Genomic DNA, 67,715 nt, shown 5'->3' with positions numbered 1-67,715 from the left:
GAACAAACATGGTCAGAACGCGCTAGTACATGATCGTACATGAATGTCGCCACCAGTTGACTGCACCAGAGAGAGTCAGAGAGAAAGTAGGTCATCGCCAGTACCGTTTCATGGATAAAAGCTGATTTCTTTGGCAACGAAAGCTCATTTGCAATTTCAAACGCCATGGATCAGTTCAAAGGCTGTTTATTAGGCGCACTCATCGGAGAATGTGTTGGAGCACCCCTCAGGCGCCCTACGTCTTGCCACATGAACCTGGCGGGGGTGCGTAGTAAAATTTCGACTCACTGGGAAAAAATCCTACTGACTCACGCTTACGGAAGGTCACTACTGGATACCGGCTACTTTTCCATGGAAAATGCCGCTCGGGAATGCAGCAATGCTTTTTACCAGAATTACACTAAGCGGAAAGCCTTTGGCGAACTGACTGAGATTATTGCCAACTGGAAACGTTCGCCCCCAAAAGACTGGACCGCCGCGGCGCAGAGCGTCCGCAACCGGGGAACAGAGTGTAATCCTGCCACTTGGATAACAGCGTTTCCCTTGTACTTTTACAATCGGACGGAGCAGATGAGTTACTCTGTAGACCGTGTAGCTCGACTTACCCACTCCTCCAATGACGCCGCCGCTAGAGCACAGTTGCAGGCCTGCGCCATTAGTCTGGTTCTAAAGAATAAAAAGATGAAGGAGCTTGAGTTTCTCGCCGCTCTTGTTGAATACACTAACAAGTCTCTCCCCGATTCTGTACGTCAGAAATTTTATACACGTATGATGATGGTGCTGGACTACGCGCAACGCGCTGAACCGAAAGAGAAATTGTTCAAAGCGATTGGCGTTGGCACCAGCCCTTTGGACGCAGTTCCCGTTGCCATTTGCTGTGCTGCCATTGGCCGCCGCAGCGGATGCCCTTTTGAAGCCACCTTTCATGCGGCAATGTCAACTGGAGGATGCACTGATGCCATTGGGACCATGGCTTGTGCCATTGCAGGAGCCTGGTCCGGATTCTCAGGTGTACCTGACGAAATGGTGGGCATGTGGGATGGCCAGGAGCAGATTTATGCCTTGGCAAAAGAGCTGTACACGTACGTTTCCACACTGCACGGTCCCGACGGACCACTCTCCACGTTCGAAAATTGGCCACACCTCCTGCCTTCCGCTGGCGCCATGGCGAGGACGGGCCTATACTACACCGGATCAAAAGATACTGTTAAATGTCATTACTGTCGGTTCACAATGAGCAACTGGACACCGGGAGATCCATACAGTGACCATCAGAGATTTAACGAAAATTGTATTTTTGTCACAAACTGTACTGCTACTCTTGCGTATGTTCGTGCGTCATGATTTGTTTTTACTTTGTTCATTGTTATGTTAAAAAAAATAAAAGAGGGTGGGGAAAATTAAAACAAAAGAAAGTGGGTAAACATGACCCAGAAACTAGATCCGGGTTTGGTCTGCGCTCTCAGTCTGGACTTAGAGCTGCTAGACTAGCGGCCCTGTCTCGGCCTCAGTCTCCGTTTCGACCAATCAGAGATGCTGCTATCCCTACTGCCTTACTACTAATAATGTTAGGAAAACTGAAACAACGCTGCTAAGCTCCTCCAAATACCGCGGTTTCCTTTATTCATCATCTAAAACAGAAGACTGCATTATAATATTGCTATCTTGCGTTCTATTGTATTTGTAGCTAATAAATTAGACTGACCATTTCGATTATTTCCTGGGCTTTTTTTCTTGAAAAAAGATACCATACAACACCCTGAGTATCACATAAATTATTTGAGGAAATAAGCAGAACGGGAATTCAATATGAATGACCTGATTTGAAGGAAATCCCTCGTCAGAATTCTGATATAATTTAATGGTAGCTTTTGAATTACATGTAGATATTAGAGGCCATGTAATAATTCTTACATTCATACCAAAATGACCGATTTCGGTATGAGTAATAGATGTAAAATATATTTATTCAGGTAGATCACAGCGAGCTTGTTTTAAAGCACGCTGGCGATGCCATTAGCAATACAGCACGATCCTTTACACGTTCATCACGCAAAAACTAATACTGTAGTCCATGAATAAAAACGCTTCTAGCAAATCAGCATAAAATCGTTAAAAAGATAGCATGCAGCAGTCAGCAGTAAATTCTAAATGTCGACATCCATGCCTTCTACGGCGAATCCGCATGTTGGAAACAGCGCAAAAGGGCAGTCGCACATCCATCCTGCAAAACAATTAATTAGCGCATTTAAAGCACTATTAGATTCGACATTTCTGGTGTACGTTTCGCTGCGCTCAAGTGACATGAAAAATTTTTTCTGCACTTTGAAAAATTAGTTCTGTGTAGCATGCATGATGACATGAATTGTAGTGAAGTTGCTTGTCAACAGAATTAGAATTAGTGTTCCAAACGACTATGCGGAGAAAAACCAGTAATCATTAATCATCAGAATAACTATCAAAATTAAAAACATTAGTTTTTTTAGAGCTTTCAAGAAGCTTTTCTTTATTTTCATGTTCTTTCAAGTTAAAACTGACAAACTGCTAACAACAAACCTATATTAGTTTTGAAATTTTGTTTTTTGTTAACTAAAATAAAATAAATGCCGTTTTACCGCCATAGGCAATTGAAATGGTTATTTGCCATAAAATTAAAAACTAAATTTCAAGAACGCTTGCATGTCGACATGCACTAATGCAAAATCAAGATTTTTGCTGAAAGTTCGTTTTAAAGAAGTTTAAATACTTCATTATGTTATTGACAGTTGATTTAGCCACGATCTTTTTTGTACAGTAAACTCATTTTAAATAAAACCGTTAGTGAAATGCTCGTCTTTTACGGTCAGTTATCATGCACGGACCTGCTATCTTACTGCATGTCTTCATGCATATTGTTCCCGTTGAGCAACACCTTCCAGCGACCTGTAAACAAAAAAATTGACTCAAGATTGGAATACTAGTAACTTTTTTGTTAGTCTAGTGTTTTACACCTGAGGCTGACAATGATGCTCTCACCGTAAGATCAGCAGAAACTTCCTTGGGGTCTTCATAACTTCACAGCCGAGATCGTGTTCTTGCGTGCACTGTCAAAGACGCGCTGCGCCTGGCAGCTTTGCAGAATAAACACTATCATTGCTCACAACTTCACGTTAATGATACAAATGGATCTGGCTGTCGACAGCCATATAACAAAAAACTTGAGCTGGTTAAGCAGAATCATAATTATTAAAAAGCAAGACTTTCAGAAAGTTAAAAATGTGGTTTTTGAAGTTACTTTTCAGAAGTAAGGACGGCACAACGGCGCTGAACGTGAACGTGCTGTGAATGCTAAAGTAACACGCTCTACCAATCAGAGGAGGCATAACAGCAGCTTTTAATGATTAAGCTTTGCAGCAAAAGTTTAACTGCCGACGCTCGTGCACTTGCACGCTAATTATTTTGTAAACAACTGCCTTTCTTATCAGTGTTTATCAGTGTTTAAAAGAATTGCAACTATACAAATATTGCTGTAATTTTTAGTAATTTATGTCGGTCGACCGACACTTGTTTTTGCACAGAAGCTATAATTCTCGTTATTGATTGCACAGCAGGGTTGTTATGTTGAGACATTTTGTGCCAAACGACCAGCAGAGCTTCCGTTTTCATATATTAACCTGTTTAATGTAACTAATATTATATAACAACACAGAAAAAATTAACAACATAAAAAGTTTTGGCTTTTACAAAAGTTTTGCTTTTGTCGACCAAAGGATGTACGAGGGCCCTTTCATAAGTTTTAGTCTTTGCTGCACGGTTTTGAACTAAATCAAATTTACTTTTTCGAATCCATAAAATGTACTTCTCTACTCTGTCTGCACTGCAGGCATCTGGTCCCCAATTCTTGAAACGAATTCAGAGAAAAATGACGCGGTAAAGAGGAGATCGACCCATAAAAATTCTGTATCTCTTCTTTTTATGCTTTTTGCTCTTAGACATCTAACATTACATTTAAAGTGAAAATTATTTTGAACTAGTAGTAGGCTAGGCTATGTTGATAAAATGGCTGCGTCAAGATATTCTTGCGTGATGTTGCAAAACAAATGAGCGGAAGGACGAAAAGTGTAGGTGCGTGCTGACTTGGGGTTGCCCCATACGGAGGCTATACCGTGTCAAAGACAATCTTCTCCAAGCTTATCTGCGAGGAGCTGCAGCGATTCCTCGAAACCATTGCTTCCTAAATGTTTAGTCCCTCTACTATTGTTTTCATGGTTCAACGAGATTATTGTTGTTTGTGGCTGTTTTAGAAGAGACGTTGTCTAGATGTAAACATAAAAGTATGGTTCCTCAATTCCCTGGTCTACGTCACAGAAGATTGCCCAGCTCGAAATAGCTTAACCAGTCCACAAACGTTAGAACGTGATGGCAATGAATCAAGGAAAAGCATAAATAATTCGCCAGGAAATAAAACTCCGGTGTTCTTTTCTAGCAATTTTTTTAAATATGTAAAGAAAATCCGCGGTCGGTAAAATGTTAACTCATTATTGACGCGAGACATTTTGAGCCTGGGTACCTTTGCACGAACGGATGCCAGTCGCCAGCCGTGGGCGGTATCACCTCGGCCATTGCCCTATGATCTAGTTATGAATGCTACAGTTTTTGAAAAATCAGATCATAATTTTATTAATTTTGGTTCGTTTCAAAGGCTAAAACTTATGAAAGGGCCCTCGTAACTTCGATAAAAATTTGTGCTGATATAAAACCTGGTTTCTAACCGGCTGCCCAAATCTTGCCGTGGATATATGTTGTGAGAGGCTACCGATATAATATAGTATTTCGATATAATTCAGAAAATACTTTTTGACGTGGGAATCGAAGGACTGGGGTCTACGTTGCCGGTATCAAATTTTCATTGCCTTCCTGCTTATAGCGTCGGATAACTTGAGCGACTCAGGGCATCGTGGTGCCGTATATTTCTGTACGACCTAAATACTCGTAGAAGCTAAATACCGTATACGTACTACTCGTATACCTACTGTAACATGTAATTATGCGACTATACCAGTGGTTCCCGTGCTACACAGTCTGTATGCGGTTCCGAATTCGACTGAAAACTTTAACTTATGCAGTGAACTAGATATGTATCACGCTGAATCTCGAAACTAAATATGTGTAGTTGTATTTAGATACTTACCGGTAGTTATCTGTTTAATCGCACAAGGCTGTGCTGGAATAATAACTAAAACTTAAAGCGCTTTGCAGTTACACGGCTAGCAATATTTCTATACTTATTGGACGAAATCTTTCATTTTTTCGTAAAATCAGTTACTAGCTAACTGCACATGCCAACGTCAAGGACCGCGCAGATAATAACGTAGCGGTGAATGCCTGTGCTGGCACCATTACTGCAGCAAAGGAAAAAAGGTGCGACACACTAAAGCCGACCAGTTACAAGTTAATATTAAGAAGACAATAACAGACACAGCTATGACACGAAAAGTAAATTCAGTCCATTTTATTATTAAGTGGACTTAGAAGTTATGATATGAGCTTCGTGGGACCGGTCGTCCTTTGCTATGGACTGATTTGTTTCCATTGACCATTTTTTTCCTTAGAAAAGTCAAGCATTTTCCAACGTCGTTTCTCAATGCTGTTCTATACTCCGTACCAACAATGAAGAGTATCACCTACAAAAAGATTAACAAAATAAAAACAGTGATCACACCAAGCCATTTCACTTTAGTCTGACCGGGTTAATGGTAGTGTAGTCCACTAACTGCACTGTTCTCGCCTACATCGATGACCGGACATCCTTCATACGTTGATAATACGTTGATAATAAGACGGGAGCAGGTACGGTCATGCAGTGCAGGATAAATGAGAAAAACAGTGCTTTGACAGTGGCCCACTGGCCATTCGTCGTTTTCGCTGCTCCAACTCGTTTCTCAGCATAGTGGTATTCCAACCTAACCGTTGCAACCCAAGGAGGGCATACAAACTTCCGCATGTTACACCCACGATGGCAACAGGGATGTACGTCCCGAATACCAGCATCAAGCCACTAATGGACCCCTTCCCGAAAATCCTTCCACTATGGCCAAATGCTGGATTTTTTCCGTACACTAAACCCAGGACCACGTGAGCCGCTGGAAGCATTACGATGATGGACAGGATCCATGCAAAGAGTAGTGCAGCGAATGATATCCGGCGGAAAGAGAATACAGCATAATGATCAGGCAAAATGATGGCGATGAAGCGGGGTTGAGTGCAAGTGCCGCCTATGTCCAGTTACTTATACCGATGTTGACCAGGAGAAACGCCTGAGCCGCTTTTCCATTTCTTCAAACGGTGCATTGTTACCAAGAATACAATCTCAGAACAGCTGCTAAACTGGCTATACCAAACTGTATTCCAATCCAGATATGCAATTCTAATGCAGATAGCGTTTCTCGTAGTGGCAAAGAGCCGTTCGACTCATTCGACGTGTTGAAAGTTTTGTTGCTCATTTTACTTGCAGAGACGTAGACTACTGACGTAAAAACGGCCAAACTGAGCTTGTACCCTGCAGCGAGTGCGCCGGCATCCTACTGATTTTAAAATGGAAAGCCGTTCTTTTGAAAGGCCGGAAATAACTAAGGGTTGTTCGTTCATTCGCCCGTTCACTGTAAGTGTATACAGAACACAGCTCTTCGCGTCCGCTATCGTGTGACAGTCGACAAGCATGACCTTTGGTTGCAATCCCGCGAACGCTCCTGCTGAGAAGCTTGACTAATCAGGGGATGGGTTAATCCATCGAATATCATTATCTTGTTGCGATTTACTTTGTGATTTTCATTGTTCTTGCTAGTTGCACGCACCACCAAGTGTTATCATCCCTCACTGGGCCGTCAGACATCCTAATTTCCAACCATATTGACTCGTTATGCAGGAAGAGCCAAACGAGAAATAAAGGAAAAGATGTAATTTTAATTTTACCAATTTTAGATTTAAGCCGGTTCATAACACCTTTCAAACAATATTACAATTAAAGCAAGCGTAAAAAATCCAGTACGTGTGCCTTGCAATTCTTTGGTACAATAGTCAGGTTTGTGGAAACACTACTAAACCACGCAGTCAGTTGTTTAACTTTAAGGTACAGTGCAATCGTGTTCTGTAGCCGCATGCAACATGCGATCGCCATTCGCCATTAAGAGTGAGTCTTGTAATTTACGACCGCGATCGCGATTCCTAACCATGCGCTATCGTAATGGCAGGTGAATTTACGGACTCGCAAGTTACAAAATCGACAAATGCTATGCTATAGCAAATGACACACCGTGCGATCGCTTTCGCTACTGCGATCGCATTCGCGATCATACACCTACGGGTGTCCCGAAATCAAAAATGTGATGGCAAATGTACCGGAACCGGAAACAGCACTACTTCGACATTTGTCGAAGTGGTAACTGGCTTTTCTAGTTTGTGCACTTCGGTACACAATACTTTCCATCAGATTTCCATCCGATTAACGCGTTTTTAGCCACAATGTAGTGTTTCTTTGTATTATGTTCGTGGAATGTTTTAAATTAAAACAGAAGAAAAAAAGTTTTGGCTGTCAACATCAATTTGTAAGTCTGCAGCTGCTTCGAACTGCTGATTCTTGTAAGTAAGTAAGTAAGATAAGGTTACTTATCAGCTAATGGAATAAAAACTCGATTGATTATTGTGCCCACTGATTACTGGGAAGTTTTAAAAATTACTATCGGAGCAAAACGACGTCTGTTTGATTTTAAATTTTTGAATTTCTCACGTTAAAACAGCTGGAAATCCCAAATAGCACATGTTCTACGCAGCTATCTAGCAACGTAGAAATAGCATGTACCATAGCACATCCTGTTACACAATTTACGGACACTGGAGATTTGGCATGGCGATCGCACATGCTATCACTGCGATAGCGAAAAAATTTCGCTATGGTATTTACGGACACGACTATGTGCGATCACGGTAGCACGATTTACGGACTCATGGAATATGATCGCGGTTGCAATCATCATCGTACATGCCATGGTACATCATTTCAGGACGATCTCGTGTGCTATTCATACTATCGCGATCGCCATCGTGAATTTCAAGACTCACTCTAAGGTGTGTTAACCGGATATACTGTAGTAAGTATATTTCAGCTACATACAATAGTAAGTACAATAATAATTTGCATATATTATATTATTAACTGCATATATAGATAAACATACAAGAAATAGCACATCTATATATATACATATACTTACATATATATGCATATTTCTGCAAGTAACTTTTCTTGGTCCGCTAAATCTCCGATAGTATGAAACGAATGATCCTAACTTTATGTTTGGACACTGCATTTATAAACCTGAACTGTTCCTTTTATGTTGTACTGTACAAGCTCGTCGGAAACAAGAGTGTGTTTTCTTTCATCGTTCAACGATTCCTATTAAGAAATTTTTCTAGACAAAGTTGTAAGTGCTCGCAGTTTTAATCGGTTTATCAATACAAGTGCACACAAGCGATTAAAAATAAAGCGATGTAAAAATTCCACGGAGGCAAGTGGAAAAAACGGAAATATGAAACAACAGAAAAAGCGCCCCGGTCCAGTATCCCTAGTTAAGTTGGCGAGATCGTAACTACTACCGAAAAAATATCAGCATAACCGCTCGCTGGTTAAGACTTTTAGCGATTAAGAAAATTGGATAATTTCTTTGTCCCTTCTGCTTAACCGGTGGCGATTATTAAGATTTTGTGCAACCGGAGTTGTCTCGGATTAACGAACAGATAGACGTTTTCGGGAGTTGCGGTCGCAAGAGTTACAACGAAAAGGCATTAATTGTATCGTTTTCTTAATCGGTTTTCGTGCTTAGCGCACTAGTTCATAGTTTGATATTATATGGGAGTTGTGATTTGAACTTGGTGGGACAAGCCGCCGACTATCCTTTCCGATGGAATGACACTGTTCCGTTTCGCCGTCCGTTGTTTTCTTAAAAAGTCGAAACATTTTTCGACGTCGTTCTTCAGTGCTGTTTTGTACTCCGTCCCAACAACGAATAGTATTACCTACAAAGATTGGCAAATAAAAACATCAATTAAACAAATCGAATTTTTCATGGCAATCTAACCGGGTTCGCAGCGTAGGCCACTAACTGCGCTGTTCTCGCGTACATCGATGACCGAACATCTTTGGACCACACGGTGGTAAAATACGTGGATAATAAGATGGGAGCAGGGACTGTCATGCAATTGAGGATAAATGAGAAAAACAGTGCTTTGACAGTGGCCAGTCGTCGTTTACGGGCTCGCCACTCCAGCTCGTCCGTTTGCACATATGTACTGCGACGCAACCGTTGAAATCCAAGCAGGGCATACAAAATTCCGTATGTACAACCCGCAATAGCCACGGGGATGTAACTCCCGAATACCACCATCAAGTCGCAAATCGGCCCCTTCCCGATAATCCTTCCACAATGGCCAATCGCTGCATTTTTCCCGTACACTAAACCCGGGACAACGTTGGCCACTGGAAGCACTACAACGATGGATATCACCCAGGCAAACAGAAGCGCAGCAAACGATACCCGCCGGGAAGAGAATGCAGCATAATGATGAGGCAGAATGATGGCGATAAAGCGGTTGAGTGCGAGTGCCGTCCACGTCCAGTTGCTGACACAAATGTTGACCAGGAGAAAGAAATATACCGGGGAACAGTAGTAGGTGAATGTGACGCGCGTCTGCGTCAAGTAAATCGGCAGTGTGGTGATGGGAATGCTGATAGCGCAGTATATGAAGTCTGTAGCGACGGAATGCAGCATCAGTACGCCTGACCCGCTTTTCCATTTCTTCAAACGGTACATTATTACTAAAAACACAATCATCAGAACAGCTGCTAAACTGGCTATGCCAAACTGTATTCCAATCCAGATATGCATTTCCGTTGCGGAAGGGGTTTCGCGCAATGGCAGTGAGCCTTTCGCAACATTCGACTGGTTTAAAGTTTTGTTGCTCATTTTTCCCGTAGAAAATAATAGCCGTGGAGACTAGAGACTTACAGACGGTCAAACTAGTACTAAGCTTGTGCAGATACTGGCAAGGTACTGCTTCGAGTGTGCCGGCATTTATATCGTACTGTTTCCAACATACCTACATAATAATACATAATTATGAAGCCGCTCTTTCAAACACCGGAAATTTTTTTGGCTGTTTGTTCATTCGCCCATGTACTAAAAAGGCTTTTTGCATCCGCTTTCGTGTGGCAATTGACAAGCATACCATTTTGTGGAAATGCCCCAACAAAGAAGCTTGATTAAACAGGATCTATATTGGTTTCATAATTTCCTTGAACATCATTATCTTGCTATATCCACTGTGATTTACTATCCTTTTTAGATTCGCGTACCTTACATTTATCATCCTAGATTTCCTAATTTCCATTCGGTCTGACCCATTAAGCAAGAGGGGCAAATGGAGACGTTTTGCACATTTTGAAGGAGAGGTCAAAAGTCACTGGCGCAAGCTTTTGAAATTATTGTACCGGAAGAAAGCAAACGTAATCGTACTCAACTCAATAGTTATACTCTAAAGCGCTCAAAATCAATCGTACTCAATAGCGCTAGTAATAGCTAGTGCTCATATCTCGCATACGGATGTACTTACTGGTGCGTACGAGTGCTGCCAGCCTGCGTGGCCGGAGAGGGGCATAGGATCCAATTTCTTTGAAAAACAATTAGATGAATATCAATTTTAAATATTGTTTAGGTCCGGTCATAACAATACGTGCGTCAAACGAAGCACTGTTTCCTAGATCATGGCTTAAAAACAAAAGTGAAACGTTAAGCCCCAGCATGACCAACAAGAGCATGCATAAAACTTATACTGTATTTGTATCGATACGAGTAGGCATAATCTGTACTTAATACGTGCTGTTGTGAAATAAATTTTATTTTTTTTTGTTTATCCGAATATGAAATCTACAGCCTTAACCTATAAAGATAAATTACGACCAATGCGTACAAAATTAATAATGTCCTTTAGTGTTGCAAACTTTACTGTACAATATTTCGGCATTTCTTAACAACCGGTCAATCCTACTACCTGACAGTACCTGTACATTTTGAGCAACCGGTCACCAGCTTCCATGTGGCATGTTACATGATGGGCTGCTGAACCCACTTGATCTAACGTGTACTATGGCAGTAAAATGAATTGTAAAAGTGATTAGTGAGAAGAACCGAGATTCTTGTATTTACATACTTCTGTAGATATTTCATCAAGCACTGTAGAACGTACAGTATACTATATTATGAATATTTTTATGATGTTAAATTAAAAGCGGAACAAAGCACGTTCCGACCTTACAGTCAGTAATTATGGATACTTACAAGTTTATAAAATCAGTGCATTGTAATTGTATTGTATTATTTGTATATAAATATAAGTACTTAAATACACCAGGTAGTAGGTAATAAGGTAGCGTGTTCCTCTTACTAAAATTGTTACTTAAACCTTTGAGCTCACTGCGCCGCTGTTTGACTGCGTGTGACGTGCAGTACATACTGTACTGTGGAACGTATCGGTAGAACTGGTTATGTGGTTTGTTTTGTCGGACTGTACATTAAAGATGTTTCTGAATACATAGCCAGCCTAGGTTCCACGATCCAGATTTTCTGAAATCTGGGATGCAAAAGCCTTCGGTTTATCGTGATCTGCGTTTCTCCTGAGATTTTTCTGTGTCGTTACTTTATTTCAATAGCGTGATAACAATATCAAAATCTAATTACGGTTAAACGAAACAGCGTTCTCTACGGTACCGATTACTGAAGCAGCATTACCACGTTGAATTGCTAAAGAGATGTTCTGTTTCAAAAACTCCAGACTACGAATTCTTGTATAAAGAAGTCTCCAGTTGTTCTTGTAGTCTCCAGATTTTTCTTGTATAAAGCGGGAATGTGCCGCAGTGGCCACCACCCAGTATGGCTGTCACTGGCTGGGCTGTCAGTCTAAATCATGCAGTTTTTACTTTTTACTGCTGCCTTGCATTCTTGCTGAATCTTGTCTTTTCTCTGTAATTTGTACTCTGTACATCGAATAAACAGTAAACTGCAAGTCAAAGTGATCGTAGTTCCCTTTTGCACGCTTTTCGGATTACGATTGCACTGAGTTATGAGTACGTTTTTTTGAAATTAAACAGCTGAATCTTTTCGAAAACGCACCATTGGAAATATGCCGTATCGTTGTTTGACGTTTGGCTGATTAATTTTATCAGTGATGTGACAGACCATCGTCTCGCTTTGACGGAGTGCCTTGATTCCGAGTTCATTCCGACTCGTTTTGTGCGAAGTGCTAACCATCCAGAATGAATTCTTTTTTCAACCTGCCCATAGTCAAAAAATTGATGGCACTGAAAAAGAGCAGCCGATCTACTTCGGAATCGGACGAGAAGTGGGAGGAGAAGGCAGTGAAGGGTCTGATGAAGAAGCTGAAACAGAAAGGCAAAGGGTTTTCTACCGTGGACGACTTGGAAAGAGCCCTGTCGTCGCAAGATAAGCACAGTCAGTGCGTCATCATTCCTCGGTGCGAGACGCTGCGTAATCTTTTGCATTTCCTCATGCTCTCTTCATCCGCTAATCGTTGTTGATGGTTGCAGCACTTTGGATGGCAGACTGCAAGTTGGCGATCGCAAAGGAATGGCTCAAGTTCTGTATTGCCGTAAGTTGTGATCAATATATTGTATGGAACTGTATTCCATTACGTGATAGCTGGTGCTTAGAGGCATCATTTAGTCAGTTGTCAGAGATTAATAATTACGGTTGTAACGATGCGATCTGTTTTGAAAATTGTTGTTAAGACTTCATGATAAGCACGTTAAACGTTCGTTTGCCGACTACTTTATCTGACATGGTTTAAGGGTTCAGTACACACTGTTAGTACCATTGTCTTGCGCGTAACATCATTGTAGATTTTTGTTGAACGTAATTTATTAGGAAATGTTGGGCTTGCAATTTACAGTTTAGTTCGAAGTACCAGATTAACCTTTTAATCTGCAGGAATTTGGCGTTGGCCAGACCTTACCAGTTACCGTCAGCTGCGATCCACCGACACTTGTTCGAACGGTTTTAGCACAAGGAAAGACGTTATTTGTGTTAATCCGTATCATTACGATCGTATTATGCCAGGTACGGCTGTTTTTCACGTTCTAATTAATGCTTTGGCTAGCGTTCTTGTCTTGAACGGAACTCAGCTTTTTTAGCCGAGGAATCGCCAGTACTGGTGTCTGAAAACCACGGAGAAGCCCTTCCTCCGCATTGTGATGTTTCAGAGCCGGGCAATGCATTGGTCAATGGTGTTCCAGTTGACGGCAACCGCCCGCTGGATTCAGGTGAGCTCTTTTTTCCGGAAGTTGATTCGCCCACGTGGACGGACGATAGTGGAATGCTGAGCGGATCTGACACGCTGACTGGTAATTGATGTTCTTATTTGTCCGTCTAGAACAACGAACAAGCGTTTGTAACTGTGTATTGGGCGCTTTACTGATTTTCCGTTTTGAATTTTTTTTTAGGAAATTTGTCGTTATTTTAAATCCGAATGATTAAGCGTTATGTTTTTATTCGCTGGTGTGTCTTTCTACTTTGTTCGAAGTACAAGTTATTTCTTTGCATAAAACGGAAGTACAATTGTATACGCGAAGAAAGTTCCTGCTGCTATTGATTTTAATAATACGCTTAACAATACAGTTTTAATTAATAAGTACCTATTGCTGTTTATACTTTATAGTATAATTTTTAATAATAATTTTGATTTTAATATCGTTTCTGTTCAACTTCACACCGTGGTTTTCGGAAACGTACATTCGCTAATGCACTGTTTCTCGCGCCAGTTTTTTGGTTTGCAGTATTAACTTTTTCCTCTTGTTTTTAATAGCCGTCGAATCATCATTCTCTGACGATGATAGCAATAGCGTGCCTTCTCCAGGAAGCAGCGGGGATACCAACAGCCACGCCCCGATGTCTCCTGACGTGGATCCTGCGGATGGGGAACCGGTCGCCTTTGTCGAACCGGCGTTTTGGTGTTCTGTGAATTATTACGAGCTGGACGCGCGCGTGGGCGAGGCCTTCCATGCCTCGCTGCCTTCGGTGACCATCGATGGTTTCACCGACCCGTCGAATGCGGAGCGCTTCTGTCTGGGCGCCTTGTCGAACATCAAGCGGGATCCCGTGGTGAAGTTCACTCGACGGTATATTGGCAAGGGTGTCCGGCTGTACACCATTGGAGGCGATGTGTACGCGGAATGTCTTGGCGAGTGCGCTGTGTTTGTACAGAGTGCGAGCTATAACCAGCGAAATGGCTTGCACCCGGCTACCGTGTGTGGAATAGCTCCAGGTAAGGAAACAATAGCAAATTTCGGAAATTTTTATAAGTTATACTCGTATTATGGAAAGTTGTCTTATCCGTTTGTAGTTTTGTTTTTCTGAAACCCTTGAAGTTGTTTTTTCTTAATTTTTTACATGCAAGGTTTTTTTAAGTTTTTTGGATCATCTGAAGTTTTTGAACATTTTTCTTATTTCACCCAATTTCTCTACAACCGATTTCCGCACGCCCTATCCATTTCGCAGGAATGTACCAGTGTATGAATTATCTTTGCAAAGAAGCTAATGCCTAGTGTTGTACCGTAATTGCACTACACTTTATATATGACGGAAAAAAGTATTAATAGGATTACTATTTATTAATTAATGGCAAGTTGTTAGTAATGAAAATTCATATTATTATACGTATTAGGAGTATGCTATTTTATGTGGGTTGATAACGGTTGTTAGCTTGATACTACATAATATGCAATCACGGGAGTGAACTCAGTGAATGTTTCCGTGCAGGATGGACTTTGAAGATCTTCAGCAATCAGGAGTTCGCTGCTGTGCTGACCCGTGCAGCGGCACAGGGCTTCGAAGCGGTATACGAACTGGCAAAGATGTGTACGATCCGAATGAGTTTCGTTAAAGGATGGGGAGATCAGTATCGGCGACAGACCGTCCATGCTTCACCATGCTGGATTGAGATTCACGTCAATGGACCGCTGCTGTGGCTGGACCAAGTTCTTAAACTGATGTACGTCTTCTTTCCGCTTGAATAAACCTGTGCGTATGCGCAGAATACACACTTTAGGAGGAATTCTTTTGCTTAATGTGATCCTGGTGATAGATTTACCATTTGCTGGTTTGTTGCAGGGACTCACCCGGAATTCCTTGTTCCAGCAACACGTAACCATTGTTATGACTTCCGTTTTTCCGATTACGATGCAAAGGAGATTAATTTGTACTTTGTATTAACGTGCGCATCTTGCCTTATTGTTCCAGAAGGTATTGGTTGTTGTTTTCATGACAGCGATAGTTTTTGTTGGCGCTTTGTATCTGTTCGTCTGGGATTTGTGTCCTTCGCCACAGTGCACGTGCTTAGGTAGCGAATATTGGTTGTTTTACAATCGTTTAGAAGGTTGTTCAGCGACAATTGTGAATTCTTATCTGGATAAGGTAGTTTTATTCCCAATCCGTAGTTCTGTGGTAATCACTGGTTTTTGTTATGGATCTAAGTGACCTTACGAACAGGGATGTTGATTGTTGTGTTGTGGCTTATTTTTCCTAATGGTTGTTTTGTTGATTGTTTCTGTTTTGTTTGTTTACTAACTGCGCGGAATCTGAATAAGTGGATCTGCTAATCATAAACGGTTTCTTTCTTTCGCATCTCCTTAGCTGGCTTAGCACCATTAGAGTCCAGAAAAATAGAGTAAACAAAATTTAGGATTGTTTATAACCGATGGGAATGCAGCGTTGGCTCATACACCCACTCCGTCAAACAAGTGGACTTCGCGTCTTCAGAAATGCAAGTACAACAATCATGATTGTGCCCCATACGACCATATACTGTACTCGTATGTATCGTACGTATTATGTATGTAATCGCTCTAAAACTTTCACCAAAAACAGCTTTGTAACGGCTCGAAAATAAGAAAAAGCCGCGTCTTGTGAGTACTTACTGATTTAGCTAATTGATTGAACTATTAACATATATACAGCGACTTCCGCGTTTTCGAGATTTTGCTAGTTTGGCGTTTGGAATGCTCACCAATCAATGTTATTCGTTCACTGCATGGCAAGAATATGACCAACAGATGCCGTATTTTCCGCCCGGTGACCGATGAATCCATGATCGGATCGACCGGATAAACCGTGTAGCAGATAAGAGGGACCGAGTACCGGCCACACCGGTCCTGGTCCGACACCCACGCGACAGCACTGTATCCAGTCCAAATTGTACTCGTTCACGTAGGGATTGATTTTCCTGGCCATTCCCGTGACAACGTGTCCCGTATCGCAAAACACCAGGAAAAACGGTGCATTGTAGTACTCGTAGTACTGATCGTGGGTCATTTTGTAGTAGCACGACAGGTAGTCGATATAGTAACCCGGGGGTGTGCGGCAGCATTTGTACAGTGTGGTGTCATCTGGTCCGCCCACGCGCTGAATGCCAAACGTCACATCGTTATCGTATAGCCCTGAAAAACCCGACAACAACATTTGTGATAGCAAATTGTTTATGCCCACTGTGCTGTGCATTTTGTATCAAAACAACAAATATGTACAGTACGCTGCGGACAGTACTTAACCATAGCGTACATGCTGATTAGAGGTTGTAATGCTACCTGTAAGAAACGAATTAACCATTCTTCTTCCTTCTCGCGGATCAAAGCAGAAGTTCTGCTTACTGAGATTCCTGGCGAAACATCTGGAAGCAAAACCGGCACAATAAACGTCCAAGCTCTACCGGCAGTTTATGATCCTCGCTTTCCAGTGAGGTGAAATTAAGTCTCTGATCATGAGATCGACCGGGAACAATACTTAATTCAGCAGACTCGCAGGTATGTACTAATAATTATCTGTACAATAATACAATACGTACTTACACAGAGTAGTAGGGATATAATCCATGTGTTGGTGGCTTGAATGGGAACATATATTTGCACCATAGCGCATTAATACGCTGCAAAAGGTCAAATGTTAATAACTTCTGAAATTTACATATTATGCGTTTCTGTACAGCAGAAGTAAGCAGCAAACTTATTTCAAAATCATTTAACGCAGTTTTCATTCTACAATACAAATAAATATTACGCTGCAAAGAAACTTTCGATAGATACGAGTAGCACGTGCAGAGACTGCAGGCCGGCTGATACAGGCACAGTAATACAGCAGGCAAGTCATTAGTCACAGCACACGTAAAAAGATATTATACGATATCAATTATCACGCATCTACAGACTACAGGCACAGCTGATACTGTACTCTAGGGTACTGTTCTACCTGGAAATCATCCTGTAGATCGCTGAAAAGAAAAAACCATGTTCGGAATGGAGAGATGCCTAATTACAATATTTTGTGAAGTATTAAATGAACCAGCACCCATAGCAAGCGATAAAAATAATACTTCCTCAAAATGCATGATATCAGTATACTTACATACATACCTAAGTACCGAATGACTGTTTTTCGTTAAGTTTATAAACTTTTCATGCGTTCTGCTTACCGAACGCCGATAAGAGCTTCACCTGAAAAACAAACAAGCACACGCGATGCACTGACTTGTAAATATCAAACAATTTAGTAATCGGATCTATTAACGAATCGGATTTATTGACGATAAAGTGTAGTAGCAAATCACAAGTATCGGACTCTTTACAGTTAACTCAAAACTTTCCATTTGCACAGTTATCTATGCACATGTAATTAATGTAAATGGTACTGGAAGAAATACATTTTGGAGCTGTTATTAATAATTCTTAGTTTTCTTACTAAAGAATAACGCTCATATTTTTAGATCGGATGAAGTATGCGGTAGTTCTGGCCAAGCGTTGCTTGCTTTACCAAGCCACTCTTCATATATCACTAACCATCCAAACATTCCACATTCCATTTTCGAAGAGGATCATTCGAGCCGCCGTGCATGTGAACTGTTTCAATAATGGTATCACCCTGAAACCAGAAAAATAATACGTAAATTTAACAGTAAATTTTAAAATAATTAAAAGTGGCACGTATGTCGCCACTGATCTATTACCGTTCCCATTGGCAAATAAGCGCCATAGTATCTTTGCAAACAGTTAGCTCCGTGTTTGAACCATCGCCACTGGATAACCATTACAACGAACCAGGCGATCTTTTTCAGCAAACAGCCCGAACTGACCATTGTCGGAAGAATGCAAATGGGATGATCTCTGTTATAATAAAACAAGGGAAGCTTTATGAGAACCTCCTTCCGCTTACGCAGATAATATTAATTTGCATCGTACGTAGTGTGAATGTACTACGCGGAGTCGCCGGTATATTTGATGGTTTCCGCTTGGTGACATTTCATTGCTCGTTAAAGATGTGTGTTATGTGGTGAGGCAGAATATTGCTCCACGAATAATTCTAACGTACGGCGTACGTGTAAAAGAGATATGCGGTTATTATACATTTGTCGCGGCACGTTTACAATAATAATCCGATCTGAGTAAGTCTGCTGCTGTCTACTGCCGCCACTAGCTGCGCTTGCTGGGGCATGACAATACGATTGTTTTTATGAGGGCGTTTACTTCACAGTTTACTGGAACTTTTCTTATTTTGCTAAAACTTCTTTATTAAGTTGCATGGAAAGTGACAAAAACATACCTTGTGAACAGTCACAACAAAAGCTTCCATTAAAACTGGGTGATAAAAATACGAGTTCGTTGCATGATGCATTACATGTTTATTACCATTTGTACAGATAGGAGAAAAATACGATATTCATCATATACCTTCAACTTGTTCACCAGTTTTGCCACAATTTTTGTTTGAAAACATAAGATGATGCAGTTAACTGAAAATCTTTAGACAGACTTTATTATTCTACCAGCAGAAGGTATTAACAGATACACTGAACAACAATCGCGTTAAATCTACTATTCGATACGAGAGCGCCAAACAGTAAATAACTTTAGAGAAAACGTCGTATTTTCACAACTGTTCCTTTGCAAAGTGATAATACAGTGATAATAAAGTGATAATAATACTTTCTGATACAGTAAGTAAAATCCATTTCACTGCCGATATTGCGAAAGTATAAATGCAGTAAACTGCCGATACTGCGAAGTTTGCCTTCTATGTCCAGCAACTTCTCAACAACCGCGCAAACGCAAAACGAAATGCACTACGCATCCATCGCTAATGTGATAATCTGAAAGCGTTCGACCATCTTCCAGCTGTTGGCCAGCGAAGATCAGTCGCTGTTGGTCAGGTGGAACTCCCTCTCGTTTCTGAATAGCAGTTTTAACATTCTCAATCGTAGACCACTGGGATATTGTAATGCGCATCGACTTTCCAATGACGGTAGTTTCGATGCCAATGGTAATCTCGTCACTTCCCTCAAACAATTCTGGGTAGAAAAATTTTCTCAGACTTGCATCCATAGAGATGTTCCAAATGGTACCGCTCAGAGGATCACGCATCGCCTTTGGTACATTATTAGCGAACAACATAATATCGCGTACAACGAAAGTGAACCCCACTAGAGCCATTTTCACACCAACTTCAAAGGTCGAGTGATAACCTTTTTCCATGCATTTCAAAGCTTCCCCAATCGGAATCTGTTGTAAATCGACACTCGGTGAACACAGACGTTCCAGCAACGCAGCCTCTGCCCACAATTTCCCCGATCGGATGTCCCACTCCGTGGACAACATCATCAAGCCGTACAGAAAAGAAGGCGCCACTTGAAACGGATTCAGAGAATAGTAGTCGGGTCGAGGATGCAGTACAGTATCCTGATTTAATGGTTCTACTAAGCCCAGTACAACCAGAACAACCTCTTTACTGACGTCCATCTCATACATGCCCACTTGTCCAAACCGTTTTTTCTCGAAGACTGTTTGTGTATTTCTGGAGATGCTGACCAAGAGTTTTCGATCCACCTTGACTGCCCACACTTCAGCGTCACATTATCGGTGCCGGAATAATCAGCTTCCACGTTGGGAAGCGCTCTTGGCGCCAAACCGGTTCGCAACTGCCGCAGTTGCTTTCGAATCAGTAGTCGCAAAGGCACACGAAGTGTGACGCAGCAGTACGCATCTCGGAAGATGCCCAGCTCGCGACAGCACCCGGAATAAGCCTGACCTTTGATGTTCTTCAGTTTGCCGTTGGTGATGGACGCCATGCTGGCATCCATGCCCGATGCGCCGATCTTAACGATCGGACTGCCTTTGGAATCCGGATTAATAAAAGCCACTTGCACAGACTTCACCGTGCAGTCAGACGGTACACGCTCCAACTGGACATCAGCGTGCTATGAAACTTTGAAGCCCTGTTCGTCAACGTCGCCGGAGGAATGTTGCTGCGTGGTGTCAACTTGCCTCCAACTGAAAAACCATGCAGCATTGGATAGGATATGCATGCTAATCAGAACGACGCCTTTCAATGACGTACCACAAGCGTCATACTGCAGTGGACGTAAGTCACGCAGCAAACTAATCACAGCATGGCCAAAAGCGTGAAATCGGTTATACGCAGTTGACAATCCTGCGTGTGAATCAATACGGAACGACGGCTTAACCTTTCAGCTTTTAGGTGCTGTTGAGAGTTATATTCCGCTGGCCTGGTTGGGATTGATTTGTACAGTTCTGTATATTGTTTTCACACACATAAACAATAAACAGATATCGACCAGACGTACCGCGAAACGATTACGTATTCTAGTCGGACGCTAAATATTCTCCAAGCTCGAATGTGTATTGCGATTTGCGAAAGCGTACGTAAGTTTTGTCTTAAGTATGGTGCCGTGCCTGCAAAGCATAGCATGCTATCTGTATGTACCCCGGCTCATTCTGATTTCTGTCAACGTTTATTCCGGTTTGGTGGAGTGGTCATTGGTCACTGGTGGTGTGCGACTGATGCTATATTCGAGGACAGCTCAAATTCGGGTGTTTACCGTAACCCCAGTAGGTTAGCGTAGTGATTTAAAGAAACCGGCATGTCGAGCCTGTAATGTAGCTGTTAATTTCTGTTCCTACCAGCTAGGGTGGTTTCTCCCTTCGGTGTAAACAAGCAACACGCAAAGCGCTCCGTAGATGCTTTTCAGAATTTCTGCAGTTTTTCACGCAACTTATCGACTTCCGAAAGTGCATACGAGTACAACAAGTCAAAGTCTAAAGTAGATGGCACATTTTTCCCTGAGAGTGGACCAGACCGCGCTCTCCTGTAAGCGTACAGATACTGCAAGGATATCATCGCCAACCTATTCTTATAATAGCAAAAATTGTGCACGCATAGATCGAACTAATTAGTAATTAGCCTTCTTGTCTAAAATTATGTATTAGAAGTTTTGACTGTTGTGCCCGAACGAAAGGGTAGTGTAGAAAGTTCGGATTTTACTTGTGAACCGAGTAAATGACGGTCGTAAGGAAAGCTGTTGAAGGAGGGGTCACCTTCATTAGTTCACATATCACAACAGAAGTCAAGTCTTCAACGTAAAATACTAACATATCGGACTCAAATTAAGAGATATCCGCGCAAAAAAAATTATTTTGATAGCCATGTCACGTTTATACGAGTACTGCAAGAGTACACAATGGGCACATTGTAGGAAACGTAAAAGAAAAAGCCATATTTTACAAACATTCCTTCGAAAATTGACGAAGCATTAGAATGCTATTATAAACTGAAATAGCGCGACAAAAGCAAAAGCGAGTCCAGGTAAACTCTGATAGTGTGAAGCCGGTATTCTATGGCTGCCCGCTGCTCCTGCTTCTTAACAACCGCGTAAGCGCAAGACAAGATACAGGATAGCTCCATCGCCAATACCGTAATCGGCGAGCGTTCTGCCGTGTTCTAGCTGTTTGCCAGCAAAGATTAACCGCTGTTGGTCCACTGGTACTTCCTCTTGCTTTTCTATAGTAGCCTTCACATTCTCGATCGTAGACGACGGGAACGTTTTGATGCGTATAAATTTTTCGGCCAAACTAATGACGCCAACTGTCATAGCGTTACTTCCGGCTAACGATTCCGCTGTCTGGAAGAAGTTTTTCAGATTTGAGTCATGGGAGACAGTGAAAATGACCATGTCCAGAGAACAGCGTATTGAATGCGGTACATTCCCCGCAGGAATCATATCTCGCAGAACGAACGTAAATCCCACTAAAGCCATTTTCATCCCGATCTGGTCCTTGTTTGACTCGTAGCCTTTTTTGATACATTTCAAAGCTTCCACGGCAGAAATCTGCTGCAGGTCGGCACTCGGTGAACACAGACGTTCCAAAAACAAAATCTGTGCCCACAATTTTGCCTTTGGGACATTCCACTCCGTGGACAACATCATCAACCCATAAAGGAACGAAGGCGCAACTTGAAACGGATCCAGTGAATAGTAATCGGGATATGGGTATTCCGATCTGCCGGTTCCACCAGACCCAGGACAGCCATCACAACGTCCTTACTTACATCCATCTCGTACACACTCACTTGTCCAAACCTCTTTTTCCCAAAAATTGCTTCTGTTTCTTTAGAGATGTTGACCAAGAGATGCCGGTACACCTTGACACTGGACTGTCCACACTTCAGGATTACTTTGTCATTACCGTCATAGTTGCCTTCTCCAGTCGGAAGCGCATGTGGCGCCAAATCAGACCGCAACGGCTGCAGTTGTTTACGAATCAAAAGTCGCAAGGGCACGCGGAGAGTTACGTAGCAATACGCTTCTCGAAAGATACCCAGTTCACGGCAGCATTCGGAATATGTCTGACCTTTGATGTTCTTCAGCTTATAGTTGATAAAGGAAGCACTGCTGGCATTATTACCCGATGCTCCGATTTTGACGATTGGACTGCCTTTGGAATCTGGATTAATAAAAGCCACTTTCACAGCCTCCACCGTGCATCCAGACGGAACACGCTCCAACTGGATATTGGCGTGCCATGAAACTTCGAAGCCCTGCTTGTCATTGTCGCCCGAGGAATGTTTCTGAATTGTGGCAGATTTCCGCCCAACTAAAACAACATGCAAAATGCATAGCAAGGCTATACGCAAACGGAACTGCCCGAACAATACGTACTAATCAAACCGCTGTGTATTAAAGATTGGAGGCTTATGGTGAAGATTTACATTTGTAGTGAAGCACTTGAACTAGCGTATTTCTAGTTCTACACTATTATGGCCTCACGAGATTTCCTGACGCCATACATTACAACTATTTTGCCTAAAGCACAGTTTAAGCCAATTGTACCTACAATATGCTTCAAGGGTCACACCGCTCTCCATCCATACAGGCAATGGCAGAACCTTCTCCCCAGTAACCAATCTCACACGCTGCAACTTTCCCATCCCGTAATCGTTCATCTGCATGCTCTTAATATCCGCGATTTCCTTGGCGAACGTGTACACGACGCAGCAAGTGATAAGGGCATCGTGCGTCTTTTCCACATCGGTAATCTGCTTCTGACAGTTCTTCAACATTTCCAGAAACGGCTCTTCCATGGCAGCTACTCTATCCACAAATCGGAAGTTCTGCTGTTTCGTTCCGTGAAGCCGGTGTTTGGGCATTTTGATGGTTATTCGCGTGTTAGTCAGTCCAGAAAAACTGTTAGGTATACCCACTATTCTGCAACAATGATTACTGTTGTTACTGAAAGGTAAAGGATCGTATCAAACATTTGTTGAAACTAATTACTGCTTACAAGTGAATTTCTCTGTTTACCAGAGAAGTGTTTACCCGAAAAGAGTTCTCTGTTTATCAGAGAAGTTCTGCTAAGATGATAAAAATCATGCGATGATTTGAACAAAAACAATAAAATGGGCAAAAGGTTCCGCTCGACAAGTAGAACAAACTATTACAGTTGGCAAAGGAGCAACATAAGGAAATCCAATCGTCCTCGTTTAAGGATCAACAAAATTATAATTATGATGATCGACTGTAAAAGGCAAACCGCGGAGACTGTAGTCACGAGACTCACGACTCACGAGACACTTTATATGCCGTCCAATCCCAGGCACGGCAAAGCTCAAAGGGCAGCCGTTTGTACATGTAGTGAAAATGCCGCTGCTCCGTTCACGCCTACCGACCCGGAACAACACATGCCGGTTAAACAATACGCGGAAAGCACTGTCACAGAGACTGGTAATACATAGAGAGGACACACAATACTTTGCAAGTGATTCAGTTCTCCGTGCAGATTAAGACCCCCTGTCGTTGGCCTACCATCCACGAACGGCGGTTGTATCTCAAAATGTGCTCGAATACAGCCAATCCATGCAGCAAAACAAGACTGTGCGGATTGGTTGCATTTGGATAACCAACCACAATTGCGCATTAACATAAATACAGCCAATCCGCATGGCCAAAAAGTGGCACTTCTGCCAATGATATTTGTGTTCGAAGCGGGGGTCTTAAGCTGAACGGCACAGCGGAACGCTGCATTACATGCGATTCGATTGACATGGCCTCTCTGTGTATTAAGTACCAGTCTCTGTGGCACTGTACTGCCTGTACTGTACATAAACCAACAACTCCAGGTTTTCAAACTGTATGACCAACGGATGCCGCACTTTTCTTCCTAACACTCACAAAATTATATTAATAGTTTAATACATGGTCGAAATTTTATTACAATCGACCACTTAAACCAAGAAGCAGGTGATAGGGACTGAGCACCGGCCACACCGGTCCCGATCCGACGCGCAAGCGTTAGTACGGTACATACTCGTACTACATTCAATCCACATTCAATTTTCTTGAATCTTCCAGACAACGTATCCCGTATCGCAGTCGTATCCCATATCGCAAATCAAACACCAGAAAACGTGCAAAATACGTTGTAGTACCCGTGATACTGATCGTGGTTCATCTTGTAGTAGAAGTAATACAGATAGTCGATACAGTAGCCCGGTAATGTGCGGTAGAATTTTTATGAAATGGCGGTCCACTATCGTACGCTGAATCACAAAGGTCACATCGCTCTCGTGTTACGTGTACCGCTGAGAATCCGACAAGGTTTGCGTTAAAAGTCGGAAGTTCCAGTATTATTCGCACTCCTAGGCTGCAGATTTCATATCAGAACTACAAGTGCATCAGTTACCTGCAGGCACCTTCATAGCAGAACTACTGTATTTACCGTATGTGCGATGTCGTCGGGTCGATAGTGTTAACAGTTAATCCCAAAGGCTATTGGACCTAGTCCTCGGTATTAACGAAACGATACCCCCTTCCATTCGGTAACGACGACGGATGTTGCCCTTTGAAGGGGTCCCATTCACAGTAAACGTTCGTCAATCGTATGCCGCAGAGCCGTCGCGAGGGGGGGCCCGCTGGCCCCCCCTCCTCCCGGAGGGAGAAATCGGAAAAATGGTGCGCCGGGAGCTGGCGTAACTGACGCTGGCGCGAAAAAATGGAACTGGCGCTGGCGCACCGAAAATTACAATAGAAAAGCGTAGAAAAGTGGCTTTTTTGAGCCACTTTTCTACAATTGTTTTCAATTTTTGAGCTATTTTGGAACTGGCGCCCCCCCCCCCCCACGCAACCTGATTAATAACCATGTATAGTACTCGTACAAACGAAAGCAACGAAAAATTCCTAACATACGAGTATTACCAAAAAGAGAACCGCATAGGAAACGAATTACCCATTTCAACTTCCTTCAGCATACTTATAAACTTTATATATTTTTAAACTACAATATTCATACCCACAAAACACATCATCAATTGCAAAACCTTTACTCAAAACCGAAGTAGCTGGTTATAGTCGTCAAAAGGAAGGATCTAAATAAACACCATATTGCTTTAGCAAATTATCCCCAAGGGCAGTTATGCACCATAGCGTAAACTCGTACAGCAATCTCCTTCAAGCACGAACATACAGAGTAAAGAAACAAATAAAGAAATAAGGAAAGAAACGATGTACAGACAGTAGGCACTTATTCCACTGAATCCATCATATCTGCGCTCATTCATATTTTAAAATACGTCTAACAAAGTCAGAGCAACTTCTTATTTCAACTTCTAATGGTAAGACTCCGTTAGTCGTATTAAAGGGTAAAAACGCGAATAAGGACAATGAGCGTTTCGAAGAGCCGACACGCCTATTTTAACAACCGGTTATACGCAATACACCGTGCAACATAGCTCCATCGGGGATGGCATAATCGGAAAGTGTTCGACCGTCTTCCAGCTGTTTCCCACTAAACATTACCCGCTGTTGATCTACGGGGACTCCCTCAATCTCCTGATATGCCGCCTTCACATTCTCAATTGTATCTTCCTTGGACACTGCCATGCAAGTGTGCTTTCCCGTCAGACTAATGATGGTGATCGTCATACGTCCGGTCATATCTACGATGTACTTATGACAGCTGGTATTACGCTGATAGCTGCGCTGAGCCTCTTCTTCATCGCTTTCCGCGCTGGATTCGACGAATTTCATCGGCGCTGTATCCTTTACGATCGCGGTAATGATTCGCTGCAGAGAAATTCGTATCGGCGTTGGCACATGACCGGCACCAAGCATATCGCGCAGCACGAAAGCAAACCCAACAACCACCATTTCCGCGCCACAATAATTTCGACCTACGTCATAATCCTTTTTAACACATTCCAGAGCGTCCACAATTGGCACCTGTTCCAGATCAAAACCCGGTGCACAGAGACGCTCCAACAACGCCAACTGCGTCCAAAGTTTAGATCGAGCATTCCAGTCCGTTGATAGCGTCATTAAATCATACAGGAAGGCCGGCGTAGTTGTGTCCGGATCCAGAGAATGATAATCTGTTTGCGCCTCTACCGACCCGAGCACAGCCAGAATAACCTCCTTGCTGACACCCATTTTACACACACTCACTTCGATAGACTTTTTCTTGCCAAACACCGATTCCATTTCTTCGGAGATGTTGATCAGGATTTCCCGATCTACAGTGATACTAGACTGTCCGCACTTCAGGGTCACATTATCTTTACCGGAATAATTTTTCTGAACGCTCGCAGAGGGGACGATGGGCAAACCGCTACGCAGTTGCTGCAGTTGTTCGCGTATTAAGAGTCGCAGAGGCACACGAAGAGTGATATAGCAGAACGCCTGTCGGAAGATGCCCAATCCACGACAACACTCGGAATACGTCTGCCCTTTAATATTCATCAGCTTGTCATTGACCACGTACAGATTTCCGGCATCCTGGGCCGATACGTTGATCTTGACGACAGGACTGCCGTCGGCATCCGGATTGATGAACGACAGCTGAACAGACTCCAACACACAACCCAACGGAACGCTTTCCAGTCGAACGTGGGCGGTCCATGGAACCTCGAAGCCCTTTTTGCTGCTGTCACCGGAGGAATGCTTCCGTTTGGTACCGACCTTCTCACCAACTGAAAACAACACAAAAGTCTCAATTCGAATACGGTGACAAAACAGCTCTTTCTTCAATCCAGCAAGGTATGAACGAATATGAGGGATCAACCATAGGCATACATAACAATGAGCAGCTGCAACTAAATCAGTAAACTGCTGCTGTATGCGAGAAAACGTAAAACAAAGAATACGCAAATTCCTCCAACTACTCGTATCCATTTGAATGTAAGAGAACTATTCATCATTAAGATCGTTTAAAATTAATACAGAAAAGAAGCACCATACTCGTATTCCCACTTACGCACTGCAAGTGACTACAAATATTGGTAAGTACACCGTCGACTTACAGTTTGCGCGAAGATCTACTCTGCTCTCCATCCATTCAGGCAACGGCAGAATTTTCTCCCCAGTAACCAGTCGCACACGCTCCAACTTGCCCATGCCGTAATCATTGATCTGGATACTCGAGAGATCTTTGATGTCTTTCGCAAAAGTATAAACCGCGCAGCAAGTGATGACAGCACCCTGCGTCTTCCCGGATTCCGAAATCTGCTTGCGACAATTCTTCAACATGTCCACGAACTGATCTTCCGTATCAGCCACTCTGTCCACGAAACAGAAATTAGGCGTAGCGCCTCGGGGAAGAGCGTCACCCATTTTAGTCGAGGCACTCCCGACTACTCTCTGCGAAATGACTTGCAAGTGTTTGTCGCTCGAAACCTTCAGTGGTGCAAACTGGCAACCTTCTTCACGAAACTGATGATCGACAGCAGCAATCTGAATAATGGGTACAAGGCAAACGCCATCTCTTTCCCCTCCCTTTAGTACCGTTTATCTCTTTCCCCGGCTGCATCGCTGCCGTGTGTGAGCGCACACGTGAAGCTTTGATTCAGCCTTTTCATAGGCGGCACAGCGCTCTTATCTGTGCACAGGATCAGTTGCGTAATCTGCCGCAGCCGCAAAACCGGTTTGGATGTGAAATAGCTGAATGAAATGTGTCACGTGTGCGCTCACACACGGCAGCGATGCAGCCGGGGAAAGAGATAAACGGTACTAAAGAGAGGGGAAAGAGATGCCGCTTGCCTTGTACTACATGTAGTTTAGGTTTTTGGTAAGTAACAATATCCAGCGACAACTGGAGTAGATACAGTAAGTAATGCCACTTTATAGTTTATACAATACAAAACGAATGAACAGAACTGTTACCGACTTACCGGTACTATCGTAAAAAATCTGTCGGGAATCTGTCCCTCGTACGAGAAAAATATGAGTAATATAAAAAATTATTCAAGTCAAGAATCCCCAGCAAGTGTGAAGGAAGTCGCCGTCACGGAAAGGATGTGCTGTATCATGTACAATAATATAAGAAAAGTGATTAATAATTATTAGAAAGTGAGTATTACAAAGTGATTAATAGAAAGTACAAGATTAATATGAGCAAAGTTATTAATATAATACTCATATTATTCACTCTGATATGAGTGTCCAGATTTGTTTAAATAAAAAAATAAGTAAAGGTTTGTACAAATTTACATCAGTCTGTGGATTTTAAATGTTTGTGAATTCTTTGTAAAATGAAACTAGTGTATTGTTTGCTCGTATTGTTTGCTGTATTTGAATATCCCGTATATCAGCAAACGTTCAAATGTATAACATGTAGAATATCTATATAATATGGAAAATGTTAAATGCGTACTGTTATTATTAAATGTGAAGCATATTATGGGAAAATTAAATAATGCAGTTAAAAACGATTTTATTTTTCATTTGCCCTGTGCTCGGAACGTTCACATACTCTGTACGTTGGAAATATGACAACTTAGCGGCTGGCGCGTGTGAATTAATACAGATCAACGACTTTTAAGCTTTTACATTCCACTGCCGTTGCTAAAATCGATTTGCACAAACAACTGTCAACTATTTTCATAAAAAATTGACCAAGTTATCAAGTGTACCCCAAGAGCTCGGAACGTCTAAGTGCTCGGAACGCTTTAGTACTCGGAACGTTTTAGTACTCGGAACGTGCTCGGAACAATGATGCTAGACATCAGGGCGAAAAAACGCTTGCCAAAAACGAATGCGTAATGCGAAAGCGTTAGCTTTATCGCTTGTATTTATTCTATAGATGTTACTATAAAGAATAGAGGATTATTTAGGTACAGTGACTTCTGCCGACACAAACTAATACAAATCTGATACTCCCAAGTTTTAACTCATGTTTAACTGTCATCCAGCATTCTAACTATTTCATAAACGGTGTAATAAGATACATCATTAGAAAAAAGGCTGAACAGTCGCCAAAAAGAGATATCCAAAGAAATACCAAAACGGACAGTGGTCACCGCAGCTGTACACCAGCTCCATTTAAGTACGGACCCAGATGTACTGTATAAAAACGTAACGAACTAAACGAGCTATAGCATTCTACAATGCGGCTCCTAATAAAGAACATTAAACAGCAACAAATAAGTGCTTCCATTACCGCGGCATACTAACATAGTACGATACAGCACTCGCATTTTACCGATATAAACCACGATAGAACAACTCGACACGTCCATCTCAACAACCTCTCAGATTCATAATACAGTGTATGACAGCACCATGGGAAATGTCGCAATCGGAAAGCGTTTGCCAGTTTTCCAGCTGTTGTCCACCGAATATCAGACCTTGTTGGTCCACGGGCATTCCCGCTCGCATCTGGAATGCAGCCTTCAAATTTTCAACTGTATCCCCCGTGGTTACCTCAAGCACAGTTCGAGTTCCCGTCAAAGTTACAATGGTAACTGTGATATCCTGCTGCTCGTTTTCAAGGTTTTTCGAGGGTTCAGTCAGCTCTGTATCCGTTAAGATTGCCGCAACACTGCGCTCCAGATGAAAACGTGTCGGTCCTAACACACGATCCGCAGACATCATAATATCCCGCAGCACCATAGCATATCCCAGAGCGACCATTTTCGCGCCCACTTCATTTTTCGCTATCTCATAATCTTTTTTCAGACATTCCACAGCGGCCAAAACCGGCACCTGTTGCAAATCCAAACCTGGTGCACACAGACACTCTAAAAACGCTAACTGGGTCCAGCGCTTCGATCGCACGCCCCAGTCCGTCGACAGCGTCAGCAGTTCATACAGAAAGTCCAGTGTGATTTTGTATGGATCCAGAGGGTAGTAGTCAGTTCGTGCATCCCGTACGCCGAGCACAGCCAGAACAACTTCCTTGCTGACACCCATGGAACACACGCTCATGGATCCATACGTTCTCGGACCAAAAAATGATTTTGCTTCCTTAGAGATGTTGGTCAAGACATCTCTCTCCACAGTGATACTCGATTCTCCGCACTCCAGTGTGACGTTATCGTGCCCGGAGTAATCTTTCTGCACGGCATTTGCTGGGGCAACCGGAAAACCGTTCCGCAGGTGTTTCAGTTGTTCGCGTATCAAGAGTCGCAGAGGCACACGAAGAGTGATGTAGCAGAACGCCTGTCGGAAGATGCCCAATCCACGACAACACTCGGAGTACGTTTGTCCTTTAATATTCATCAGCTTGTCGTTGATCAAATACAAATTACAGGCATCTTGGGCCGGCACGTCGATCTTAACGACTGGACTGCCTGCCGCATCCGGATTGATGAACGACAACTGAACAGACTCCAATATACACCCCAGCGGAATACTTTCCAATCGGATATGGGCAGTCCAGGGAACCTCGAAGCCCTTTTTGCTGGCATCGCCGGAGGAATGTTTTCGCTTGGTGCCGACCTTCTCACCAACTGAAAAAAATAAGCACACAACCGATCTGTTAGCTCGGCGAGACATGCATTAAAAATCGACTCTGTGTACAGTACACAATACGCACCACGACGCACGATGGGCAGATTACTGTAATCAGTACCGAAACCGATGCGAAAGTGTTAGCTGCTAACGCTAACAATCGGCACCCAAAAGCCAGTTGAATCTTAACAATAGTCCCTTAAGCAAAACGAAATTCTTCACCCTTAAAACCAAAATACTTACCCGTTAAAGTCCGAATTTACAATCAGTTATGAATTACTGCGGAAGCTCGATACATATTATATTCGGTTAAATACTGTTACAGGTGCCTTATTCCTCATTACAGCTGCTGCATTTGTTAATAATACCATTCAAATTAAAAAATAACATTCATTAGTCTGATAATTACTCTGAGTCTCTGATAATCTGGTTTCAAGTTGCTGTACTGTAGATGCCTTTGAAACTCATCACCACGCATGGTCAGACTTACAGTTTGCTCGAAGACCCACTCCGCTCTCCATCCACCCAGGCAACGGTAGAATTTCCTCGCCAGTCCCCAATCTCGCACGCTCCAGCTTTCCCATTCCATAATCGTTCGCTTCCACACTCGAGATATCCTTGATGTCCTTGGAAAACGTATACACTGCGCAACAGGTGATCAAAGCACCCTGCTTCTTCCCCGATTCCGATATCTGCTTACGGCAGTTGTTGAACAAGTTCATGAACTGATCTTCGGTGGCAGCCACTTTGTCCATGAAGGACAAAATACGCCTAGCACCTCGGGGAGTGATGTCACCCATTTCAGTAACCGTCGTATTCCCGACTGCTTTCTACGAAATCATTAGAAAAAATGCGATTACAGAATTTATTAGAAGTGTTGTTGGATGCACGGTATGAATCGACAATCGACATCGAGAAGTTTTGCGCAAACGAACATGTGAAGGTGACCGCCGCTTCATACAGGACGTAGAGTGGTCAGACAGCTGCCAAATTAAGTACAGAGTAAGTACTTACCACAAGTAGAAGTGTGCAATTTATATTTTGGCAGTAATCAACTCGTTCTTTGTAATTTATTATTTTGTAAATTGTAATTTTGCGTAATCTGACTTCGTTCCTTACAACTTTAACGTTAAAAAGAAGTGTTTTAATAAAGAAGTGCATTTTAAGAGAGGTTTTACTGTACTCTCAAATAAAAACTGTGTCCGCAGGTTTAAAAATGCAAGCAATACTCGTAACATTATTATGGACTTTTTGGTAGTAGGAATGCATTTTTCGTTTTCGTACAGAAGCAAATGATATGGTCGCAAGAATTTAGCGTAAGTAGCTGTACATACAAGTATATACTTAAACTACTCAACAGAAAATATAGTCCGCTAAAATCCCTGACCGTTAAGCGCCATGAGCTGCTTCCCACCGCTTCACCCCGTGCGGCCAGACAGTATTTTTTTCCATCCAGATAATTCGATGGGAAAGCCGAAATTGTCCAGTAAATGTTAGCCACTTTGTACGAAGGCAGCATGCTGCGTGCCACCGATAACAATAAATATGATAGCGCACACCGTACAGTAAGCCAGGTTGGTATAGCGTGGGGTGTGTCAGGATTACACCAAATGGATTGATATAATATATCTGTAAGCTAACAATCGTGCTACCGCGAATGCAATCAACGTCCTGAAAATACCGTAACGATTTATCCCACGCATTCAAAAAAACGGCTTTTTGACATTTGGTTTACACATTACAGATATCCTGAAGTGCTGTGGGCTATGCATTAAGGGATCAAATCCCAAAGGTCACAAGTACAGTAGAACTTATGGCTTACGTACCAATCGCATATTTCCATGCATATGTCGCGCAGGTAGTTAACTATCTTCGTCATCACCAAAAACTCCACGGCATAACGAATGTCCACCCAGCTCCAGATCACCATATAGTGGATGAGGATTTTCCAAACATATGTTGGGAAATTAACGCACCTGAGAATGCACAAAATGATTTTTGTGCCCATTCAATTAGTAGCTGTTATTGCGCAGTTAATACGGTATCTTATAGCGCTATCAAGGCGGCGGCATTGATATATCTGTAGTATTGTATATTAGTAGTCATGTGCACATTGGTGCTGGCACTTATGCACCATGTAGTCAGTGTTATTACTCGCCATTGATTCGCTGGCGATCCAGTCGCCGGAAATGCTGTAATCCGGTGTTTTATTCATTGCGATATTCGTGGATGACCTATGCGCTTAAAATAACTGCAGTAATTCTTGCAATGACAGTTCAGAATATAGTATATATCTATATTATACACAGTAAGATGGCTGTACAGCAGTCAGCATAATGTGCATTCTTTTATGTGATGCAAGTTTGTATTTTGAATGAAGATAAACACATAACAGCTGGTGGAGTCATATCCGTTTATGCCAGCAAACCCCGGTTTTTAAACTAAGTAACTGTTGCCACTTGCCACATTGAAGTACTAGTGGAGTACTAGTGAAGTACTAGTGCACTATTAGTTCGTCTTGTTAATCGATAACTGTTAATCGTTTTGTGCATTCTGTTGAATTATCAATCGTAAAGATAATATATGTACGTCACGAATGAACCCAGTTACCCAGACGCTAGTAGACGAATCGTACTGCAAAGATGCACGTACGGATATTTCAATTGTACCATAATCTAAATTTACAAAATGCAGTAGTCATCGTATGTAAAGTGGTGCACGTATTTTGACATATTTTAAAATGATATCTCGTATCGTAATCAACGTTAACTGGTATAAACTACAGAGTAGCGTTTTGTGGCTGAACTGAATGACTCAAATCTGGCGAAAACGGACGTGGAAAAATCATGGTTGAGAACAATGTGACGATTGCTTTGCATAAAATTTCGTAGCGGATTAGCACCAATCTTTTTTTTCTTGAACAGATGTACAGTACAACATTTCCTGCGCTAAGTAATTTTCGAACGTTATTAGAAAGTCTTGACATTACTGTGCACATGAATCCATGCAGCCATTCAGAACGCGTCTGTTCAGATTATTGAGTGACCTTTTACAGATGTTTATCTCCTTTGGGAAGTTCGTTTTATTGCTACTGGTAAACAGCATCCTTACTTGCGCCATTCGCAGAGAACACCGCGCCACACAGGCCCTTTTGCGCTCCGACCGCGATCAAACCCGCGACTCTCGAGAGTCGCGGGTTTGATCACGGTTTGAGCGGCTTATTGCGAGCTCGCAATAAGAACACCATCGCCAATCATATTCTGCTGTTTGGGACCGCCGCTTTCTACGTTGTCACGCAAACTTCCAGTCTGCTGCTTTACGGTCTAGCGCTGGCTCAGAACTTTGGGCTGCGTGTTGAGATTTCACCGGCCATCGCGGCAATTTTACCGCTGTGTAATGTCCTAGTGACGGCGAATTGACACAATTCCTCTCCACCCCCTGTGACGTAGCTCACACGTGCTGGCGTGTAGACCATGTTAACTGTCATAGCAAATCCACACGCCAAGCCAAACCACGTGTTACAAGACCAATCAGGATTGTTGGTCCAACCTTTGGAATAGAGTCAATTATTCGCTGAACTTCTTCGTATAACTGGCGGTCAGCGAGGAGTACCGACAACAAGTTCACATGATGCTGACCACAACATGTGGAAGGGTTGCATCACAGTCTAGCAAAAGGTTTGCTAGTCGCATTGTATCGCTTTCCACGGCGACAACGGCAACGGTCGGCGATCGACCCGCAATTCTGTCCATGTCCAACCATGATTAACCGGCATGCATACGTAAAGGTCACAATCAAGAAGCATTTTTTATTTTAATCAACCTCAGTGCACATTGTACAATATATCGTACACACATAATTATAGATAAGAGTACTTGTACATCTGTGCATACTTCTCGTAATGACACTCAAAACAAACGTTTGGTTGGAGCCCTTATTTACTATTTCTCCCACTCTATTCTGCATTCTCCCATAAAGTTGTGAGATTTGTAAATGTAACATGAGATTTGTAAATTTAACCGTGTTTTTATTAAAGTTAACTATTTTCATATTATTTGTTTTCATTAAAGTTAAGTAACCGTGTTTGTGAGGGCGGTTTATGGTTATATGTCGCACTGCATCGGCCTCGTTGCACGACGAGAATCACAATTAACGGCCACGATAGCGTCCCATGTAAGTCTGAATTCTATGTTCAAACAGGAACTGGCATGGATGTGTAAAGGTCTACCACACTCCTGCAAAGCAATCCCCTTAATTTCAATCTGTTGTGTCTAATAAATTATATTTTTATTAGCACATGTGCGTTACTTGCGCATTCTGTACCCAGTCTTTACTCGCCAGTCATCGGCTTAAGGAACCCTTGGGGGGCATAGTTCTGCATAAATGTTGCCGGGTTCTAATAGCAATAAACTGTACATGTAGAGCGTGATTATTATACATCGTACATGTAGAGTACTTACAGTACATTGTTGTTGCTTTATGCGCGAAATTGATTTAACGCGGAACAAATAATATTCCTAATCGAAAATTGCTTTACTTTTTGTATTACCAGTACTTGTATACACAGTACAGCCAAACAGGTACAATAACTAATCATGGGCTAATAAAAGGCACACAAAATGCAATAAAAATGATCTGCAAGTGCACTTCAACAAAGACTTCTGCGGTCGTTTCTCTAAACGGTATTTCTCATTTATGCTAACACGCCGTGTCAACATATCACTGACATTCTGACAAAAAACCGAGCATGGACCAGCAAAAGTGGGTACTGATTGCGGCCTTTACCGTAGCAACAACTGTCAAATGTCCATTTCCTCATGCTGCAGTCTGACTCTGCACTCTGCACTACGTAGTACTGTACGTAGTCCCGATCATGTGCGTGTGTGACTGAGAAGATGATAACATTTATTACTTTTTTCTTTTTACTGTTTTACTCGTACTCCTCTGTACTCAAGCCGTCAAACGTTGCATTAACAAGGTTATAATTATTGTGTACTTGTATTTGTGTACAGCCATTCACATAGGGAATTTCGAGGTACTGCAAATCCAGCTGGACATCGTCCAGAAATTCTATGCATGTAGCTAAAAGGATCTATAACTTTCATCAGGGCCAGCTGTCGCTGATGATCCCTCCCGAAAGTGGAAGATGTCTCGACGGCCTCGGGAGGAAACAGGGCATTCCACTGGGCGTTGAACGTACAGTACACCGCGTTAGCTAATACCGACCACGGTGTCCACGCCTACTCTAGAGCTGGCATCCCGCGGAATGAGGTCATTAATTTTCCCACCGGTATGCTCTTCGATCCGCTCTTAATGTGGTACCGTAAAGCGGTTCTTTGAAATCAGAAAAATTTCTTGCATCAACCGAAATGTCCAGAAATTTTTCCCAACGGTCGAAATGCTCCGCAGTCCGCACAGACTTTATATCGGTCAAGACCAACTGTGTGGTAACTGCAGCTGTATTTGTAGTTTTGTACGCATCGACCAAAACGTTCGGAGACGAAATTTCCATAAAGCCGGTAATTCCTGCAGGGAAACGCAAAAAACAACTCCGTTTTTTGGGTTTCCCTGCGCCTTGCGCCAGACCCTTTGGAGGCCCCGAACGTATTGGACCGTTCAAGGAATTTTTTAGCGGATCGGACATTAGGATGTCTGGATGCTATGGATGGCTGCACGCACCAGGCCGTAGACGGGATACCAGAGCATTGCAGTGTAACGCACTACCCAAGTGATTTCTTGGAGACCGACAATTATCAGTAGGTATGTAAATTTGATTTATGTGTACCGGAAACTGCTGGAAAATAAATTGCTAAAGGCTGTTGTGGGAGTGGGCACTCATATAGTGCGCCAAAATATTGTAACGCAGTGGGCGGCAAATTAGCAAAAAGGCTATTTAACCCACAATAGTGCGGTATACCGTATAACAGCTAATAATTAATACTTGAGTAAAATGGCTTTTAATACTGCAAATATATATACTGCGGCAAAATATTACAGTAGTACATAACCACTTCGATTTACACTGTACTAAGCGTAAATTAAGATAAGCGATATTTTATATCTAAGCGTAAAATTAAATTAATGAGTGAGTTTAAAGAGCACGAGGTCGAAGAACCGGTGCTTGTCTACGGTACTTACGTACGTATAAAGCAGTATGAACCGGTCCACATCCGTGTCGGCAGTGGCACCGTGCGCTACGGGACTACGACGCGTACGTACTCCTCGTACTGCCGAATGGCTAGGATTAGTCATATAGCGCCATTCATCGTTTGAAAGTGGAATTTCCCGCTCATCTGTTCTACGTCCTTTTTCGGACGATAATCCACACTTGAAATTAATGTGATCCTGGAGGAATTTGAATGTGAAATCAGTGGCGGCAAATCACTGAAATTTTATGACTTGCAATTATTCAAACCGCGTGGAAATACTACAAAGTATTCAGTTTTGATTTTCACAGTTTTTAAACGCTCTTCTACAATACGTTATACGTGTGAGTGTTTGCGTCTGCATCTTTGTAAATCTGGTCTGCATTCTGAGAGTGAAGCAGAAGCTCCTACGTCCTTCTTGCTGGAATCCCATAGATTCGTCATTCAGCCATTTCGTTGCGTGCTGCTTCCAACTTTCCATTTTATTTTGGATGAAATCTGATTAGAGATTTCCGCAATTTGAATCCACATTTTATTGTGATCTATCTCTATAAATAATCACATCAAATCATGGAAAACTCTGCCGTCAGCCATAAAGAAGCGCGAAAGAATCGTCGAGCTTCAGTTGAGAAGCCTTCCTTCGAGCGCCGTTCATCAGTTTCGGGCAGCGACGAAGAATTTCAAGCAGACATCAAGGCGCCGGGAGACCTGCCGCTGCCCGAATCCATGCTGGGCCATGAGCGAGTCCATACCGAGATTACACCGTTGGAGGAAAGCAAGAAGATCGTCGATGAAGAGTTCGAGAAGCTGGAGAAGGAAAAAGGCCCCAAAACCTGGGCGGACGTCGTGGCGCACAACCGCGCTTCCGAAACCAGCGAACCGCAGGTAAAATGGTTTATAAATTTACAAACAAATTGGTTTGGTTATTTAATTTTAATTCGATAGGGTTCAGAGAAATCAGCCGAGAAAATCCATAGTTTTCCCTTCACATCAGCAGGCGATTCAGTGCAAGGTAAAAATGTGCAAATAATATGAAATTTTAATGTGCGTTAATTTGTATTAATTTATAAGTTTATTATTATATTCGTGTAATTTAATGCATAAAATTACTTTAATTGTGTTGCTTTAAATTACTTTAAAAATGGCTGTTTCCCTGAAATGAAATACAAATCAGGTGAACGGTATATCAATGTTTTACTGAATTAATTTTATTTAGTTAATAAATTAAGAATTTCTGAAGACCGAAGTGATGATCAAAGTACCAGTATCCATTCGATCGAAACGATTAAGTAATTTAAAATTGTTTAATTTAAATTATTTATTTAGCCATTATAACGATCACACTTTGTGTGGTCTTCGTAATCGTACAGTTTTTTTTGCATTATATGAGACTTCACAAATTTCTGTATTTTCAGAAAGTCCGGCTGCGGATGAAAAATCGCCGTCAGCGGAAGTCCCCATTAAAAGTCTTGGACCTGTTGACAAATCCGAAGCTTTCGCAAATATGCAAGGTATGTGGATGGTGAATTAATATTTAATTTTTCCACGTTTCTAATATTGTGACTGTTATGTGTACTTATAAGTTATAAGTGATTAATTTACAGATTATGCGTAGCCAGCGTAAGTAAAGATTGTTGTCGTTATAGATTTTCAGAAGGAGTTAGTCGTGGAGGCGCTGCAGAATACCGGAACTCGTGAGAAAGTCAAAGAACCGGTTGCAATCAAAAGTCTTGGGCCATTGGACACTCCCTGTGAAGAGTTTTCGCATGGGTTCCAGAAGGATCTCACACTCGGAGGTAATTGATAGAATAAAAAATGGGATAAAATTCTCTTGTGAAGTGATAACGCTGCGGATTATCATGAAATTCGATTTTGCAGTGAAATTTTCTTCTCTTACTTATAGCATTTTCACATTACTATATTTCAGCAAATTCACAAATAATGAATCAGATACTATTTTTATTTTCTTGTTTTTCGTTTGTAATTTATTGATAATTTTCGCATTTTATTAATACTTAGTATTAATATTTAGGCGCAAATACGGAACGGCCGGACGGCACTGAATCCAACGTCAGTACCCAACCAGAACCCGAATCCGACGAAACACAGCAAAAGAATTTCCTCCTTCGCGCCGCGGAGAAAGTCGCGGCTGCCGCGGGAACCGTCGTCGGACTTCTCATCCCCGCACCCTCAACGGAAGACGCCCCTGCCAACACACCAAAGGAAGCACCAAAAGAAATCACCCCAAAAGATGTCGAGCAGGAAACACTGACCGCGAGCGCCGACGAATCCTTTGAAGAAGAGAAAGGCCTCGTGGACACGGCCATCGAGAAAGTCTGGAATCTCATCACCGGGAAAGAGGAGCTCTTCCCTATCCAGGAGGATTCTGCCACGGACAAACCGGCGCAGGTGGACAATCACAACATGACCGAGGAAGAATTCATCCAGACGGCGATCAAAAGCGATTTGAATCCGAACGCGGCGCCGTTTGTTCCGTCGGGACTTCTGCCAGTTATGCAACCGGAAGTCGTTCCCTATCCGCATCCGACAGTTGCGGGAAACGGGATGATGGCGGCGGGATTCGGTCAGGAGAATGATATTGCGGGAAAGACTGTGGAATCTGGAAATTTCGCGGCTTGATTCATAATTTTTCCCTGTGTTTGTGAATTGTTCTTGTTGTTATCGCTAAAAAGTGGTACGTCTTTGAAATAGTCATCGTTTTCCTAATTTTGACACGGTCTTGTGACATTTTTTATCTTTAAACCGGGTTAATATTTGATGCTGCTTTTGGTCAAGATAACGGTCTTTGATATTTATTCATAGAAATTATTTTATTAATTTTGGCGTCGAGACAATAATCATATTGATTATGACCGGACTAGCGCATATTTTGCGCGTTTTTATCCGATTTGAAATTTTGATTGCACGTTATCCTGATTGTACAGTCTCCTCATTGTTGTACTGTGTGAATCGATGTAAATAAACATTTGCGCGCTGCTTCAGTCGGTTCCCTTTATCGTACCGGAAGTGTAACGCTGCCGTCGGCGCTGTGCCAGGAATTGCTGAATCAGCTGATCGACTGACTGGTTTGGTCAGTGTTGCGGAGAAACGGCGCGCGCGTGGTGATTTCTCTGTCATTATCAGCCTTGATTTTGTGAATGATGATTTCTGCACCTGATTTATCAGAATGTTACACCAAATTTTGTATTTTATCAGAAAATCCGAAATAAAGTTTTGTAGTATATTGTTATTTTCTACACCATTAGGTTTTGTTTAAAGATTTTCAGAAATTTTTTTTAATGTTTTACCATTGCGTTTTTGGAGTTGCTCAGAGCGTGAAACAGGAGTTGGGACCTCGATCAGCTGGCTAGCCAAATTAATCACAGCCGTTTCAGATTTGCTGCGAGGTCCCGTTTTGTTGTTGTTTCTCTGGACCTGTGTAATATTATCTGCAGTTTTAATTTTTACAAATTTTATTGTAATATTTCCTACTTTTTAAGCCCAGTATCTTGTGAGAATGGCCAACGTTTCCGTTTTTGCAACGTTTCTCGTGGTTGTGCTGCTGGTGGCTTCCACGAACCAGGTTATCATTCGCAATCCTTCCTTCAGCATCCCGTGGAGGAAATTATTGCCAAAACATTCACCGCTTTGGCCGCATGGCTCGATGCAGGTGTCGCCCGTTATTCTTAGTAAGTGTGCGATAAGAGCGCGCGTTGTGCTTTCTGGTTTGTTTTGAGAATAAGTTAGTATTTAGATTTTTTGTAATAGCTGATAATTTCTGAATATTCTGCAGCACGATTATCGTGTTACTGCATGAGTTAAAAACAGTCTATCAACATTTCATGGTCGTGTAGTGATTGAAGTTTCAAATATGTAAGCCTGCAGGTGTACGAAAAAGAGTGTTGAAAATGACGCGATAATAATTGTTGTGGTATTTTTGCAGTTCCAGGCGATGGTGGCAGCCAGTTTGAAGCGAAACTGGATAAACCCAGTGTTGTGCATTATCTGTGTGCTCAGAAGACAGCGGGATATTTTGATTTATGGTTGAATATTGAATTGTTGTTGCCTTACGTTCTGGACTGCTGGATTGATAATATAAAGTGGGTACTTTGTTGAATCATTCTGTATCATAATTTTAAATTGTATCGTTCTGCTGCAATCAGTATTAATTTAAATTGAATTTACGTTGAATTATTTAACATTTATCTGTCAGCACTAGTCAGCAGTTAAATGAGTTTGCGAAATCGTGATCGTGGTTGTCTCAACTTTCATTATCATGTCATTGTAAATTTGTACTTGTGTATCAATACCAGATTTTGAAGTTCGATATTTAATGGTATTTAATTGCAATTATTCGCCCCATTGCAGACCTGTGTATAATAAATACTCGTACTGCAAGTTAGTAAATTTTTCCATGTCATGGTTGCGGTTATGACCTTGCAATGTTTTGTATGTGGAGATGTAGCGCACAGGCTTTGTGCGTCCTGCATTAGCAAATATCTGATCTTTTTTGCTTTTTTGCCTTATTAGGCTCAATTACAATAATGTTACGGATCAGACGGAGAATTCTCCGGGTGTGGATATCCGCGTGGTGGGATTTGGCAACAGCTCATCGGTGGAATATCTGGATCCCAGTCGCATTAGCATTTGTACGCAATACGCGTTTTAAATTCTTTAGCGACGAGTGAATTACATACAGTAATTTTTACGATGATAATGATTAATCCTTATTAATCCTTCATTGCTTCTGTAAAATTAATATACGGATACAGCGACGATTGTATGAATTCTCCGTTGCAGCCAAGTATTTTGTTGACATCGCCAACGTGCTGGTGGCTAACGGATACAAACGGGATGTGTCCATTCGTGGTGTGCCTTACGATTTCCGCAAAGCTCCCAGTAAGCCAAATTTCATGCAATTGATAACTGTTGTTTTTCGATTTTTAAGCACTATATTAGTGGGGTCCATTCTCTTGAAGTTTGTTCTTTTTTTGTCGGTGTCAGAATAATCGTAGCTATGTTTTTCGTAGCTCTTCTTGATGGCCAGCTTGCGCGTGTGTATAGAGTAGTATTTCACATGACCATTCTGTTTCACCAACTTCAAATATTGAATCAAAGTACGAGCTCGTTATATTTGGGAATTTGCTTCCACATATAGATGACAGACATTGAAATAATGGTGTGTCCAACTGTATTATCGCTTTTATTCGTATTTCTGCTTCTAATAAACAAAAATAAATAACTGTAAATGGAATGCTGATAGTACACGGGATAATATGATCATGAAATTGTGTAGTGGATTGGCTGCCTACAGGAAACTCTAAAAGTGGCAGTGGCCATCTGACCAATGACATTTGTTTAATTGATCGTTTTCACTTTTTATATTGGACTTTTTTTTAAATAAGTCACCGTCATGGTAGAGTAGTATTAAGCGGTTATACTGACATGCGATTTTGCTGTTGACAGATGAATTGGGGGATTATTTTGTGGCCTTCAAGAAATTAGTGGAGGAAACGTACGAATTGAATAATCAAACCGCCGTGACGTTTATTGCCCATTCCATGGGTAATTTGATTGGATTACACTTTCTTCACCAGCAGACACCCGAATGGAAAGCCAAGTATATAAAATCCTTCATCAGTCTGGGCGCTCCGTGGGGTGGAGCGGTTAAAGCCATTAAAGCCTTTGCGTCAGGTAGGCTGAGTGTGTCTGTTTAGTTTTCGTCTGGATATCTTGGACAGAACCTGTAAAAATTAATATATACAGTTGGTTTTAAAAATTTATCAAATTCGTTACCAAACGCTTTTCAAGTAAAACAGCTGATTCCAGTCACAGGTGGTAACTTTAGCGCCACTACTCTACGAATGCTCGCGATTATCATTAATTCGTTGTTGCCCATAGACAATTTAAAATTCCAAGATTTTGCAAAAATTGAGCATTTGTTGATTTGAAATTCTTGTTACTATTTTATTTGTTGTTATATCTGGTTGAGAATTTTATTTGTGTGTTTTTCTTGAATTCTTTTCGATTAAATACTAATATTGATCGATTTAAATTGTATAATAGGTGAAAATATGAATGTTGCCCTGATCAGTGCCTTCCGTATCCGCGCCGAACAGCGCACGAATCCCAGCTTGACCTTCATCTTTCCCCATCCGGATTTCTGGGATAATAACCAAACGTTTGTAATAACGCCCACGCGAAATTATTCCCTGAGCAATATGCAAGATTTCTTCTCGGATATGAATTTTCCCGACGGATGGGAGATGTACAAACGGACATCCAATCTGGTCACACTCAAACCGCCAGGCGTTCCGGTACGAATAGAACACAAGTTCTGAGCATTTATGAACGTCTTAGTCTCTTAGATTTACGAAATATTAATTCTCGCGGTGTTATCTCTGAATTTGAATAGTGCTCGTAACCTTGCAACGGTAGAACCTTGTCTTGGTGGAACGGTAATACGAATTCTGCCAGAATATCGTAGAGTAATGGCTAATGTGTCATTCAAAATGTCTTATGCTTGTAAATGTTGCATATGGGAAAATTTGTTATATAAATTTGAAACTAAATTTTTATAAATAGATTAATAAATAAATTGCGAGTGTTATTTACTGTAATAAATTAATTGTTGTTATTATTATTACTATTATTAGATCTGTAGCAAAATGTGGATAATATTCATGAACAACTGCAGAAAAATTACGATGAAAGTGAATCACTTTCATCTGTTGAAAGGTTAAGATATTGCTCTGTGAACCAACAGACTCCTGTAACCAGCTTAAATATATGCTGTATTAATTTTATTACTATGGTTTACCGCGATACTGTGTGATATGTTCTTTGCATGGATATATTGAATGGTCTAAAATAAATATGAAAATATATGAACTATTTGGTTTAGATGTACTGCATGTATGGTGTGGGTGTGGACACACCCACCCAGATGATCTACGGGAAGGGCCAGTTCCCGGACACGTCGCCCAAAGTGGTCAACGGCGATGGTGACGGCACGGTGAACCGGCGCAGTCTGGAAGTGTGCGCTCTGTGGCAGAAGATGATACCGAACGACATCCATCTCTTCCCGTTTACGGGGGTGAATCACATGACGGTGCTGTCGGATAAGAACGTCCTCAACGCTATCGGAAAGGTGGTGTTTGATTTGAAAGAATTCAGATGATTAGCTCAAGTTTTCTATAGTCTGTGATGTCGAAGCCAATTGATGTTGGTAGCGATCAAGTATTACGTGCGTTGTGGTTCCTTTTTCTGGTGCTTCGGAACTGGTTTTCCCTGTTCAACCGCTGCTGCCTTGTACATGTTTTCTTTCAGCTGTTTCGTGTCTTGTTCTGGTTTGCATGTGTTTTGTTGAGAATCCATTTTCTTCTGATGGAACAGTTAGGAGTTCAATAGCCGCTGTAATTTTGTTGATGTGAAGGCATCTGAGAACGGTATTTGCTATGATTTTATAAGTAAAGATCACAATTAAGCAATGTTGCAATGACAACATTTACCGATTTAAAAAATTTCGCATTCAGTAAACTCGAATTCTATAATGTAAGCAATCACGCCACAACAAGAACACAAAAGTTCGCTAAATCGTTCAGAAGTTGTTATCATTATGAGCAACCTTCTCGCGTTGGCCCTAAAGTTCCGGTTATGGAACACTTTTAATCAGCATTTTAAATCTGCTAAAGAGAAGCAACGATTTGAAAGTTAACTAGGTGTTAACGTTTATGAAAACCGCATTCGTCGTATCCTAGACCCGAGCAACCTCCATTGCGGTGCCATAACACTACGTTTACTCTGCTTGCCGCCGAAGTATAACCAGTGGAACAACCTTTTAGTTTCCATTCAAATCAGAAAAAATTGTGAAAAGCATTTATGATAATGAAAGTACAATTAGTTTTTATTGATACTACAGAGTTAAAAGCGCGTTTCGTCATGCAGCCGAGATGCGATACGGCAGTCGAATCGTAAAACCGATCGAGCATTTTTTGCCTAATTCTTTAACAACTTAAACTGAATACAAAAAATTTAAGGAAACCTTTTAAAGCGCACGATTTGTTCAAGTTTTTCACAGAAGCGCGTGTCGCTAATTTTCTGTATCGGGTTTCGTTACTCTACGCGGTGGCATCACTCTACGTAAATCTCTTAACTTCTTGTTATCGTCGGTAGCAACAGAAGTGGACAGGTATTAATTAAGTACTGTAGTAGTACTAAGCATATCCTAAGGTAAGTACATTAGCGGCCAAAAATCCAAAATGTAATCCCACAAAATCCCATCACCAGCAAGGTTTTAGTGCATGCCAGCGCTCGATAGTTTCGCGCGGTTTCTCCAACATCGTCGTCCAGTGTTCCAGTTCGGTACCGGCGGCGCTGGCACTCAACACCACACGCCCGATTCGATCGGAAGAACTTAAGCGGTTGTGATCCATAACCGTCAGAATTAGCAGAGAATGCTGAAAACATATGGCAACAAAATGTCACCGTTGCTCTATGGAATAAATAATCGTGCCGAATTAAATTTTTCATACCAGCGACGTCGCTAACATTTGCAGTACATCAGAAATTGTTCACGCCGGCGTTTTATACCGATTAAACGTGCTTTACCTGAATTTGTTCGAAAGGTTCCAGATCAAATGCAAAGGATTCTTTGAACGAGGGATTCAGTGTATGCATTTTCTTTGTCGTCTTGGCTTTCTTTAACAACTTTCCATTGCACATCAGAGTGATTTTCACGTAAGGATCTAAAGGTACAAAATTAAAAACTATTTTAATTCGCCGGAACAATGTCTGTATTAAACTAGGACGGGTTGCGCACGCTCATACCCGATAAGCCCATCAGATCCATTTTCTTCAGGTCACGCGCTTCCGTAACGTTCACGGTCAGCATACCGGTGGGTGGCACGTAACATAACGAGCAGCACAAATTCCCAAGCTGTTCGCCCTGTTCGGTAAGAATATTAGTGAAAATTGTTCAGAGTTTGACAAGTCACAACATCGTAAAATGTCAACCGTAATCGTTTCACATTTTAATACATTTCGATGCAACCAGTTTTATTATACCTGCTAACCGAAGAATTGCTAATAAAACGGAAAACGGAACTGTCATTAAAAATATTTGTTTTATGTGAGTTTTTTAATCGGTCAAACACCGAAAAATCGAGAAAAAATGTATTAGTAATACACAATTAAATTTACGTAGGCTCTTAAGAAAGCGCGCTGAAGCCTGTCGCTTATAATCCTGTATCATTTTGGGATGTCACAGCGGCATTACACTACGTCAATTTGCTATTATCAGTTATCACCAGTTGCTGACATTTCTCCGAAGCCCAGATTTCAACGTCGTCACGTCGTTGAAACGTCGTCACGTCGATTTCACGAGGCACATATACGTATACGTATATGTATGGCGTACCGATTGCGCAAACGTTTTACGAACAAACGTTTTTTAGTTTTCAGTCAAATGTTACACACAAATAAATCAGACAAATGTTTGTCAACAAATTTTTAACAAACAAATGTCACTGACAAATGCTTTCGTTACCAGACAAATGTTTTTCACTATCAGACACATATTTTTCACTATCAGTCATCAGACAAATGTTTGTTGACAAACATTTATCTTTTACTGACAAACGTTTTTCATTATTAGACATATGTTTTTCACTATCAAACAAATGTTACTGACAAATGTTGGAATGAGATGCCTTGATCAAATGTAACTGCCGTCTCGTGCACCGGAAGCGCTACTACGGACTCGGAAATTTTTTGCCATTTTTGTAATTCCAATTCCACCCGTCCAATTACAGGGAATAATGTAATCTCCGTATTTCGCTGGAAGTCCTTGTTGATGCTGGAATTCTGCTTTTGACGGTACTGGATTGTTTTGGTTTTTACCGTTGTAACGTTGGTTGCTGGCTTCCTTTAAAGTCTTCCCTTAGATTTTCGTTTTCTCCTAGTCTCTCTTTGTGTAAAGGTAACGGGATTTTAATGGATCAGTTCTATGAATTTGCGTATTCAGTTGTAAGGCGTGCAGCAAGGTTCCTGACAGCTCCGAATGGGGATTTACGATCAGGATGGCGTTGACGGTGCGGTGACGCAGATGACTCAACATTTTGGTGAGTCGAACGTGCTTGAACGCAACCACGCAGTCCGCACTCAGATTTGCGTGGTGGGCTTCTAACATTTGTCAGTAACGTTTGTTTGATAGTGAAAAACATTTGTCTAATAATGAAAAACGTTTGTCAGTAAAAGACAAATGTTTGTCAACAAACATTTGTCTGATAGTGAAAAATATGTGTCTGATAGTGAAAAACATTTGTCTGGTAACGAAAGCATTTGTCAGTGACATTTGTTTGTTAAAAATTTGTTGACAAACATTTGTCAGATTTATTTGTGTCTAACATTTGATTGAAAACTAAAAAACGTTTGTTCGTAAAACGTTTGCGCATTCGGTACGCCATATATATGTGCCTCGTGCGTCAAATAACACTTCAAGACACAAAACCGATACACAACCCGATTGTTATTTCGTATACTTCTGATGATTAAACCGTGTAAACGAGGCCGGACGATGCAAAACTGGGAAATTTATTTGAAACTGCTCCACCAACCTTAACCACTCCGTCCTGCTCCAGCGGCTGCAGATCATTCCATCCGTCGAACACATAGCCGATGTGCTTGGAATCCAGCCGCAAGCGCACTTCACCGATCGGCACATCCTTGGAGAACCGGTTAAAATCGTACACCACCATCACCAGGGTCTTTTCATCGGTGGTCTCCTGTAGGAACTACACACCGAAACGGGTCATGCGCTGCTCAGGTGACGCAGTGAACATGCGGTCAGAAAAATGGTAGTTACCGTGAAACGAAAGGTTTCGTCAAAGATGGGGTTGAGCGTCTTCATCTGCACTTTCGTCTCGTATTTGGTGTTGTCCGGGAGGAGGTACACTTTGACGTACGGGTCGGATGTGCCGCACTGGTCCAGTGCCGGTAAATTGGCCGCTTCACGGATACTGACCATCAACTAGTACAAAAATAATTTAAGACTGTTATTTAGTGAGTACGACACAAATTCGCAGCGATAATGCATAGGATACAAAATTCCCGATTTTGTTAGCGTAGGTAAACTGATAATTTCAGAAGTGCGACAATAAATCAACAAAGAAAAGGCAGCTCACGAAAGCGCTTTACGAGCTCGCTTCACGGATAGTGACCATCAACTCTGTATGTAATGCCAGGAATATTTTAAAAAATAGTTTATTAATTATTTTGTGCCACACAATTTCGCAGCGACAATTAAAAGGGCACAAAATTTCCGATATCGTTAGCGCAGATACATAAGTCGATATTTTTAACTGAAGTGCGATGATGAAGCAACAGATAAAATGCACCTCACGAAAAACTGAAACCTTTTTCTGTATTCCAACAGATAGAAATTCGCAGCTACTAAAACCAAAGATCGCCGTAGAACAGTGGCGCCAAAAAAACGAGCCAGGGTGTCAGTTCCGTTAGAAATGTTTCGTAGAAATCGAATTAAAAAAATGTTCTGTTAGGATAATAGAATCTTTTTTGTTTTTTTAGGCCGATTACCGTTGAATGTTGTACATCGTACTCCAGTCCGAACTTCAACTGGCCGAGTGGATTATCCAAGTTCCTTCGGGCCGATGCTGAGCTGCTCCGTCCGCGCAGTTCACCGACGCCCTCGTTATCTTCCATGTTAACCACCAAGTACTGCTTGTCGGCTTCAGAAAGTTCGGATAACGGTGCTTTATCAAAGGTCATCTATACAATAAACGCACGTTATTATCGCTTTTAATTGAAAATAATACTTGTTATTTTCACTCGTCAAAATAATATTTGTTATTTATTTTCACATGATATTCCACTACATAACTAACATTCTATAAAATTATTCAAGATATCGTACGCATTTGATAAATCGAAATTGGAGGTTTGTTTTAATGCACGCACATAGCGATATACGTACACGGATCACTCACTATACAGGCTACTAAAATCCAGTGCTTCGTAAACAATATTTCACTAAATAAATCCATAGTATACGAATATTTACCGGAATCTTCGTATTGTGGCCATTGTCATCGCGGCTAGGTGGCGTCTGATCCCCGTATTTCTTATCAAAACGGTTGATAAAGGAATTGGCGGTGATGGCGAGATGCGGTGGCGGACTGGGCGGCACTTCTTCGATACTACAGCATCGCCGCCGGAAGCGTCGCTCGCGGCAATACACATAAACACTCCATACAATGAACAGTAGGCCGATGACCACGGCGATCAGAAATATTATTCCAATGGCCAGAAAAACGTCACGAGAAACTATAAATTCATTTCAATAGTCATTTATAAAAAAAGAACAAATGTGGATTGTGTTATAGGTGAAAATATCATAGCATACAGCTCTGTACAGATACACTCCTGGTTCAATTAAAATTGATTATTTCAACAAATCAAGCCGAAACATTTAAGACATAAAGAAGTGTGCAAAATAAAGTATCCAAAAATGCACAGTAAAATTGTAAATTAGAATGCTAGCTTGAGTTCGTATTCGAAAGTCCTATGTGTTCCTTCGACAATAACAATATGGAAACAGCAAGTTAAGATAGCTAGCCATCGCACTGCATTGGTCAATAGTCACATAGTGTGCACTCACCTAACTGGGCAAACCAACTCACAGGCCAAATTTAATATTCCTTCTTTACTACAAAAAAGCGAAGCAGTTACATAAACGATGTACTTACTTCCCAGATAAGCCAGGACATGTTGTGCCGTCGCATCCCAATATTGTTCGCATTGGCGAGCAGCTGAGTCGGGTTCGGTGACAAAATTCGAAGTAGTGTCGTTGGCGATAACTACTGTTGAAGTATCCATCGCGTCAGCAGCATCCATCTTACGCCAAGAAATGTGCGCAAAATTCGGAAAAATTTTACACCGATTTTACATATTTCTCCACATCGACCTACTCAATCCTGCGTTTTGCTGGATGTTACACAATTTATCCTAACCGAATTCGAACACACACGGGCAGCGGGCCAAATCCGGCCCATCCGCTATGCCGGACTGCCGTTTCAAGTGCACTTAATCACGTTTACCGCGATAGGAAGGTTCGTAAAATCTCCCGGTTTATGAGTTCAAAAGGTGAGCAGCCATGCAAAGAATTTGCCGGTTTCACCGGAATACGGCATTCTACTTCGGCGTAAACACTCTGCATTGCTTTTAAATTTTAATGCCACGTGAAAGAATTTTCATGGTCGAAAGATAACAGATCAACTCAGTGTAATATTTTCGAGTCAAACAGGAGTTAAACAGCAAAACGCAATAGAAAAATTTACGGAAAACGTCCGAATAAATTAAATAATGTTAGAAAAACCAGAATAAACGAATTATGAAAGCTAACTAAGAGTAAAAGGAAAACCATTTTGTGAGCAGAAAATTAACGGGTACCAGAGAATCACCGTTGCACATCCAAGTTTAGGCTTGCGGCCCAACGTTGGCACCAGGAACATTGAGATATCGCAGCTGTAAAAAGGACGTTTGCGCGCGCTTCTCCAAATCGGCCAACTGCGTCACGGTGGCCTGCAGCAGGCCAACATGATCCTTGTAACCCGTACCTGCAAAACAAAAAGGGCTATCAGAAAAAAACCTCTGATTATAATACCTTAACAATTCAACTCTTTTGGAAGAACATTTTTTTTAATCAAGTTTCTACGAAGCGTATGTTTACAGTCAACGCCCATGGTCCGATAGCAGTCAATGCCAATGTTCTACGATTGTCATTAATTTTAAATTTAAATTGTAACTTGAAACGAACCACCGTGTGAAATGTAGCAACATAATCAATTCCGTTTTTTAAATTCCAAAAAAGTCCACTGATTTCGGGGTCTCGATTTTTAGGATTAAAAATACTAGTTATTTTGCAAAATACATCTTCATTTCAAACGCGTATTCTATCAAGCGCTTTAATGATCCTATACCCAGGCGAACATTAGCGCCCATATACTACATCTATTATTAATTTATTATTGATTTCAAGTGTGAGTAATTATTATTATGGTTCTGATCGAAAATTTAGCTGCTGATTTCAACCGCTTCTCGAATTTATCTTTATTTGTTGAAATTTAAATATACTGCAGCTGCGTTTTAACTGAAATTCAACGTCTTCAAGCTCACCACCGCCAAATATTCACTTAATAAACTCTATCCCATTCGAGAACCGGCTTAGTCTTACCGATGGCCTGGCGCTTCTGCCCGTAGGTAACCTTCCCTTCAAACTCATCCACCGGCACGTTCATCTCCTTCCCCACTTCCGGCACAGTCACGCCCAGATGCTCCTCAATCTCGCCCATCAGTCCCACTTCGTTGTACCAGATACAGCAGCCACCTTCGTCTTTCAAGCGTGTGTTATGACAACTCTGGCCTTTACTCTGGCACGTGTGATACCACACTTTCTCTTGCACCGTGGCCACCAACGAGATAGCCAGTCCCATGCGCTCCGCCCGACCGACGCGACCAATGCGGTGAATGTAGTTGGGCACTTCGTCCGGCAGGGTGACGTTGATGACGAAGGGAATGCCGCGGATGTCCAAGCCGCGGGCCGCCACGTCTGTGCAGATCAGGAAGCGGACACGAGCGTCCTTGAAAGCTTGCAGATTCTGCTGGCGTTCCTGGGGTTTCCGATCACCTATGCAACAAACAAAAATTTACACATCGACCGACAAACTAACTATTAATGCGTCAGCAAACGCTGGTAATAAAAAATTCTATTGCAAAATTACTTCGAGATCGGGATGGAATATGCAACACTTATAACGCGGCGCGTAATTTGAAACACCACAAGAATCGGATTCAGCTAACCTACTGCCACAATTCTACGATCATTTAACAATTTCAAACTTTCTACTTTTCCACAATGAAGCAAATCAACAGCCAAATTATTCATAAAATAACTGCAAGATTTAATTTATGAGGATTACGTCAGAAAACCCTGAGTTATCAAATTTTGATTAAAACTTCTTAAAGAACAAAACTTAATCTAAACTTTGAATAGTTATACAGCCGTAAGGCGCCACGCCACGCGGGGATAAAGCGACATTTCAAGTTTCTTTCGTACCAATATTCCATTATCAGTCAGTACTCAGTAAAATTCTATGCGTCATCTACGCGCCGAAAAACCAAGAATATTCATAAATTAATTGTACGAACAAACGAAAACATCAGCAAGTGCTGAAAAATAAAAAAACATGTTTTTGGAAATTTACCCTGAATTGTTATGCAACCTATTTCGACACGGAATTAAATCATTTACATTCGTCCGCGTCCTTCACGTGCCCGCGTTCTACGATTATTACACCAATTCTCTTCGAATTACAAACGACATATCCAAAAACCAAAAGAATATACGTTGTGCACCGACAACTAATGCCGACTACCATGTATTCATCGCACAAATTAAGTAAAACTGTAGTTTTACCGTGTAAGCAGACGCAGGTGAGATTCCGGTCAATGTTCGTCAGGTAACGCTCCAAATTATCACAATCCAGCTTCGTTCGGCAGAAGATTAACGCTTGATCCATGTTAAACTTGCGAACGGCCGCCACAACATATTCCGCTTTCAACAACTTTACCGCCTCCGACAAAACTTCTACAAAAAGATTTCCAATAAAATGGTTTCATATTTTGCAGGAAATTCTGCTAAAAAAATCCGAAATTAAAATTTGATTTTCACAATCCATTTCTGAATTTACTGTTCAACCGAAGCCGTGCGGAGTCATATTTAAGCCAATATTTTACGACTGCCATAAAGTACATAAATTAAATAATTAATTAATTATGCTACGTAACTCCGTTCGACAATGTACTGCAAATCTTTCATCTCTTTACAAAATGCCGCAATTATAAGCATCAATTACTGTAAAAAATGCAAGCAGTAAAATAAAAACACCACAATCACCCACCGGGAGTCCAGTTTTGGAAGCTCAGCCGATCGCCACTGTGCACGCCGTCCGTCTGGACACTGCGTTTCATATTCTGCCACGAGAGATCTGTCTTCGGGTCAATTTTTACCAGGACATGATGCACAGTCTCCGGGACGGAATCCTGGCCTTTCAGATCAATCCATGTCGGAAAGCGCATCATTTGATCCTGCAAACAGAAAGAATTACAAAAAAAACGTTTTCAAGTGACTTCCTAAACTATTTTTACGATTAACCCACAAACTGTTTTGGCAAAATAAAAAATGCAAGAAAAATGTAGCAAAAACTTATTCCATTTAGTAAGGTCCTCTCAAGACAAGTCGAGCTGATGTAGTGCATTACAATATAAACAAAAAAATTCCGAGAAAGACTTACCGCCAGCTTCTTCACTTCGAAATTATGCAGCGTGGCCGAACAGACGATCATCTGCAGCCGTTTGCCGTCGGGTGTAACTTGGGGAATTTTCCCATGAAAGCGGTTAATCAGCGCCCAGTTGCCTTGGGACAGAAGGCCGTCGGCTTCATCCAGGACGAAGAAGCGAATGTTATTCAATAAGATATCGTTGGAGGCCACCAAATCCTCCAGTCGACCCGGCGTACCCACAATGATATCCACCTATATCATAAAAATTTAAATCATAAACAAGATTTCGAAATATAAAAAAGTAAAAGTATCTTCCTTTCCTGATCAAATATTACAACCAAAACACCAATAATCGATTACTGTGCATTGTGCAAACTACCACATTATTGTGCCAATATTCTACGATCATTCCGTACTTTACATCCAATAAATCATACCGAGATTACCAAAGATAAAAAAAAGTAAATGGATTTTCCTTTCTCTGATCAGATCTTCACCACCAAAACACAAATAATCCAATAATGTGGCAATCTATCATTATTATATCTATATATTTCTGCCTTTATTCTACGAGCATTCAATACTTTACAGCCAATGCGTTCTCCAGTACTGATTTAATTTTCCATCAGTCGAAACTAAGTCGAAACCAATAATTTAATGGAACGAAAAGTGGAAAGTACGAATACGTAGACGTACGCCTTGGTGCAACGCGTCCACTTGGTCCCGGGAATTCGTACCACCAACCACGCACAATTCCCGCACCGTTGGGTCTTTCAAATATTTCTTGAAGCGCCGAATTTCGGCCAAAGCCTGTCAGAAAAACGCACTTGACCTGCACAAAAAACAATGCGTATGCCCTGCAGTAAAGAACCTGCACTCTGAATGCTTCAATATAAACAAGCGCAAGAAAGTGAGATAAAACTGTGATTTTGTAACGTTAAGTCTGCTATCCGTAAAAAAAATCGAATTGCACACCGAAAAGTCAGTTCTATTTGAAAAAATTTCGTACCTGTTCAGCGAGCTCTCGAGTCGGTTCAAGGATGATCGCCATTGGAGCGTTGGGGCGGGACTGGCCGCCGGCTAAAGGATGAGCCGGTGCCGAGGCATCGGACATCACCACGTTGTTCGCCGGAGCATGACTGCATGCTACAAACCCATCCTGAAAAATAAGCAGACAGTTACTTGCAGTCTGCACCATTATTCTGTAGTTTATATAAAAATCAACCAAGTTCTTCACTTTAATTTCTATCATCTCAGTTTACAGTAGATTTATCAATGACGATATAGTTTTATCGCGCTCTATAAAATTCCTAACAATTTACTCAAAAAATTGAGTTACTCACTTTTATCTGGAAACAAATGCTGCCAATCAACTTTGTATAAACTTCAATTACTCAATTTAAATTACAGTATTATTAATTAATTTGGTATCAACGCGCGTTCAGTTTTTGTTAGTGTGATGCCTACTTGAATCATTCTCCATTTATTTTTTTATTACATTGCACGTAAAAACACTGCAAAACCGCTTCAAAATGGCGCATACTGCAGTACTAAAGCACACAGTCAACGGCTTACTGGAGGTGGAAATTTAAACGGTTGATCACCAAAGTTGAAGTGCATCTCGGCATTCTTCAGCACAACAGCCGGGAAAACGGCCGCATTCCGCAGCTGCGGGTCCAGATTCGATGCTACCGCAAAGATTTTGCCGTTTTTCGAAAAGAAAACCACGCCATCGTGCAGATCCAGGAAACAACCAACTACATCATCTTTGCCGTAGCTCTATGAACAAAAACACAGCATACTGAAAATAAACTCAGCTTAAGGAATGATGATTTTCGAATGATGATAACGAAGGAAACAACCAAGAATCTAAAAACTGGTCATCTGTAAAATTTCACGGTGTACCAGCCATTAACTAATGTCTATGTTGAATCTCTTTAAATTTTAGAATCTACCGATCGTCGCCGATCTGGCAATTTATCAGGCAACACCGCAAAGAAAACGATAAATTACGGAGAATGGTAATAAAACGAAATGCTTACTTCGCCGTACGAATCAAACTGTTTGTTCCACGATTTCTTTCCAGTTCCACCGAAACCGTAGCCGAATTTATCGGTGCCCAGGTCGCGATTGGCCTTGCCGGTAGACCAGCCGACGCGACACAATCCTTCGTCCGTCACCGTGGCTTCATAATAATATTTCCCTGCTTACAGAAAACAGCAAACGCCTTCATCTCTCCACCAAAGCGCTGGCTTAAAAAATCCAAATACAAAAAGCAAGGCGCTTATCACCCATACATGTAATTCTATACATTATTTATCTGAACAGCAGTACCGGGAAAGCAATTCGACAGAACACAGCCATTACACTACAACTAGCACAATATATACAGTATACAATAATTACAATCCTATATATCGTATGAACATTTCCAGGCAAATCAGGTACCTACAGAGTACTTGTACGATAATACATAACAAGTTTTATATTTATCTTTTTACCGCTATTAATGAGTCCACGGTTAGCGCGGCAACCTTGCCACGCTTGCTGATCCCGGCTCTGGCATGTCGTCAAATCGGGATCAATGGCTACCCAGGAAAAAAACGGTTTATTAATAAGTAGGACAATTTCCAACCCCGTTATCAAAACAACGAAACACCGTTACAACAGGACATCATAATGATCGGTAACAATACTTTAACAGGCAGATCTTCAAGTCGGCACTAGAGGTGGCAAACCGTACCCGGTACTGCCGTATACGGTATACGGTACGGTCAATCCGGTTATTTCTACCGTAACCGTACCGTAGCCGTAGAGGCGTAGGCTGAAACCATACGTAACCGTATTGAAATTCAGTACGGTTTGCCACCTCTAGTCGGCACCCGTGCCATTGTCAACGAATTAAAGATAAGTACTGTAAATTTTATCTTACCCATTAGAGGATCGCGATCGTACATGTTCAGTCCCCACTTTGTATTAGCACTTCCTGGAAAGCCGGGAAAAAATCAAAAACCGAACTAAGCACTTCTAAATCACAATACCACAAATAATATAGAGAAAATAAAAGACTATCAAAATAAGCCCACCCAAAGATTAGGAGGCTCACAATCCATTTGTCGAAATAAAAGGAAATTAAAAAGGCTCAAAACAAAACTTTCTATTAATTTTATGGGCAGAAGGAATAACGGAAAAATCTATGCAGCAGCATTTGTAGTAGAAGAAATTTTATTAGTAGAAGCAATATCAGCACAAAAAACAAACAACGATAATTCTTTAAATATGTCTACTGCAAATTTATAACTGAGAAGGCAAAATGTCGAAACGAATCGCGTAAAGCGTGTACGCAGCCATTGCACTACACTATGCGCTCAACCAAAACCTTGTACGTAACAAAGTACAAGTAGGAAGCGCAATAATAAACCCCGAACAGAACAAATTAGAAACATAAATCAGAGCAGCAGTTTAATAATATTATGACACCGTGACGGAACAAAAGTAAATATTTTCATCAGTATTTATATAAGTATGGTACTAGTAAAATTTTAAATATTTTTTTAGGGGACAAAAAAATAAATATTTTACCTCCAACAGCGCGCTGATCTCCCGAAGGTTTAGGATATTTGCCCATCTGTTGATCACGCACGGTTTCCCAGACAATTTGCAAAATGGGCAGACAGAATGCTCCAGTTTTTCCCGTTCCAGTTTCAGCAGCCTGTAACCGCAAACGGGCTCTCTAGCATCTGCTGACACGGGCGAGTATTTAATTTTAAATAAATATACACTGAACCGAAATGCTCACCATCAACACATCGCCTCCGCCAAGAATGGCTGGAATGGCTTCCGCTTGAATGTCCGTGGGGAGACTGGTGAACAAGAAAAATAATTAAACATAAATTTTAAAAAATCACTAGATCTACGCAGTAAATTAAAAACGCCGAAAGAAATCTCATTCCATGTCACTCATTTTTGGAATTTATCATTATTTATGCTACTGCAATTACAATAATTAAATCGACCACTGCCGACTCGCCACTGTAATAACCTACTTCCATTCCATTTCCTCGACGGCCTTCGCGATTTCCGGAAGTACTCCAAATTCTAAATGATTAATATGAAGTACAGCAGAAACAGGAAAGAGGAATTCACGGAAAATTCCATGTCGCTTCCATGCAGCGCAGCTTGCTGCTTGCATGTACTACCGTACCTTCGAACGCAGTCATCCTGGTAGTATCCTTTAAAGTGTACTTGATACACAAAATAACAAGTGTGAAAACTGATCTACAATAATCCGGCTTTCAAAGAGGAACCTGTGGACAGATGATAGATCCCGTGGTCGCCGGGAATCCGAAATGCACAAAAATGATCAAAGCTGCAAACCAGCAAACGTAAACAAATCAAGTCGAAAGGAAAAGTCACACAGGCGGACTGGGAAACGACTCTTTCAGCCATTTTAAGTGCCAATTCCATTAAACGGAATTCCATATTCGTAGCGCTGGTCAAACGCCGCCAAGAAGTAGCAGTTTGCACATTGCAGTTATCGATGTCCAAGGGGGCAAGGACTTCGATATTCAATTAAGAATGTCGCAAAATTGCAATACAAACTGATGGCGCAAAATCGTGAAAGCAGCCAGAAACGCGTTATTTCTTTATGTGCAGATTAATTAATGCTCTTGACTCAGTTGACAACTTGACAGTGACCCGACAGAGGCAGCTTTCCCACTTCCAGTGTCGATGGAGTTTCAGCATATTCGTTGGCATTAGCGCAGCTGCTTGCTGCTGGGCCAGCAGCGTGCAGCAAGGTGCATTAAATTTTGCTGATTTTCAGTTTTTTGCTGCAATTTGGTTTGATGCTTGCAGGAAAACATTGAGAAAATTATTTGCGGATTTTTTTTGCTGTTCATCCTTTCATTATGTTTTGGATATTCTAGCAGTCTATCCAGAGAATGATGCGATCCCTTTCCCGTATCCCCAACGGTATCGCCTCTCCGCGTCCCGCCACTCTGCTGACAGACACTCATCGTCATCAAGGCACCACCGCCAGTCAGCCAGCGAAACCCGCGGAGCCTCCCAAGACCGCCGAACCACCCAAACCCAAAAAGACCAAATTCGGCCCGCTGAAAGATGACGACCGTATCTTTACTAACCTGTACGGCCGGCATGACTGGGGTATTAAAGGCGCGCTGGCCCGCGGGGATTGGTACAAGACCAAGGAGATTCTAGGCAAGGGCCACGAGTGGATTCTGAACGAGGTGAAGAAATCGGGATTGCGAGGGCGCGGTGGCGCAGGCTTCCCGTCGGGGCTCAAGTGGAGTTTCATGAATAAACCTAGTGATGGACGGCCCAAGTATCTGGTGGTAAATGCCGATGAGGGCGAGCCCGGGACGTGCAAGGATCGCGAGATCATGAGGCATGATCCCCATAAGCTCATCGAGGGGTGTTTAATTGCAGGTAAAGGGATTTTTGCAGCTGAATGTGAATTAAATCCAGTTTTCGCAGTTCTTTTTTTATGCGGATATTCGGAAATATATATATCTATATATATATATATATAGAAGTATATATATTTCTCGTAAGGATAATATTAATACTAATGGTTTTGAACCGTACTTATCTGTAGTGTGTTCATTTACCCTTTTTCAATACTGTGTTGAGTGTTCTGGAAAATTTTCGAATTTTGTATTTATTATATTAACTCGATTTTTTAGAAGTTATTTTTGAATTTGTAAATTGTAAGCATGTTAATCCGTAAACGGTTAGAAGCGTAAAATATCGTAGAAATAGCGTGATATCGTAAAGTGGCCAGAAAAGTGAAACCTAACATATCAAGCATTCCTGGGCCGACTGCGTTTCCGTACGATTTATGATCAAACCACGAGGCTTAAGTGAGAATTTTTACATCTACTTTTGATTTGTAAATAATAGTGATAAAGCTTGTTGGAAGAACATAGCTTTTTTTGTGGTTTGCTACAAAAAAAGCGAATAATGGAGTGTGTTTGAAATGTTTTTTTGCATATACGTATCATGTATGTAATCTTATCGTTAGGAAAATCCATGCACGCCCGTGCCGCTTACATCTATATCCGCGGTGAATTCTACAACGAAGCGGCTAATCTGCAGATCGCCATCCGTGAGGCCTACAAAGCCGGGTACATCGGGAAGAACGCCTGCGGATCCGGATATGACTTCGACGTCTTTGTCTTCCGTGGGGCGGGAGCGTATATCTGCGGTGAGGAAACCGCCTTGATCGAGTCGATAGAAGGTAAACAGGGCAAGCCCCGCTTGAAGCCCCCCTTTCCGGCGGACATTGGTGTTTTCGGCTGTCCGACCACCGTGGCCAATGTGGAGACGGTGGCGGTGGCGCCGAGTATCTGTCGACGCGGCGGGGAGTGGTTTGCGTCGTTTGGCCGAGAGGAACAGCGGGACGAAGCTGTTCTGCATCTCGGGGCATGTTAATACACCGGTGACCGTGGAAGAGGAGATGTCGATTCCGCTCAAAGAATTAATTGAAAAGCATGCCGGAGGAGTCAAAGGTAAGACTGACAGACAGTTGATGCTGCTATGACAGTCTTCATGATTTAATGAAGGTTGTTCTAACAATTACGGCGTCAGATAAAGTCCAACAGTAGCACTTTGTAATAACGAAATAGACAGCAATTATTTTGCAAATGCGCTGAGCTGAAACAAAATGAATAATAGTGTAAAAATAATGAATAATGAATGATAGTGTGATTTATAATAGTCTTGACTGCACCATTTATGTCCGTTTGGTACAAACTGTGAACAAAAATTTATGAAAACTAAATTTGTGTACTGACATGGTAAACAGAAGATGTTGGCAGCGGGAGAGACTACTAAATAAACCTCTTTAGTTTCTATACTAAATTAAAAAAACTTAATATATTTTAAAATATTCAGTCTGGGTAGATAGGCGCCTGTTGCTTTACTCTGGTTATTTAATATCTGGTGGTGTTTACGGCGTAGGTCTTCCCAACCATTACACTACATTATTTCTCCACGATTAACACGAAACTTATCGTGCGTTAATCGTTACATAATTTTGGTAAATCTGCACTGTGCAGCAATTTAATTTTATTGTTAATGCATTCAAGTTCAGCTAACAGGTTAACGAGCATATTTTGTCGACTTATTGGTAAGCAGCTACGGAAAACACTTAACACACGTAATGTTACCATTTAATCTCGTTAGGTGGATGGGACAACCTATTGGGCATCATCCCCGGCGGCTCCTCCGTGCCGCTCCTGCCCAAATCCATCTGCGAGACGGTCCTCATGGATTTTGACGCCCTGGCCGCCGTTCAGTCCGGTCTAGGCACGGCCGCCGTCATCGTCATCAACAAGCAGGCCGACATCATCAAATGCATCGCACGGCTGATTGAATTCTACAAACACGAGAGCTGCGGACAGTGTACGCCGTGCCGCGAGGGTACCGGCTGGCTGAACAAAATCATGCAGCGCTTCGTCACCGGGAACGCGCAGCCGGATGAGATCGACATGATCTGGGAGATCAGCAAGCAGATTGAAGGCCACACCATCTGTGCGTTGGGGGATGCGGCCGCCTGGCCGGTGCAGGGATTGATTCGGCACTACCGGCCGGAAATGCTGGCCCGCATGAAGGAGTTCGCGGAGAAGAACACGAAGACGCCGGAGGAATGTCAGGATGGGCCGTTTCAGCAGCGTGTCGCCGGGTAGTGTCGGTTAACCGTGATAGACTTTCGCGATTATTCATGCATCATGTTGTGCATTTGTGTCGGAAATTTTATTGTATAGTTAGAGAATAAGTATGGTGAATTTTACTCGTGTTGTGCTGTACGACGGTATTGTGTTTACTCGCTGACTGATTCAAAGCATACATATAAATTATCTGCTGATTTGTCTACATCCGCTCGTACGGTACGATTCCTTCATTAGATTAAGTACTTAATTAGGAAGTAATATGATTTATAGTGCAGAACATTTGGACGGTATAGATGAGATATTGGAAGTTTGATACTTGTGTAAATTTATTGACACAATTTATGGAAAATATGAAGGATACGCTACTAAATAATATAAAATAAAGTTGTATAAATAAAGAAGTATAAATAAAAATTTCAATGTGTAAGCGTGCTAGATGATGTCGCTCAGCTCCTTGTAGCTACTGAGCGCGCTCGTAGAGCAACAAAACCTTCGGATCCTAGGAACAGCATTGAACGCGACAATGTTAAACGTAAATTCTAATCATTCGCCGAATCGGCACCCGGCATACCGGGCATGGGTTGCCGGCGAACAGGCGCTGGGAGCAGCCATTGCACAGGATAAAATGCGCGCAGGGAAAGATGGCCATAGTGCGCAAATCATCCAGACAGACCACACATGCCGGCCACGTTCCTGTAGTCGCGCTGCCCGTCCTCCAAGCCACCGCGATTCTCCGCACCCCGGCATGGATTCTCTGCTGGGCTAGTTCCATGAAATACCACATCCGATGGTTAGTCCACATCTGATGCTCAACCTCCACCACAACGACCACGCAGAGTAGACGGATAAGCAGACTGACAAGTAATTCGGGGAATGGTAAATATACAGGGCCGACAAGCCAGGTGGCAACGTCAGACACGATGTCCAGCACAAAACCAAGACTTCTGCACAACCAGGCCGCGACAATGATGACAAACGTGATATCGACACCACAAAAGACTGAGAACATCAAAATCCTGGTAATGCTGGCTAGTGAAAAATCCATTGGCTATGTTCGGATCTTTAATTGGCAATGACTGATGGAAGGCAAAAAAAATACCGTTACAGTATATGACGTATATACCGCAGTGACAGAGCAGAAATTAACTGCTTGCTAAAAAGTCGAAAGGAAGACGGAAACTAGTCTTGTATTAACAGAAAAATAACTAATGAGAAGTCATCTAAAGTTCAAACCATGATATTTCGATCGTAACATACATATAACGTAAGTGAATTAAGCTGTACCAATTTATTGTACCCTAGTAGGAAAGTGCTTTCTAGTCTTTCTAGAACAGAACCCAGAAAAATAAAATGTAGGAAGGCACTGTCAAAGCAGCCTAAAACAGAAGTCGTCTGCTTACGGCATTTAAGCCCAGCATTATTATTGAGTCATCCATCGAGTGCTGATTCTTAATTTTCCTTTTTTCAACGTGGCTGGCGGCAGGAGCTTATTACATCGTTACAGTAAGTACGTACCTGTGCGCTGTTGCTGTACGAAGTCTGCATGCGGATAGCGCAAAATTCTACAAAAAACTGGCACTTTTTAATTTTTGCCAAAAATAAATAGTTATCGTATTGATAATTATTTTAAGAAGACCAACATGATTAGTATCAGTTACCGGTATATACTATGTATTATCTATTATCTATATGTATTATGTATTATCTGAAAAGCTACAAGGAGTTATGAATCTATGATTACAATAATAACCCCATAGCGAACCGCTGACATCTTATTTTAATCTTATCTGATATAGTATATGTTATAACAGTCTAACAAACAGATTAAAATTTGGTTATAATTTATAACCACGTTTTAATTTATTGTAAAGCTGAAAATAGATATATATATTATAAAGTGGTATTGTGTCTTAATGATCATGGGTTATTTCGCATATACAGAGCATATGTTGTACAGAAATATGCGGTTATTTCGCATATTTCTGTACAACACATAGAAGTATACAACTTCGATATCTATATACGTATAAAATCGGTATAATGCATTAACGGGAGAAACAGCACCTTAAATATTTATGGAGATTCAAAGAAAAAATTTGTACGCTAAAAATTGCAGTATAAATCATGCCGGAAAGAGTAATGTCTGGATGTTAAGGACGTTGAGCGGAACAGCAAAAAATCACAATAGCTCCTGCAATGCTATTATCTACCGTTATAGGTAAACTTTAATCAGTTCCCGAATCGGTTTCCGGCACATGGGGCATAATTTCCCGGGTGCCACGTTGCCGTTGGCCAAAAGTTTAGAGCAGTCTTCACACAGAATGAAGTGCCGGCACGGAAGGCAGACAATCGTCCGCACATTGTCCTGGCAAATAACACACACTCTGGCGTCCCGCTCTTCCGGATCCAGTCCATCGATGTCCGCTTGGGATGCGCTCAAAGAGGACATTCGGGAAATTTTACTGACATTGTTACCCTCGTGTCCCGTCCAGTTTGTCTCAATTTTCCTCATCCCGATATACATCCAGTGCCGCAGCCGCTCCATCAGATCCAGTCGGTTGGTCCATACCATCTGTGCAATCCATACCACGATGGCTATGCAGAGTACGCGGAATAGCAGGCTGACGGCAAGCGCGATGGCGGCAATGGTTTCGTACAGCAGGGATCCGGCCACAACAGCTAACTTTATGGCGATGCTGCACAGGATTAAGGAAACTGCTATCCAGACAACATCGCTGAGGGACACAGCCATTTGTATGCTGGTGAGATCTGCAGTGCGTAATGACTGAAGGGAAGCCTGTTGATAGGATCACGGCAGAGATATACAGTGTAAGTACAGTGTGTCGTGTAACCCTTTAAATTTAAGAAATAACTCGCTTCATCATCAAGTGAAGGTTGTCAACAGTATAGGCTCTGCCGCTCTGTAGTGATGGCTGATCAACCGATTAAGGACTGAAGGTGGCAGAAGGCTTTGTTGGAAATTCAGAGATTGTATGCTACAAGATGAGAAAATAATTCTCGAAAAATAATGGGGATTTCTTAAACAGTAACAGCAGCCAACAGTGTTTCTAGAACAACAACACAGCCAACAGTGTTTGTGAAACAACTATAACAAGTAAGTTTAAGGTTAAAAACACTTAAAGCAAACACAAACTGCAAGCGTGGGCATACTTAACGCCGCACTTCCGCTTATAATAGGAGTACCTACGTATAACAAGTATGGCGGTGATTGTGCTACGAGTCTACGATCCTGTTTGACTCGTTGGCGGATGGGCAGCCTTGCTACCGGCAGCCGGCAGGAAATACAGTACACTAACGTGTACAGTACATGCAGTACAGTAAGTAAGCGGATTTGCAGTATATGTGTAAATGTTATTATAATAATTACGTTATATTATTGAAATCGAAAGTAGCACCAAAACCCTGCAGCTGTTAGGAGCTGCACTAACCGAAGCATGGATTGATTCGGCCGGAAGTGGCCGAAAGCCGCATGACTTGGGACATAAAGATTAAGGAAGGGCGTTGCGGAGAAGAACCCTAAGCCGACGGAGTGATCGCTAGATGAACCGTTTAGAGATTATGGCGAAGGTTAGTGCCCTTTAACCGTGAAAACTTGAGTAAATTATTCGTGGCGCGATTCAGTTTGTATACTTGTAATTAGGAAAAATGTGTGGTCGATTCTTGCTGTGTTATGTTGTATCTGTACAATGGTTATCTACATCCGGCCGTAACCACGTATACACGATTGATAATGTCGCTAATGTTTGGGCGAACGGCTGAACCGATTTCGACGCGGCCAAGTGCGCTAGATTCGTCTCAACGGCGCGAATGTTCTTACGTTATTGCGCCATTGATACGCCCCAACGGGGAAGCAGAACCCCCCAAAAACAAACTGTTGCCATGGGCCCCATAGGCTAACATAAGCTAATGCGGAATGACAGAGACAGACCGCGCCCTTCGGCATCGCTTCGCTAATAATTCATGGAAAACTGTGAAAAACGCTACAAAATAAAGGTTTCTTATATTTCTTCGGAGTCTTAAGTTTTCTTAGGTTTCTTAGTCTTCTTAGACTTCTTAAATTTTCTCAGAATTATTCTCACATTCTTAGTTTTCTTGGGTTTCTTAGGGTTTGTTAGGTTACTTGTTTTGCTCAAATTATATTTCCAGTTTTCTTGAGCGGCTGAAATCAACCTTCGTCGAACTAGTGCACGACACAAAATTTGGTGCGGATGTAGATACCGTAAACTGGTTATATGAATACTAAACATCTCTAGCAGGTGTTCGGCCTCTCTTCATTGTCCCGGGTGATCTCATCTCCTGATAAACCGATTTTCATGCTTTAAAATATTCTAGAATCCTTTCAGGGCGGTGGATGTTGTGAGACTAATGACCTTTTGCTGTTTTAAGAATTCTCAGGCCGGTGGTCACTCAAAAGCTTGTTACCATGGATGCCATAGGGCTAACATGAGCTGGCCTGTTACCACGGGCACGTTCTACTGCACTTGCACAAGAAACAGTTTGGCTTCGCCTCTGTATTTCTTGTGGTTACCCGACGGAAACCGCGCTTATTTCAATCAATTCATAATTTGATATTGGAGACTTTGATAAGATCTGAAAGGAAGTCGAAAAGCACATTACCGTTTTCTTTTATTTCACTTGATCACTGTCGCACCCTGCGGCCCAATGCTCTGAGCTGTATCAAGGTTCGGTCAATCTCTCGCATAATTACTGTATAGCAGCCCAATTCACTAAACAGTAATACTACGACGTAATTCTACGACTTCCGTAATTCTACGACTTCGAGTAACAGAAAGCCCTAACTCACTTATTTACAGTGCCTAGTCGTAAGCCAATATTCATCCGTGCTCAGCTTGTATTCTGTACAGTTACGAGCACTAGTGTATCTATCTGTATGCAAGTGTTACTAGTCATACTTGTCGCTAATTAACCTCGCCAACCCGAGTACATTACTCAAATGAAAAAATTATATGAATGGATTGCTATGCACGTTAATTCAATACCGTTTTAAAAAAATGCGCATATTTATCGTTCTTGAGTAAGCACGAGAGAGCGAATCGCTGCCATTTTAATGCTACCTGAAAAGTGGTATCTAACTTTTGACTTTTTTTTCACTTTATCAGAGTTTATGTACAAGTTACTACAACCTTTAATAAGTATCATAATGCGAGTACAAAAGGCGTACCAAACACAACGGCATTTGCAAGAGAAAAACTTCCTCTATATATGCTATCCTGATCGGGGGATCGTACCCATTACACAAATCGCGTTTCCCCGTTGTATTTGCAAAGATACTCGCTGTACAAGTGCATAGAACAGCGAAAAACTTCTCGATAGTGATCTTCGCTCAACACAAAATGCAGGCACGGAAGACAGTGACCAGTGCGTCGATTGTCGGACAGGCAACACTCACTTGGACATCAGTCACCTCCTACAATTCCTCCGTATTCGGAAAGGCCGGTGAAGAAAACCCAGCCATTTTCAGACGCTCTCCAGGTCGCTTCCATCTCTCGGAGCCCGTGCTGGAGTTGCTTTACCAGATCCGACCAGGTCGTCCACACCCGCCGCGCAGTCCACGCCACAACGGCCATACTTAGCAAGCGCACCATCAGACGGAGCGTCAGTTCAATGTCGACAGGTGGACTGGTATTTATGGTACAGTCCATGTGATGCTCGTTAACGAAGTACTGGTATAACTGCTCTTAGTAGCCATAAATTGTACTTACTAATTTAATTACTAGGGTGGCAATACCGCCAAACGGCTGCAGTATATAATCAAAGGAAAAGAATGGAAGCAAGCCGCCTATTGTAAAGCTAAAATATCGTCTCGTGCAGTCCTGCATCTGATGAAAATAACAAATAGACTAAAATTATTAAAAATTCAAGTTTAAAAGGAGAAAACGTAGTTGGAAGTTCGAGCTGGTAAGCATTAAATACCGGATCTAGAGGAGCAAATACATGCGCATGTAGCAGTAAATCATCGAAATCAACACGTTTGGCGTGGTCCAATGGGGAAGGCCAACATGTACTGTAGCTGGTGGCAGTTCCTAATTGGCAGTGCTAACTTGACTGGACAACTGGCAGTACGTACCAAGTTACTACCAACGACATCCATGTGCGAGCATATGCATTATAAATATAGATATATCGTATTCTTGTTTGCCTAGTCTGGAAGTGGACACATATGTATAGACCATATACATATAATATTTATATGTATTCCTATAAAGGAGCGCATTAATAAGGGTCAGGGTTTTCATGTTTTTGTTGAACAATAATATTGAGCTTTTTGTTTTTTGACGCGTTGAATACAAACGTAGATTTATTTTGAGCCATCTTGC

The 67,715-nt window shown here is 41.8% G+C and overlaps 12 protein-coding genes and 1 long non-coding RNA gene across 15 annotated transcripts; 6 read left to right on the top strand and 7 right to left on the bottom strand.

Moving 5' to 3' along the window:
- The first annotated feature begins 249 nt into the window (after window positions 1-249).
- On the top strand, window positions 250-3,324 carry LOC129595870 (uncharacterized). The gene is made up of 2 exons (XM_055493001.1): window positions 250-1,082; window positions 3,282-3,324. Exons 1-2 carry the CDS (start codon window positions 250-252, stop codon window positions 3,322-3,324), a joined length of 876 nt encoding a protein of 291 aa, XP_055348976.1.
- Window positions 3,325-12,083: 8,759 nt separating this feature from the next.
- On the top strand, window positions 12,084-15,702 carry LOC129595824 (mothers against decapentaplegic homolog 3-like). 3 transcript variants are annotated; one of them, XM_055492943.1, is made up of 7 exons: window positions 12,084-12,561; window positions 12,635-12,696; window positions 13,035-13,163; window positions 13,307-13,447; window positions 13,909-14,367; window positions 14,862-15,093; window positions 15,213-15,702. In XM_055492943.1, exons 1-7 carry the CDS (start codon window positions 12,344-12,346, stop codon window positions 15,247-15,249), a joined length of 1,278 nt encoding a protein of 425 aa, XP_055348918.1. In that variant the 5' UTR covers window positions 12,084-12,343; the 3' UTR covers window positions 15,250-15,702. The 3 variants fall into 3 exon arrangements, with proteins under 3 accessions (XP_055348918.1, XP_055348920.1, XP_055348917.1); XM_055492945.1 differs by having other exon boundaries at window positions 13,238-13,366; XM_055492942.1 differs by having other exon boundaries at window positions 13,238-13,447.
- Window positions 15,703-15,954: 252 nt separating this feature from the next.
- LOC129595902 (uncharacterized) lies at window positions 15,955-16,995 on the bottom strand. Its single transcript, XM_055493037.1, has 3 exons — window positions 16,946-16,995; window positions 16,685-16,767; window positions 15,955-16,537 (listed from the first exon to the last, which is right to left on the bottom strand). Exons 1-3 carry the CDS (start codon window positions 16,993-16,995, stop codon window positions 16,125-16,127), a joined length of 546 nt encoding a protein of 181 aa, XP_055349012.1. The 3' UTR covers window positions 15,955-16,124.
- A 4,989-nt stretch (window positions 16,996-21,984) lies between these two features.
- LOC129595906 (uncharacterized) lies at window positions 21,985-23,565 on the bottom strand. The gene is made up of 2 exons (XM_055493041.1): window positions 23,276-23,565; window positions 21,985-23,035 (listed from the first exon to the last, which is right to left on the bottom strand). Exons 1-2 carry the CDS (start codon window positions 23,520-23,522, stop codon window positions 22,368-22,370), a joined length of 915 nt encoding a protein of 304 aa, XP_055349016.1. The 5' UTR covers window positions 23,523-23,565; the 3' UTR covers window positions 21,985-22,367.
- Window positions 23,566-25,760: 2,195 nt separating this feature from the next.
- On the bottom strand, window positions 25,761-28,278 carry LOC129595903 (uncharacterized). The gene is made up of 2 exons (XM_055493038.1): window positions 27,732-28,278; window positions 25,761-27,401 (listed from the first exon to the last, which is right to left on the bottom strand). Exons 1-2 carry the CDS (start codon window positions 28,039-28,041, stop codon window positions 26,128-26,130), a joined length of 1,584 nt encoding a protein of 527 aa, XP_055349013.1. The 5' UTR covers window positions 28,042-28,278; the 3' UTR covers window positions 25,761-26,127.
- Window positions 28,279-29,722: 1,444 nt separating this feature from the next.
- Window positions 29,723-33,110, bottom strand: LOC129595904 (uncharacterized). Its single transcript, XM_055493039.1, has 3 exons — window positions 32,985-33,110; window positions 31,649-31,988; window positions 29,723-31,157 (listed from the first exon to the last, which is right to left on the bottom strand). Exons 1-3 carry the CDS (start codon window positions 33,003-33,005, stop codon window positions 29,947-29,949), a joined length of 1,572 nt encoding a protein of 523 aa, XP_055349014.1. The 5' UTR covers window positions 33,006-33,110; the 3' UTR covers window positions 29,723-29,946.
- A 2,959-nt stretch (window positions 33,111-36,069) lies between these two features.
- On the top strand, window positions 36,070-36,900 carry LOC129595908 (uncharacterized). The gene is made up of 3 exons (XR_008691372.1): window positions 36,070-36,193; window positions 36,267-36,448; window positions 36,628-36,900. It is a non-coding gene; the product is annotated as an uncharacterized LOC129595908 (long non-coding RNA).
- A 540-nt stretch (window positions 36,901-37,440) lies between these two features.
- LOC129595845 (uncharacterized) lies at window positions 37,441-40,301 on the top strand. Its single transcript, XM_055492975.1, has 5 exons — window positions 37,441-38,189; window positions 38,250-38,316; window positions 38,720-38,815; window positions 38,951-39,100; window positions 39,337-40,301. The coding sequence occupies exons 1-5, from the start codon at window positions 37,875-37,877 to the stop codon at window positions 39,942-39,944; spliced, it is 1,236 nt and encodes a 411-aa protein (XP_055348950.1). The 5' UTR covers window positions 37,441-37,874; the 3' UTR covers window positions 39,945-40,301.
- Window positions 40,302-40,429: 128 nt separating this feature from the next.
- Window positions 40,430-44,795, top strand: LOC129595844 (phospholipase A2 group XV-like). The gene is made up of 7 exons (XM_055492974.1): window positions 40,430-40,993; window positions 41,248-41,404; window positions 41,835-41,953; window positions 42,105-42,203; window positions 42,771-42,998; window positions 43,371-43,621; window positions 44,209-44,795. Exons 1-7 carry the CDS (start codon window positions 40,822-40,824, stop codon window positions 44,482-44,484), a joined length of 1,302 nt encoding a protein of 433 aa, XP_055348949.1. The 5' UTR covers window positions 40,430-40,821; the 3' UTR covers window positions 44,485-44,795.
- Window positions 44,796-45,397: 602 nt separating this feature from the next.
- LOC129595911 (synaptotagmin-2-like) lies at window positions 45,398-50,351 on the bottom strand. Its single transcript, XM_055493044.1, has 8 exons — window positions 50,069-50,351; window positions 49,384-49,646; window positions 48,900-49,091; window positions 48,169-48,333; window positions 47,921-48,097; window positions 46,134-46,251; window positions 45,915-46,051; window positions 45,398-45,763 (listed from the first exon to the last, which is right to left on the bottom strand). The coding sequence occupies exons 1-8, from the start codon at window positions 50,214-50,216 to the stop codon at window positions 45,587-45,589; spliced, it is 1,377 nt and encodes a 458-aa protein (XP_055349019.1). The 5' UTR covers window positions 50,217-50,351; the 3' UTR covers window positions 45,398-45,586.
- A 220-nt stretch (window positions 50,352-50,571) lies between these two features.
- Window positions 50,572-58,028, bottom strand: LOC129595909 (ATP-dependent RNA helicase DDX1-like). The gene is made up of 15 exons (XM_055493042.1): window positions 57,867-58,028; window positions 57,709-57,760; window positions 57,462-57,525; window positions 57,245-57,374; window positions 56,595-56,648; window positions 56,164-56,250; window positions 55,705-55,865; window positions 55,238-55,441; window positions 54,672-54,821; window positions 54,359-54,472; window positions 53,675-53,914; window positions 53,282-53,468; window positions 52,798-52,968; window positions 51,556-52,008; window positions 50,572-50,938 (listed from the first exon to the last, which is right to left on the bottom strand). The coding sequence occupies exons 1-15, from the start codon at window positions 57,880-57,882 to the stop codon at window positions 50,799-50,801; spliced, it is 2,223 nt and encodes a 740-aa protein (XP_055349017.1). The 5' UTR covers window positions 57,883-58,028; the 3' UTR covers window positions 50,572-50,798.
- A 443-nt stretch (window positions 58,029-58,471) lies between these two features.
- Window positions 58,472-61,550, top strand: LOC129595910 (NADH dehydrogenase [ubiquinone] flavoprotein 1, mitochondrial-like). Its single transcript, XM_055493043.1, is given in 4 exon segments — window positions 58,472-59,110; window positions 59,706-60,066; window positions 60,068-60,192; window positions 60,869-61,550. Coding segments are annotated over 4 exon segments (1,494 nt in total). The 5' UTR covers window positions 58,472-58,605; the 3' UTR covers window positions 61,372-61,550.
- A 2,018-nt stretch (window positions 61,551-63,568) lies between these two features.
- On the bottom strand, window positions 63,569-64,108 carry LOC129595869 (uncharacterized). Its single transcript, XM_055493000.1, has one exon. It carries the CDS (start codon window positions 64,106-64,108, stop codon window positions 63,569-63,571), a length of 540 nt encoding a protein of 179 aa, XP_055348975.1.
- Between the last annotated feature and the right edge of the window lie 3,607 nt (window positions 64,109-67,715).

This window comes from Paramacrobiotus metropolitanus, unplaced genomic scaffold, assembly GCF_019649055.1.
Source record: "Paramacrobiotus metropolitanus isolate TYO unplaced genomic scaffold, Prichtersi_v1.0 Parri_scaffold0000083, whole genome shotgun sequence".
NCBI classification, from domain to species: Eukaryota; Metazoa; Tardigrada; class Eutardigrada; order Parachela; family Macrobiotidae; genus Paramacrobiotus; species Paramacrobiotus metropolitanus.
This window is presented reverse-complemented; position numbering and strand designations above follow the sequence as displayed.

What these genes read in the sequence shown, in the direction of transcription:
- LOC129595870 (XM_055493001.1), top strand. Translation starts at nt 250, where the DNA reads ATGAACCTGGCGGGGGTGCGTAGTAAAATTTCGACTCACTGGGAAAAA. An exon ending in TTGGCAAAAGAGCTGTACAC is followed by an intron (nt 1,083 to 3,281) that starts GTACGTTTCCAC and finishes GTTACTTTTCAG; the next exon opens with AAGTAAGGACGGCACAACGG.
- LOC129595904 (XM_055493039.1), bottom strand. Translation starts at nt 33,005, where the DNA reads ATGCATGGAAATATGCGATTG. An exon ending in TGCATGGAAATATGCGATTG is followed by an intron (nt 31,989 to 32,984) that starts GTACGTAAGCCA and finishes ATGATTTCGTAG; the next exon opens with AAAGCAGTCGGGAATACGAC. An exon ending in AGTGGGTCTTCGAGCAAACT is followed by an intron (nt 31,158 to 31,648) that starts GTAAGTCTGACC and finishes TATTTTTTTCAG; the next exon opens with TTGGTGAGAAGGTCGGCACC.
- LOC129595903 (XM_055493038.1), bottom strand. Translation starts at nt 28,041, where the DNA reads ATGGGTGACGCTCTTCCCCGAGGCGCTACGCCTAATTTCTGTTTCGTG. An exon ending in AGTAGATCTTCGCGCAAACT is followed by an intron (nt 27,402 to 27,731) that starts GTAAGTCGACGG and finishes TGTTGTTTTCAG; the next exon opens with TTGGTGAGAAGGTCGGTACC.
- LOC129595909 (XM_055493042.1), bottom strand. An exon ending in GCGGAGGCGATGTGTTGATG is followed by an intron (nt 57,375 to 57,461) that starts GTGAGCATTTCG and finishes TTGCGGTTACAG; the next exon opens with GCTGCTGAAACTGGAACGGG. An exon ending in CCGTGGACTCATTAATAGCG is followed by an intron (nt 55,866 to 56,163) that starts GTAAAAAGATAA and finishes TTCTGTAAGCAG; the next exon opens with GGAAATATTATTATGAAGCC.
- LOC129595824 (XM_055492942.1), top strand. Translation starts at nt 12,344, where the DNA reads ATGAATTCTTTTTTCAACCTGCCCATAGTCAAAAAATTGATGGCACTG. An exon ending in TTACGATCGTATTATGCCAG is followed by an intron (nt 13,164 to 13,237) that starts GTACGGCTGTTT and finishes CAGCTTTTTTAG; the next exon opens with CCGAGGAATCGCCAGTACTG. An exon ending in GACCAAGTTCTTAAACTGAT is followed by an intron (nt 15,094 to 15,212) that starts GTACGTCTTCTT and finishes GGTTTGTTGCAG; the next exon opens with GGACTCACCCGGAATTCCTT.
- LOC129595911 (XM_055493044.1), bottom strand. Translation starts at nt 50,216, where the DNA reads ATGGATGCTGCTGACGCGATGGATACTTCAACAGTAGTTATCGCCAAC. An exon ending in ACGATGTACAACATTCAACG is followed by an intron (nt 48,334 to 48,899) that starts GTAATCGGCCTA and finishes TTTTTGTACTAG; the next exon opens with TTGATGGTCAGTATCCGTGA. An exon ending in AGCAGGACGGAGTGGTTAAG is followed by an intron (nt 46,252 to 47,920) that starts GTTGGTGGAGCA and finishes CTTACCGAACAG; the next exon opens with GGCGAACAGCTTGGGAATTT.
- LOC129595902 (XM_055493037.1), bottom strand. Translation starts at nt 16,995, where the DNA reads ATGTTCCCATTCAAGCCACCAACACATGGATTATATCCCTACTACTCT. An exon ending in TTATATCCCTACTACTCTGT is followed by an intron (nt 16,768 to 16,945) that starts GTAAGTACGTAT and finishes TTTTGCTTCCAG; the next exon opens with ATGTTTCGCCAGGAATCTCA. An exon ending in GGTTAATTCGTTTCTTACAG is followed by an intron (nt 16,538 to 16,684) that starts GTAGCATTACAA and finishes CGGGTTTTTCAG; the next exon opens with GGCTATACGATAACGATGTG.
- LOC129595869 (XM_055493000.1), bottom strand. Translation starts at nt 64,108, where the DNA reads ATGGCTGTGTCCCTCAGCGATGTTGTCTGGATAGCAGTTTCCTTAATC.
- LOC129595844 (XM_055492974.1), top strand. Translation starts at nt 40,822, where the DNA reads ATGGCCAACGTTTCCGTTTTTGCAACGTTTCTCGTGGTTGTGCTGCTG. An exon ending in GGTGTCGCCCGTTATTCTTA is followed by an intron (nt 40,994 to 41,247) that starts GTAAGTGTGCGA and finishes GTATTTTTGCAG; the next exon opens with TTCCAGGCGATGGTGGCAGC. An exon ending in CATTAAAGCCTTTGCGTCAG is followed by an intron (nt 42,999 to 43,370) that starts GTAGGCTGAGTG and finishes ATTGTATAATAG; the next exon opens with GTGAAAATATGAATGTTGCC.
- LOC129595845 (XM_055492975.1), top strand. Translation starts at nt 37,875, where the DNA reads ATGGAAAACTCTGCCGTCAGCCATAAAGAAGCGCGAAAGAATCGTCGA. An exon ending in AGCAGGCGATTCAGTGCAAG is followed by an intron (nt 38,317 to 38,719) that starts GTAAAAATGTGC and finishes CTGTATTTTCAG; the next exon opens with AAAGTCCGGCTGCGGATGAA. An exon ending in AGCTTTCGCAAATATGCAAG is followed by an intron (nt 38,816 to 38,950) that starts GTATGTGGATGG and finishes TTGTCGTTATAG; the next exon opens with ATTTTCAGAAGGAGTTAGTC.
- LOC129595906 (XM_055493041.1), bottom strand. Translation starts at nt 23,522, where the DNA reads ATGGAAGAGCCGTTTCTGGAAATGTTGAAGAACTGTCAGAAGCAGATT. An exon ending in TGTGACCCTTGAAGCATATT is followed by an intron (nt 23,036 to 23,275) that starts GTAGGTACAATT and finishes ATGTTGTTTTAG; the next exon opens with TTGGGCGGAAATCTGCCACA.